This window comes from Lissotriton vulgaris, chromosome 1_1 (genome assembly GCF_964263255.1).
Source record: "Lissotriton vulgaris chromosome 1_1, aLisVul1.2, whole genome shotgun sequence".
In the NCBI taxonomy this organism is placed as follows: Eukaryota; Metazoa; Chordata; class Amphibia; order Caudata; family Salamandridae; genus Lissotriton; species Lissotriton vulgaris.
The window spans coordinates 70267744-70338939 of record NC_141685.1 but is presented as its reverse complement, the minus strand read 5'-3'; the positions used below and the strand labels follow the sequence as shown (position 1 = coordinate 70338939).

The 71196-nt window shown below is 49.7% G+C and overlaps 1 protein-coding gene across 1 annotated transcript; it reads left to right on the top strand.

The window, feature by feature from the left end:
- The first annotated feature begins 38834 nt into the window (after positions 1-38834).
- Positions 38835-70821, top strand: LOC147737347 (uncharacterized). The gene is made up of 6 exons (XM_086923682.1): positions 38835-39168; positions 44342-44417; positions 44826-45025; positions 46252-46391; positions 67006-67529; positions 67614-70821. Exons 1-6 carry the CDS (start codon positions 38835-38837, stop codon positions 68260-68262), a joined length of 1923 nt encoding a protein of 640 aa, XP_086779808.1. The 3' UTR covers positions 68263-70821.
- The last annotated feature ends 375 nt before the right edge of the window (positions 70822-71196 follow it).

Sequence of the window (71196 nt, the reverse complement as noted above, 5' to 3'; positions counted from 1 at the left end):
GAGGAGAGGCCTGTCAAGGGGTGCAGAGGAGGAGAGGCCTGTCCAGGGGTGCAGAGGTGGAGGGGCCTGTCCAGGGTGGCAGAGGAGGAGAGGTCTGTCTAGGGGTGCAGAGGAGGTGAGGCCTTTCCAGGGGGGCAGAGGAGGAGAGGCATGTCCAGGGGTGCAGAGGAGGAGAGGCCTGTCCAGGGGTGCAGAGGAGGAGAGGCCTGTCCAGGGGTGCATTGGAGGTGAGGCCTGTCCAGGGGTGCAGAGGTGGAGGGGCCTGTCCAGGGGTGCAGAGGAGGCGAGGCCTGTCCAGGGGTGCAGAGGAGGAGAGGCCTGTCCAGGGGTGCAGAGGAGGTGAGGCCTGTCCAGGGGTGCAGCGGAGGAGAGGCCTGTCCAGAGGTATAGAGGAGGTGAGGCCTGTCCAGGGGTGCAGAGGAGGTGAGGCCTGTCCAGGGGTGCAGCGGAGGAGAGGCCTGTCCAAAGGTATAGAGGAGGTGTGGCCTGTCCAAGGGGCAGAGGAGGAGAGGCCTGTCCAGGGGTGGAGAGGAGGCAAGGCCTGTCCAGGGGAGCAGAGGAGGAGAGGTCTGTCCAAGGGTGCAGAGGAGGAGAGGCCTGTCCAAGGGGCAGAGGAGGAGAGGCCTGTCCAGGAGTGCAGAGGAGGTGAGGCCTGTCCAGGGGTGCAGAGGAGTTGAGGCCTGTCCAGGGGTGCAGAGGAAGTGAGGCCTGTCCAGGGGTGCAGAGGAGGAGAGGCCTGTCCAGAGGAGGGGCAGAGGAGGAGAGGCCTGTCCAGCGGTGCAGAGGAGGTGGGGCCTGTCCAGGGGTGCAGAGGAGTTGAGGCCTGTCCAGGGGTGCAGAGGAGGTGAGGCCTGTCCAGAGGTATAGAGGAGGTGAGGCCTGTCCAGGGGTGCAGCGGAGGAGAGGCCTGTCCAGGGGTATAGAGGAGGTGAGGCCTGTCCATGGGTGCAGAGGAGGTGAGGCCTGTCCAGGGGTGCAGAGGAGATGAGGCCTGTTCAGAGGTGCAGAGGAGAATAGGCCTGTCCAGGGGTGCAGAGGAGGAGAGGCCTGTCCAGGAGTGCAGAGGAGGAGAGACCTGTCCAGGGGTGCAGCGGAGGAGAGGCCTGTCCAGGGGTACAGAGTAGGTGAGGTCTGCCCAGGGGTGCAGAGGAGGAGAGTCCTGTTCAGAGGTGCAGAGGAGGTGAGGCCTGTCCAGGGTGCAGAGGAGGAGAGGTCTGTCTAGGGGTGCAGAGGAGGTGAGGCCTGTCCAGGGGGGCAGAGAAGGAGAGGCCTGTCCAGGGGAGCAGAGGAGGAGAGGCCTGTCCAGGGGTGCATTGGAGGTGAGGCCTGTCCAGGGGTGCAGAGGAGGAGAGGCCTGTCGAAGGGTGCAGAGGAGGTGAGGCCTGTCCAGGGGTGCAGAGGAGGAGAGGCCTGTCTAGGGGTGCAGAGGAGGCGAGGCCTGTCCCTGGGTGTACAGGAGGAGAGGCCTGTCCAGGGGTGCAGAGGAGGTGAGGCATGTCCAGGGGTGCAGAGGAGGTGAGGCCTGTCCAGGGATGCAGAGGAGGAGAGACCTGTCCAGGGGTGCAGCGGAGGAGAGGCCTGTCCAGGGGTACAGAGGAGGTGAGGTCTGCCAAGGGGTGCAATGGAGGAGAGTCCTGTCCAGAGGTGCAGAGGAGGTGAGGCCTGTCCAGGGGGGCAGAGGAGGAGAGGCATGTCCAGGGGTGCAGAGGAGGAGAGGCCTCTCCAGGGGTGCATTGGAGGTGAGGCCTGTCCATGGGTGCAGAGGAGGAGAGGCCTGTCAAGGGGTGCAGAGGAGGAGAGGCCTGTCCAGGGGTGCAGAGGTGGAGGGGCCTGTCCAGGGGTGCAGAGGAGGAGAGGTCTGTCTAGGGGTGCAGAGGAGGTGAGGCCTTTCCAGGGGGGCAGATGAGGTGAGGCCTGTCCAGGGGTGCAGAGGAGGTGAGGCCTGTCCAGGGGCGCAGAGGAGGTGAGGCCTGTCCAGGGGTCCAGAGGAGGTGAGGCCTGTCCAGGGGTGTAGAGGAGGAGAGGCCTGTCCAGGAGTGCAGAGGAGAAGAGGCCTGTCCAGGGGTGCAGGGGAGGAGAGTCCTGTCCAGAGGAGGTGTCAGAGGAGGAGAGGCCTGTCCAGGGGTGCCGAGGAGGTGAGGCCTGTCCAGGGGTGCAGAGGAGGTGAGGCCTGTCCAGGGGTGCAGAGGAGGAGAGGCCTGTCCAGGGGTGCAGAGGAGGAGAGACCTGTCCAGGGGTGCAGCGGAGGAGAGGCCTGTCCAGGGGTACAGGGGAGGTGAGGTCTTTCCAGGGGGGCAGAGGAGGAGAGGCATATCCAGGGGTGCAGAGGAGGAGAGGCCTGTCCAGGGGTGCATTGGAGGTGAGGCCTGTCCAGGGGTGCAGAGGAGGAGAGGCCTGTCCAGGGGTGCAGAGGAGGTGAGGCCTGTCCAGGGGTGCAGAGGAGGTGAGGCCTTTCCAGGGGGGCAGAGGAGGAGAGGCATGTCCAGGGGTGCAGAGGAGGAGAGGCCTGTCCAGGGGTGCAGAGGAGGAGAGGCCTGTCAAGGGGTGCAGAGGAGGAGAGGCCTGTCCAGGGGTGCAGAGGTGGAGGGGCCTGTCCAGGGTGGCAGAGGAGGAGAGGTCTGTCTAGGGGTGCAGAGGAGGTGAGGCCTTTCCAGGGGGGCAGAGGAGGAGAGGCATGTCCAGGGGTGCAGAGGAGGAGAGGCCTGTCCAGGGGTGCAGAGGAGGAGAGGCCTGTCCAGGGGTGCATTGGAGGTGAGGCCTGTCCAGGGGTGCAGAGGTGGAGGGGCCTGTCCAGGGGTGCAGAGGAGGCGAGGCCTGTCCAGGGGTGCAGAGGAGGAGAGGCCTGTCCAGGGGTGCAGAGGAGGTGAGGCCTGTCCAGGGGTGCAGCGGAGGAGAGGCCTGTCCAGAGGTATAGAGGAGGTGAGGCCTGTCCAGGGGTGCAGAGGAGGTGAGGCCTGTCCAGGGGTGCAGCGGAGGAGAGGCCTGTCCAAAGGTATAGAGGAGGTGTGGCCTGTCCAAGGGGCAGAGGAGGAGAGGCCTGTCCAGGGGTGGAGAGGAGGCAAGGCCTGTCCAGGGGAGCAGAGGAGGAGAGGTCTGTCCAAGGGTGCAGAGGAGGAGAGGCCTGTCCAAGGGGCAGAGGAGGAGAGGCCTGTCCAGGAGTGCAGAGGAGGTGAGGCCTGTCCAGGGGTGCAGAGGAGTTGAGGCCTGTCCAGGGGTGCAGAGGAGTTGAGGCCTGTCCAGGGGTGCAGAGGAAGTGAGGCCTGTCCAGGGGTGCAGAGGAGGAGAGGCCTGTCCAGAGGAGGGGCAGAGGAGGAGAGGCCTGTCCAGCGGTGCAGAGGAGGTGGGGCCTGTCCAGGGGTGCAGAGGAGTTGAGGCCTGTCCAGGGGTGCAGAGGAGGTGAGGCCTGTCCAGAGGTATAGAGGAGGTGAGGCCTGTCCAGGGGTGCAGCGGAGGAGAGGCCTGTCCAGGGGTATAGAGGAGGTGAGGCCTGTCCATGGGTGCAGAGGAGGTGAGGCCTGTCCAGGGGTGCAGAGGAGATGAGGCCTGTTCAGAGGTGCAGAGGAGAATAGGCCTGTCCAGGGGTGCAGAGGAGGAGAGGCCTGTCCAGGAGTGCAGAGGAGGAGAGACCTGTCCATGGGTGCAGCGGAGGAGAGGCCTGTCCAGGGGTACAGAGTAGGTGAGGTCTGCCCAGGGGTGCAGAGGAGGAGAGTCCTGTTCAGAGGTGCAGAGGAGGTGAGGCCTGTCCAGGGTGCAGAGGAGGAGAGGTCTGTCTAGGGGTGCAGAGGAGGTGAGGCCTGTCCAGGGGGGCAGAGAAGGAGAGGCCTGTCCAGGGGAGCAGAGGAGGAGAGGCCTGTCCAGGGGTGCATTGGAGGTGAGGCCTGTCCAGGGGTGCAGAGGAGGAGAGGCCTGTCGAAGGGTGCAGAGGAGGTGAGGCCTGTCCAGGGGTGCAGAGGAGGAGAGGCCTGTCTAGGGGTGCAGAGGAGGCGAGGCCTGTCCCTGGGTGTACAGGAGGAGAGGCCTGTCCAGGGGTGCAGAGGAGGTGAGGCATGTCCAGGGGTGCAGAGGAGGTGAGGCCTGTCCAGGGATGCAGAGGAGGAGAGACCTGTCCAGGGGTGCAGCGGAGGAGAGGCCTGTCCAGGGGTACAGAGGAGGTGAGGTCTGCCAAGGGGTGCAATGGAGGAGAGTCCTGTCCAGAGGTGCAGAGGAGGTGAGGCCTGTCCAGGGGGGCAGAGGAGGAGAGGCATGTCCAGGGGTGCAGAGGAGGAGAGGCCTCTCCAGGGGTGCATTGGAGGTGAGGCCTGTCCATGGGTGCAGAGGAGGAGAGGCCTGTCAAGGGGTGCAGAGGAGGAGAGGCCTGTCCAGGGGTGCAGAGGTGGAGGGGCCTGTCCAGGGGTGCAGAGGAGGAGAGGTCTGTCTAGGGGTGCAGAGGAGGTGAGGCCTTTCCAGGGGGGCAGATGAGGTGAGGCCTGTCCAGGGGTGCAGAGGAGGTGAGGCCTGTCCAGGGGCGCAGAGGAGGTGAGGCCTGTCCAGGGGTCCAGAGGAGGTGAGGCCTGTCCAGGGGTGTAGAGGAGGAGAGGCCTGTCCAGGAGTGCAGAGGAGAAGAGGCCTGTCCAGGGGTGCAGGGGAGGAGAGTCCTGTCCAGAGGAGGTGTCAGAGGAGGAGAGGCCTGTCCAGGGGTGCCGAGGAGGTGAGGCCTGTCCAGGGGTGCAGAGGAGGTGAGGCCTGTCCAGGGGTGCAGAGGAGGAGAGGCCTGTCCAGGGGTGCAGAGGAGGAGAGACCTGTCCAGGGGTGCAGCGGAGGAGAGGCCTGTCCAGGGGTACAGGGGAGGTGAGGTCTTTCCAGGGGGGCAGAGGAGGAGAGGCATGTCCAGGGGTGGAGAGGAGGAGAGGCCTGTCCAGGGGTGCATTGGAGGTGAGGCCTGTCCAGGGGTGCAGAGGAGGAGAGGCCTGTCAAGGGGTGCAGAGGAGGTGAGGCCTGTCCAGGGGTGCAGAGGAGGAGAGGCCTGTCCAGAGGTGCAGAGGTGAAGGGGCCTGTCCAGGGGTGCAGAGGAGGAGAGGCCTGTCCAGGGGTGCAGAGGTGGAGGGGCCTGTCCAGGGGTGCAGAGGAGGCGAGGCCTGTCCAGGGGTGCAGAGGAGGAGAGGCCTGTCCACGGTGCAGAGGAGGAGAGGCCTGCCAAGGCGGGGTGCAGTCTAGGTGAGGCCTGTCCAGGGGTGCAGAGGAGGAGAGGCCTGTGTAGGGGTTCAGAGGAGGTGAGGCCTGTCCAGGGGGCAGAGGAGGAGAGGCCTGTCCAGGAGTGCAGAGGAGGAGAGGCCTGTCCAGGGGTGCAGAGGAGGTGAGGCCTGTCCATGGGCACAGAGGAGGTGAGGCCTGTCCAGGAGTGCAGAGGAGGTGAGGCCTGTCCAGGGGTGTAGAGGAGGAGAGGACTGTCCAGGAGTGCAGAGGAGAGGAGGCCTGTCCAGGGGTGCAGGGGAGGAGAGGCCTGTCCAGAGGAGGTGTCAGAGGAAGAGAGGCCTGTCCAGGGGTGCCGAGGAGGTGAGGCCTGTCCAGGGGTGCAGAGGAGGTGAGGCCTTTCCAGGGGTGCAGAGGAGGAGAGGCCTGTCCAGGAGTGCAGAGGAAGAGAGGCCTGTCCAGGGGTGCAGAGGAGGTGAGTCCTGTCCAGGGGCGCAGAGAAGGTGAGGCCTGTCCAGGGGTCCAGAGGAGGTGAGGCCTGTCCAGGGGTGTAGAGGAGGAGAGGCCTGTCCAGGAGTGCAGAGGAGAAGAGGCCTGTCCAGGGGTGCAGGGGAGGAGAGTCCTGTCCAGAGGAGGTGTCAGAGGAGGAGAGGCCTGTCCAGGGGTGCCGAGGAGGTGAGGCCTGTCCAGGGGTGCAGAGGAGTTGAGGCCTGTCCAGGGGTGTAGGGGAGGAGAGGCCTGTCCAGGAGTGCAGAGGAGGAGAGGCCTGTCCAGGGGTGCAGGGGAGGAGAGGCCTGTCCAGAGGAGGTGTCAGAGGAGGAGAGGCCTGTCCAGGGGTGCAGAGGAAGAGGGGCCTGTCCAGAGGGGCAGAGGAGGAGAGGCCTGTCCAGGGGTGCAGAGGAGGTGAGGCCTGTCCAGGGGTGCAGAGGAGATGAGGCCTGTTCAGAGGTGCAGAGGAGTTGAGGCCTGTCCAGGGGTGCAGAGGAGGAGAGGCCTGTCCAGGGGTGCAGAGGAGGAGAGACCTGTCCAGGGGTGCAGCGGAGGAGAGGCCTGTCCAGGGGTACAGGGGAGGTGAGGTCTGCCCAGGGGTGCAGAGGAGGAGAGTCCTGTCCAGAGGTGCAAAGGAGGTGAGGCCTTTACAGGGTGCAGAGGTGGAGAGGTCTGTCTAGGGGTGCAGAGGAGGTGAGGCCTGTCCAGGGGGGCAGAGGAGGAGAGGCATGTCCAGGGGTGCAGAGGAGGAGAGTCCTGTCCAGGGGTGCATTGGAGGTGAGGCCTGTCCAGGGGTGCAGAGGAGGAGAGGCCTGTCAAGGGGTGCAGAGGAGGTGAGGCCTGTCCAGGGGTACAGAGGAGGAGAGGCCTGTCCAGGGGTGCAGAGGTGGAGGGGCCTGTCCAGGTGTGCAGAGGAGGTGAGGCCTGTCCAGGGGTGCAGAGGAGGAGAGGCCTGTCCAGGGTGCAGAGGAGGAGAGGCCTGCCCAGGGGGGGTGCAGTCTAGGTGAGTCCTGTCCAGGGGCGCAGAGAAGGTGAGGCCTGTCCAGGGGTCCAGAGGAGGTGAGGCCTGTCCAGGGGTGTAGAGGAGGAGAGGCCTGTCCAGGAGTGCAGAGGAGAAGAGGCCTGTCCAGGGGTGCAGGGGAGGAGAGTCCTGTCCAGAGGAGGTGTCAGAGGAGGAGAGGCCTGTCCAGGGGTGCCGAGGAGGTGAGGCCTGTCCAGGGGTGCAGAGGAGTTGAGGCCTGTCCAGGGGTGTAGGGGAGGAGAGGCCTGTCCAGGAGTGCAGAGGAGGAGAGGCCTGTCCAGGGGTGCAGGGGAGGAGAGGCCTGTCCAGAGGAGGTGTCAGAGGAGGAGAGGCCTGTCCAGGGGTGCAGAGGAAGAGGGGCCTGTCCAGAGGGGCAGAGGAGGAGAGGCCTGTCCAGGGGTGCAGAGGAGGTGAGGCCTGTCCAGGGGTGCAGAGGAGATGAGGCCTGTTCAGAGGTGCAGAGGAGTTGAGGCCTGTCCAGGGGTGCAGAGGAGGAGAGGCCTGTCCAGGGGTGCAGAGGAGGAGAGACCTGTCCAGGGGTGCAGCGGAGGAGAGGCCTGTCCAGGGGTACAGGGGAGGTGAGGTCTGCCCAGGGGTGCAGAGGAGGAGAGTCCTGTCCAGAGGTGCAAAGGAGGTGAGGCCTTTACAGGGTGCAGAGGTGGAGAGGTCTGTCTAGGGGTGCAGAGGAGGTGAGGCCTGTCCAGGGGGGCAGAGGAGGAGAGGCATGTCCAGGGGTGCAGAGGAGGAGAGTCCTGTCCAGGGGTGCATTGGAGGTGAGGCCTGTCCAGGGGTGCAGAGGAGGAGAGGCCTGTCAAGGGGTGCAGAGGAGGTGAGGCCTGTCCAGGGGTACAGAGGAGGAGAGGCCTGTCCAGGGGTGCAGAGGTGGAGGGGCCTGTCCAGGTGTGCAGAGGAGGTGAGGCCTGTCCAGGGGTGCAGAGGAGGAGAGGCCTGTCCAGGGTGCAGAGGAGGAGAGGCCTGCCCAGGGGGGGTGCAGTCTAGGTGAGGCCTGTCCAGGGGTGCAGAGAAGGAGAGGCCTGTGTAGGGGTTCAGAGGAGGTGAGGCCTGTCCAGGGGGCAGAGGAGGTGAGGCATGTCCAGGGGTACAGAGGAGATGAGGCCTGTTCAGAGGTGCACAGGAGGTGAGGCCTTTCCAGGGGTGCAGAGGAGAAGAGGGCTGTCCAGGGGTGCAGAGGAGGTGAGGCATGTCCAGGGGTGCAGAGGAGGCGAGGCCTGTCCAGGGTTGCAGAGGAGATGAGGCCTGTCCAGGGGTGCAGAGGAGGAGAGACCTGTCCAGGGGTGCAGCGGAGGAGAGGCCTGTCCAGGGGTACAGAGGAGGTGAGGTCTGCCCAGGGGTGCAGAGGAGGAGAGTCCTGTCCAGAGGTGCAGAGGAGGTGAGTCCTGTCCAGGGTGCAGAGGAGGAGAGGTCTGTCTAGGGGTGCAGAGGAGGTGAGGCCTGTCCCGGGGGGCAGAGGAGGAGAGGCATGTCCAGGGGTGCAGAGGTGGAGGGGCCTGTCCAGGGGTGCAGAGGAGGCGAGGCCTGTCCAGGGGTGCAGAGGAGGGGAGGCCTGTCCAGGGATGCAGAGGAGTTGAGGCCTGTCCAGGGGTGCAGAGGAGGTGAGGCCTGTCCAGGGGGCAGAGGAGGTGAAGCATGTCCAGGGGTGCAGAGGAGGTGAGTGTGAGAAGTTGGCCTGGCATATGCTGTCCACTAGTTATAGTGGGAACCATGCACCAGTCCAAACAACCCTTATTGATGATAGATCAAAGAAAACCTTTATTGAAAGCTATCCTAGTGGTAGCTGTGGAAAGCAGCCTCCAGGCTAAGTCTTGAAGGAATATAAAGCAGCTTGTTTTACCAGTCTATAATCTCTTGAATGACCAAATCAGAACGACACCAGGTATATATATAAAATACATGTATTTATTCTAAAACACACCCCTTAGTCTCTTTATGAGGCTAGAAGTCGCAGTACACAAGATACAAGTCAAATATTCACAGTAAATAGCACAGTTTTCGATAGGCCCCGGGGGGGGGGGGGACCAAACCACATACTAAAATAGTGGTATAGGAACCACGGTTTGACTGTACACAAGGCCTAGAGCCTGTAGAATCGCTGGGCCCCTTCAGAACCACCCAAGGTAGGGACACAGGGGACCCACGGGGGATGTGTGCAGTGTGAGATCACAGCCTCAAGCGCTGTTAGCTTCTATGGAGAAAGTCGCAGTTGGAACTTTAAAGTTTAAGGACACTTAGGAGTTGACTAGGAACAAACCCTTTTGGACTTAGATGGTTCTAGGGCTGACACCCACGGGAGCAGTGGAGTACTCGAGTTACCTAACTCAGGAAAGCCAGGAGCATAGGTGCCAAATGGTGTTGGGTCGCGTCGTTGTTTTCAATGGCGAGTTGCTGCAAAGTGCTGCTGCCGGGAAGAGGAGAAGTGTCGGAGAGATCCAAGCCTGAATCGAAGATGATAAGAACCTGAAAGCAGAGGGGACAGAGTCTGTGTCACTTGCCAGTGACCAGGGGCACGATAGTCGAATGTCCACCGAAGTCGGATGCTTTAGGTGAGATGAGGGGAAGTTTGACTCTTCAGCCATGAGGACCAGGAGGTGTTGACGACAAACAGGGGCTGGATTCGAGCTGTCCCACAAGGTATTGGTGCCCGGATTTGACACAACAAGCCTTGGCAACAGCAACCCATGCAGGAAGAGAACAATGGCTTCGGAGTGGACCAGCAAGGTCCAAGGGAGTCACACAAGCCATGGAGAGTGAGGGCACATCTGGAGCAATCAGGGAAGCCCAAAGAAAGTTACAGCTGCCTTCTCAGGGACCCACAAGTCAACGGACAGGGGATCGCGAAGGTACCTCGAGAGGAACCAAAAAATAGTCTTAGTTTACCGTCGTATCGCAACCATAAGTTGGTGGTTGTGAAGCGCCGGTTTAGTTAGAATGTTAAACACTCTGAGAGCTACATCTTGTTAATGTTAGAACAAGAGGTGACACGTAAAATTACACATTCTTCCTAATGAACATATGTATGCGGCTCAAAAACACCAACTGCTATAGTATGCCCCCTTAAAAAAACGAAATATTTAAAAGTTGTCATGAAGACATAAAACGATGCAAATGTTATCGCAAACTCAACATTAGAAGAATCTAGAATTCCTGAGTTGTGCTACCACCTCAGCATTAGCATTATTTTTTACCTTGTTCCACTCTTAAGAGAATCCTCCGCGATGCCACCATGTATCTTCGATGCCGAAGAATGCTTGTGGGAAGAAGTTTCCCAAACTAGTTCAAATACCGGACGTGTAAACAGCGTGTTCACGTTGTTTGTGAATTCACTCCCTACTCTCATGGTGTAAACAGAGAGGAAGGACTTAGCGTTCTATTCTGTTAGACGGACCGGGAGGGTCGGCCGAGATTACGGGGAGAGGTCTCCAGGGAGAGCCGTCTCCAACGACTGTACAGAAAGGTAACTTCCCCCCCACAGACGGACACCACACAAGGTTGAAGGTTAACGAGACTTTATATGCAATTCTTAGGTTACGATAGTATGATACAAGGAGGTCTGGACTCAGGGGTCCCCTCGGTTCTGATCTTGGGCTGAGGAAAAGGGTAGCGGGACAGTCTTAGTTACCAGTAAGTTAAAAAATAGCTCTCAATCCTCGAGCTCGGCGTGGTAGATGATCGGGCCGTGGAGGAGCCAAGCAGGTCCCGAGATGGATGAAGAAAGGACGACGGTCCGCGGCGGAGCCTGCAGGTCCCGGTGACGACGAAGATGAAGGTTACGACGGCTGTGGCAGCGCCAACAGGCAGGACGATGGTGCACAAGACAGAGCTACGGCAGCGCCAGTAGTCCGTCCAGGATGAGTTCCTCTTTACGTCTCTCGACTCCAAGATACAACTGCCTTCCTGCTCTGGAGCTGCCCCAGTTATAGGGCTGGTGTGCTTTGATGTCCGGACCCTCGCACTTGGAGGTCGGGAGGTCCGGGATGAGGGAGTCCAGACACCCAGCAGGGGGGTGGAGCCAGCGCCCGGGGAGGCGATGGGCGAGCGGCACTGGGCGGGGGAGAGCCATCGGCACCTCTTTCTCCCATTGACTTGCCAAGTAGCCCGCTCACCTCCTGGGTGGAGGGTGGTGCCGGAATGTCTGAGGCCGGCTAGGCCCAGGGTTGAGGTCGATCGGGGGCCAGGCGGCCTCGTGGTGAAGTGTCCAAGATGGCGGCCCGGGCTGGGCGCGTGGGCCGGCAGAGGATCGGACCCACGAGGTTAACATGTTCGAGGGCAGGGGTCCCTGAGGGGACGGAGGACGTGCAATGGGGGTGTGTAGTCTCTTGCGTGGCTGGGCTCGGGCCCGGTTGAGCCGGGGGAGAGCGGCCCTTCATGTGGCCTGTCCAACATGCGTCCCCCCCAGCTGAAGGCGGGGAGAGTTACCCATCCTCTTGGGGACTCTCCTCGTCGAGGCGGAAAAACCGGGACAGGCCATCTGCGTTGGCGTGGTCTGACCCAGGCCGGTGTTCGACGGTGAAGTCCATACCTTGCAAAGAGATGGACCAGCGTAGCAATTTTGGGTTTTCCCCCCGCATATGCATCAACCACTGCAGGGGTCGGTGGTCAGTTTGTACCCGAAAGTGGGTACCAAAAAGGTAGGGCCGGAGTTTCTTGAGGGCCCATACCACAGCGAAGGCTTCCCTCTCGATGGTGCTCCAGCGTTGCTCTCGTGGTAGGAGCCTCCGACTGATGAAGGCCACCGGTTGATCAAGGCCTTCGCTGTTCACTTGAGACAGCACTGCCCCAATGCCCTGGTCAGAGGCGTCCGTCTGGACGACGAACTCCCGGCTGTAGTCTGGGGCCTGGAGCACAGGAGCGGAACACATGGCGGCCTTCAGCTGTTCAAAGGCCGCTTGACACTCTGGGGTCCAGTTCACCTTCTTGGGCGAATTCTTCGATGTGAGCTCGGTGAGAGGCCCCACTATTGTACCATAGTCTTTCACGAACCTTCGGTATTAGCCCGTGAGGCCCAGGAAGGCTCGCACCTCGGTTTGTGTGATAGGGGGCTGCCAGTTCTGGATGGCGGCAATTTTCAGCTGTAGAGGGGCCACTAGGCCGCTTCCCACCTGGTGTCCGAGGTAGGTCACAGACCCTTGTCCGATTTGGCATTTGCTGGCCTTGATCGTAAGGCCAGCTCGCTGAAGGGCTTGCAGTACTGCTCGGAGGTGGTGGAGGTGCTCGGTCCAATGGTGGCTGTACACAGCGATGTCGTCCAGGTAAGCGGCGCTGAACTCTTCGAGCCCCGCCAGGACCTGGTTGACGAGCCGTTGGAAAGTTGCTGGTGCATTTTTCATGCCGAAGGGCATGACCGTAAAATGATAGTGGCCATCGGGGGTGGAAAAGGCAGAACGTTCTTGTGCTCGGGGTGTGAGGCCGATCTGCCAATAACCTGCTGTCAGGTCGAAGATGCTGAGGTAGCGGGCAGCTCCCATTCGGTCGACCAGTTCATCTGCCCGGGGGATGGGATGTGCGTCCGTCCTGGTGACTTCATTCAGGCCCCGGTAGTCGACGCAGAACCGGAGTTCTGGTGTGGTTCCGGGGGCGGCTGCTTTGGGGACCAGTACGACCGGGCTGGCCCATGGACTGTCCGAGGGCTCGATGACCCCGAGCGTGAGCATCTTAGCTACTTCCGCCTGGATGCAGGCCCGTACCCGATCAGGTACGCGGTAGGCCCGGTGGCGGATAGGAGGGCTGTCTCCGGTGTCCACATCGTGCACACACCAGGAAGTGACACCTGGGGTGAGGGAGAACAGACTGGCGAACTGTGACAGGAGGGCTTGGCACTCTTGGCGTTGTTCTCTGGTGAGGGTCTCCGAGAGTCTGACCCCATCCATGGAGCCGTCTTGCTCTTGGGCCCGCAAGAGGTCAGGGAGAGGCTCGGAGTCGTCTTCAACCCCATTGTCTGTGGCCATCAGTAGACTGAGTTCTGTTCGTGCAAAGTGGGGCTTCAGCCGGTTGGTGTGGAGGACTCGGAGCGGATTCCGGGAGGACTCCATATCGATCAGATAGGTGGCAGGACCCTTGCGCTCGATTACTTTGAAGGGTCCCGTCCATTTGTCTTGGAGAGCGCATGGCTCTGTGGGGGACATTACCCATACCTGTTGCCCCGGCTCGAATTCAATTGATGAGGCGTTTTGGTCATACCATTTCTTCATGTCCTCTTGACTGGCCTCTAGGTTGGCTTTTGCTAGGTCTCTGAACCGCCGGGACTGGTTGCGGAGGGTGAGGAGGTACCTGAAGACATCTGGGGGACTCTTGGCCGGAGGCATCTCCCAGCCTTCTTTGATCAGGCTGAGCGGCCCCCGCACTGGGTGCCCATATAGTAGTTCGAAAGGGCTGAAGCCTAGGGATTTCTGTGGGACTTCCCGGTAGGCGAAGAGGAGGCACGGCAGCAGCACGTCCCACTGGCGACGGAGGGGTTCTTCCAATCCCCCGATCATCCCTTTTAGCGTGCGATTGAACCGCTCAACAAGTCCGTTTCCTTGGGGGTGATAGGGGGTCGTGAAGCGGTAGGTGACCCCACACTGTTGCCAGAGGGACTTCATGTATTTCGAGATAAAGTTCGTGCCTCTGTCGCTGACGACTTCTCGGGGGAACCCCACACGGGAGAAGATCCCCATCAGGGCCCGGCCGACCACTGGGGCTGTCACGGTCCGGAGAGGGATAGCCTCAGGGTAGCGGGTGGCGTGGTCCACTAGTACCAGGATGAAGCGATGACCTTGTCTTGTACGCGGGTCCAGGGGTCCCACAATGTCTATTCCGACCCTCTCAAATGGGGTCGTGACTACTGGAAAGGGTTGCAGGGGGGCCTTTAGTTTGCGGCCGCTCTTCCCACTAGCTTGGCACGTGGGGCAAGATCGGCAATGCTGGTGCACATCGTTTCTCATTTTGGGCCAGAAGAAGTGGGTCACCAGGCGGCTGTAGGTTTTATCTTGTCCCAGGTGCCCTGCCAGGGGGACATCGTGGGCCAGATTCAGCAGGAAGTCTCTGAAGCGGAGGGGTACTACTAGTACTCGGTTGGCCCCCAGCTCGGCGATTCGTTGCTCGCTGTACAACAGGTCATTGTCCCAGTAGACCCAATGCGTTCCGGAGGTATCCCCGGCGCTTTGGGCGAGCGCTTGTTGTCGGAGTCCCTCGAGGGAGGGACAGGTCTTCTGTTCCTGACGAAATTGTTCTTGTGTGGGTCCCCCTTCTTGAGCCCACTGGTCAAGGTTAGCGAGGTCGGAGGGTTGAGCAAGTTCGAGGGGGATGTCATGGTCGGTGGTCTCGGCTGGGGCGACCGGAGGCGGTGGCGCCGGCCATTCTGGTTCTTCTGGGTGATGGTTGGCACGGGCGGCCATGGACCGGGTGGTGACGCATGCCCAGTCCGGGACGCCCAACATCCCCAAGTGTTCTTTTCGCTCCACGGCTGCCCACGGGGAGCTTTCCAGGTCATTTCCGAGGAGGCAGTCCACGGGGGCGTCGTCTCGGACCGTCACTTTCAACATGCCGGAGACCCCTCCCCACTCAAAGGGGACGCAGGCCATCCGACACAGACTCTCTGAGTTGTCGGCTGATCGCACAGGGCAGAGAATGTTCGGTAGATATTGTTCTGGGGTCACCAGATGACAGCGGACGGCTGTCACACTGGCCCCGGTGTCCCGAAGGGCTTCGGCCCGTTGTCCATTGATGCTCACCCACTGGCTGTACTTCTGGGTGTTAGCGGGTAGGGGGACCCGCGGGACCATGTCTCTTCCCCCTAAGCACGCGAGAGTCATGGCGGCTGGCTCCCACTCTTGATACTCTTGCTCGTCTGTTTCTTGCTCCTCGGGGATCTGTTCTTCCCCTAGTGCCGCGGCGGCCACATGGCGGGGTTTCGGACTCTGATACTGCGGGCAGTTTGGGTCGTTCGCATAGTGGCCGACTCGTTGGCATCGGTGACATGTGACATTGGCTCTATACCCCGGTCGCGCCGGGGTGCTGCCCCGGTTGGCCGGGGGGGTGGTGCTGGTAGCGGGGGATGGCCGGAGTGTTGTCTCTTCCTCGTCCTTGGCCCCCTCCTCCTCCTCTGGGTCGGTGGTGACCATTGTTGTTCCTGTTCTGCTCGTAGGATCCATTCCGGCCCACTCTGGTGATCTCCCACCGGTCAGCTTCGGCTGCGAGCTGCCGGGGATCGGTTAACTTGCTGTCGAGGAGGTGTTGGCGTAGTTCAATGAAGCAATTGTTGGACAGGTGCTCCCATACCATCAGATTGAACAGCTGCTCGTACGCCAGTTTCTTTTCCTCGAGCTCCCTTTGCCTCTGTTTCTCCTCTCTTTCTTCTCGGAGACGCAGGTGCTCTAAGTTTATTTTTTGTTCGGCCAACTTGAGTTCTACGTCCATCTTGAGTCGGGCCATTTCTAGTTCGTGTAGTCGGGTTTTTTCTCTTTCTTGGATTTCGTCTTGCGAGAGACTGGTTCTTGGCCCTTCCGGGGCCGTGTTGGTATTTTTCGCGATGCTTTGCTCGGGGGCTTCGACATCCCCGGTCTCTGCCCAAGATTCTAGGGCATGCTTAAAATCGTCCTTGGTGCTTAGTCCGGTGGTAGCGATACCTAGTTCGATGCAGAACTGCTTCAGTTCACGATGGCTGTACTCCTCTAGTTTTTCCATTTGGAACTTCTCAGTTGATCCGCTTTCTTTAGTTGTCATTGTGGTTCGTTGTGGGGTGAGCTACTCTCTGTACGTTATGCGGTGATTCGGATCGCGCCGCTGGCCACCAATGTTAGACGGACCGGGAGGGTCGGCCGAGATTACGGGGAGAGGTCTCCAGGGAGAGCCGTCTCCAACGACTGTACAGAAAGGTAACTTCCCCCCCACAGACGGACACCACACAAGGTTGAAGGTTAACGAGACTTTATATGCAATTCTTAGGTTACGATAGTATGATACAAGGAGGTCTGGACTCAGGGGTCCCCTCGGTTCTGATCTTGGGCTGAGGAAAAGGGTAGCGGGACAGTCTTAGTTACCAGTAAGTTAAAAAATAGCTCTCAATCCTCGAGCTCGGCGTGGTAGATGATCGGGCCGTGGAGGAGCCAAGCAGGTCCCGAGATGGATGAAGAAAGGACGACGGTCCGCGGCGGAGCCTGCAGGTCCCGGTGACGACGAAGATGAAGGTTACGACGGCTGTGGCAGCGCCAACAGGCAGGACGATGGTGCACAAGACAGAGCTACGGCAGCGCCAGTAGTCCGTCCAGGATGAGTTCCTCTTTACGTCTCTCGACTCCAAGATACAACTGCCTTCCTGCTCTGGAGCTGCCCCAGTTATAGGGCTGGTGTGCTTTGATGTCCGGACCCTCGCACTTGGAGGTCGGGAGGTCCGGGATGAGGGAGTCCAGACACCCAGCAGGGGGGTGGAGCCAGCGCCCGGGGAGGCGATGGGCGAGCGGCACTGGGCGGGGGAGAGCCATCGGCACCTCTTTCTCCCATTGACTTGCCAAGTAGCCCGCTCACCTCCTGGGTGGAGGGTGGTGCCGGAATGTCTGAGGCCGGCTAGGCCCAGGGTTGAGGTCGATCGGGGGCCAGGCGGCCTCGTGGTGAAGTGTCCAAGATGGCGGCCCGGGCTGGGCGCGTGGGCCGGCAGAGGATCGGACCCACGAGGTTAACATGTTCGAGGGCAGGGGTCCCTGAGGGGACGGAGGACGTGCAATGGGGGTGTGTAGTCTCTTGCGTGGCTGGGCTCGGGCCCGGTTGAGCCGGGGGAGAGCGGCCCTTCATGTGGCCTGTCCAACATATTCTAACTTGGCGGCCATTCTAACTACACCGGATCTTCACATCCACCAACTTATGGTTGCGATACGACGGTAAACTAAGACTATGACGCTCACAATATGCTTCTTTGCACTTAGCATAAGAAGGCAGATTTTGGTAACTATGGCCCAAAAATGCAGGTATTCATTACAAACAGGATACTGCATGGGTTTTCGTTGGTATGGCTTTTGGGTTAGGATACTTCATTTCAATTGAGTTGTCAATCTGCATGTTCATTAACAAACTATAATATATAAACAACACGTCAGTTGCTCTGAAGCCTTTTTAATAAAGAATAGCAAGGACTTTGTTGCTAGTAATGATTAGTGACTTAAGTAGGAAATACGGTTCCAAATAAGCATTATTTAGTGATTTCACATTTTTCCACCACTAAGAAGATTGTTACTGGAAGAAATAGAAACCAGTGAAATCCGTTAGGAATCATAGACGCTACCACACCTGAAACCCATTGCGGTTTGGAACTATCACCGCATAATAAGTAGGTCCATTTTAAAGGCACTAGTCTTAATGCTAATCTCAAACATTGAATTTCAAATTATGGATTGATATATACAAATCTTTCTGCTTGTTTTACAGAATCAGTTCTCATACATGCGATTGGTATTTATATAACCTCATATAAGTCTTGCTTTTAGTGTCTAAGTTTCACTTACTCACATCACTATTTTATTTTACCTATTCAGTCCACACTTCAGATTTCTTTTAATATGACCCTTGGCCCTCTTAATGATTCACACTTCTCACGATCACTCTAACAGCGGAAAGTTCTCGCTTAGTTTAGTGTGGAGAGTTTTAGCTGGCTCTTACTATCCTAAGCGCACTTACTTGGTCTCTCCATCGCTATTAGGTTCAGAGACCTACTGTTTCACAGAGGTATATTCTGTGTTATTGTGTTGTTGGATTTTTGTATTGATTTCTTATCCCACCACAAACATGAGTTACCCTTGATTGGTGACTTTCCCAATACTGATATAGTATGGTTTGTTTGTTATCAATGGGACTGTTTTTCCCAATATATATACTGGTCTTTTTGTGTCTTTTTTCGAAATCACACAGCCTTGAGAAAGTCGCGGGACGACCTCCCGTTTGCGACGAAACACGTGTTGGCTGTAGATAATTTCTGGGAAGACTTGCACATAATAAAGTGACCAACAAAGAAGAGGGAAGACTAGTCTTTTGCGCATTATTTAGTTTTGAATTTGTGGAAACGTGTTGATACGTGTGCTAAGGAGTGTCATTTGTTCTAGAAGCCAGAGGCCTATCCCGAGGAGTGGGGTGGCTCTCCTCACCTTTTAGCACCATAAAATACTGGGTTCCTTAAAATATTGATGTGTAATTATTCTATGTGGCGCTTTGTTACCTAAATCAAATACCACTGCCTGGCTTTATCTACTCTTAAGTGCATTATAACCTTGCGGTAAATGCTAACTTTGGACTGGCTGCATGGAAACATGTCGTGTTTGGTGTCAAACACCTTGGAATAATACCCCCACACCAGCAACTGGTGTGGGAGTTTGATCCCACCCTTCTAGAGGGAGAGACATGACAGCACAGGTATACCCTGTGCCAGATTAAAAGAGCCCTGGCATCACAAAATGGATGCTGCAGCCACAGACACAAGTCTGACCTCCTGCTGCTGACCAAAACTCCGGCAGGGGAGGCCTTGACAATAGTTTTCCTGTCACAGGGAGGTGTAACCACCTCCCAGACAGGCGTTTGTGTATTGGGGCTGGGTGGGAGCACTACAAGAGTGCTTTGAAGTTTCACTGGGGGCACATTTGATGTCCCTGTGCATAGTCCAGTTCAAACCAGCCCCAGGGGCTACCAGCCCCTGCTCTGGTGCAAAACTGAACAAAGGAAATGGGTGTAGCTCCTCCTCTTTCCAAACCCTCCCATAGGTGGGTCCCTAGAGCTAGTCCAACCCATTCCTTGGGTATAATGAAGGAACCTCTGTAACCAGAACTTTAGATATCCCTGGACGAAACTCTGAAACTGAATCCGGACCAGACCAGACCTTCGACGATCTGTTCAACGCCAGATGACTGAAGAATCTCCCTTGGAGTAAAGGAGTTACTCCCCTGCTTGGCAGGCACCAAAGACGCATCTGACCGGTCTGCATCTCCGAAGCTCCCGCCAGACGCCAAAGACTTTGCAACACCAGAGGTGGATTTCCAGACTTCCCCGAGGCTGATCTGAGTCCCCAGCAAAGCCAAGACCTGTAGCCATCATGGGTAATGTGGAACCGGAACCCCTGGACACCATGCACATTTGCAAGTACAACAGCTTCTCAACGTTCTTTGAAGCTGTGCTTTGGATTACTTGTATCCTGACCCCGAGCAGAGAATCCACTGAAGATTGCTGGCCTACCAACTCTGAGTGAACTGAGGGCTGCCATTTTGTGATTCAGCTCGAGGTACCTTCACGATCCCTTGTCCGTTGACTTGTGGGTACCTGAGAAGGCAATTCTGATTTTCCTTGGGCTTCCCTGGTTGCTTCAGACGTGCCCTAAAGTTCCATTGCTTGGTGAGTCGCCTGGACCTTGCTGGTTCACTCCGAAGCCATTGCTTTCTTTCTGCGCGGTTGCTGTTGCCAAGGCTTGTTGTGTCCAATCTGGGCACCGACGCTGCAGCATTCGACATCCTTTGTGGGTGAGCTTGAATCCTGCTTCAGGTTGTCATCGACGCCTCCTGGTACTCGTGGCTGAAGAGTCAAGCTTCCCCTCATCTCACCTGAAGTATCAATATCAGTGGGCATTCGACTATCGTGCCCCTGGTCACTGATTAGTGACCGAAACTCTGTCCCCTCTGCTTTGAGGTTCTTCTCATCTTCGATCCAGACTTGGATCTCTTCGGACACTTCTCCTCTTCATGTCAGCAGCACTTTGCAGCAACTTGCCATTGAAAACAACGACACAACCCGACACCATTTGGCACCTATGCTCCCGGCTTTCCTGGGTTAGGTAACTCGAGTACTCCAGTGCTCCCATGGGTGTTGGCCCTAGAACCATCTAAGTCCAAATGGCTTTGTTCCTAGTCCTCTCCTAAGTGTCCTGAAACTTTAAATTTCCAACCGCGACTTTCCCCATAGAAGCTAACGGCGCTTGCGGCTGTGTTCCCACACTGCACGCGTCCCCCGTGGGTCCCCTGTGTCACTACCTTCGGTGGTTCCGTAGGGGCCCAGTGATTCTACAGGCTCTAGGCCTTGTGTCTAGTCAAGTTGTGGTTCTTATATCACTATTTTAGAATATGGGTTGGTCCCCCCCCCCCCGAGGCCTATTGTGCTATTCACTGTGAGAATTTGACTTGTAACTTGTGTACTTCAACTTCTAGCCTCATAAAGAAACTAGGGGGTGTGTTTTAGAATAAATACATATATTTTATATATATACCTGGTGTGGTTCTCCTTTCATTTGGTCATTCATGAGATTATAGACTGGTAAAAAAAGCTGCATTACATTCCTTCAAGACCTAGCCTGAAAGCTGCTCTCCATAGCTATCATCAATAAGGGTTGTTTGGACTGGTACACGGTGCCCATTATAACTAATAGACAGCATATACCAGGCCAACTTCTCACATTGTCCATGTGGGGGCAGAGGAGATGAGGCATGTCCTGCAAGGGTTGGGGGTGCAGAGGAGATGAGGTGTGTCCTGAGGGGGTGCAGAGGAGGTAAGGCCTGTCCAGGGGTGCAGAGGAGGTGATGCTTTTCTGGTGGGGGGTTGCAGAAGAGGCCTGTTCTGTGGTGTGGTGTGGTGCCGTGCAGAGGAGGTGAGGCCTGTCAGGGAAGGGGGGTGCTGCATGCAAGGCCTGTCCAAGGTAGTGCAGAGGAGGTGAGGCCTGTCCAGAGCTGGGGGGGTGCAAAATAGGTGAGGCCGGTCCAAGGGGGTGCATAGGAAGTGAGGCCTGTCTAGTGGGGTGCAGAGGAGGTTAGGAATGTCCAAGGGGTGCAAAGGAGGTGAGGTTTGTCCAGGGGTGCAGAGGAGGTGGGGCCTGTCCAGGGAGCTGCATTGTAGGTGAGGCCTGTCCAGGGGGCTGGAGTGGAGGGGAGGCCTGTGCAGGGGGGTGCAGTGGAGGGTAGGCCTGTCCAGGGGTGCAGAGGAGGCGAGTCCTGTCCGTGGGTGCAGAGGAGGCGAGGCTTGTCCAAGGGTGCAGAGGAGGTAAGGCCTGTTCTGTCCAGGGGGGTGCAGCTGAGGTGAGACCTGTCCTGGTAGTACAGAGAAGGTGAGACCTGTGGCGAGGGGGTGAGGGGCAAAGGAGGTGAGACCTGTGGAGAGGGGGAAAGGGCAGAGCAGGTGAGACCTGTCCTGTTGGGGGGAGGTTAGAAGAGGTGAAGCCTGTCCAGGGGGAGGCAAAAAGAAGGTGAAGCCTGTCCAGCAGGTGCAGAGGAGGGGGGGACTGTCCATGGGATGTAGAGGGGCTGAGGCCTGTTTGAAGGTTGGTGCAGAGGAGGCGAGACCTGTTGGGAGGATGCAGAGGAGGTGAATGAGGCCTGTCCAGGGGGGGTGTAGAGGAGGTGAGGCCTGTCCAGGGGTGCAGAGGGGGAGAGGCCTGTTCAGGAAGGTGTAGAGGAGGTGAGACCTGTCCTGTATTTGGGTGGTTCAAAGGAGGTGGGACCTCTCCAGGAGGGATGCAGTGGAGATGAGGCCTGTTCGTCCAGGCGGGGTGGTCGAGAGCTGAGTTTAAGTTTGTTAATTGTTGTCCCAAGAGATTTGTAGAATGAGTGTAAGTTGCTTGTAAACTGGCCAATTGAAGAGCCACAGAGTGAAGCGCCTCAAAATATTTTATTATATTACAAGAGATTAATGCAGAGTTACAGACAATATTGCAAAGGCAAAGACCGGGTAAAAGAGGGCGCATCTTTTAGCGTTGCATCCTGAGGTTAGTTCCCATATCCAGCAAAATGTGAGGGGCTGCAGACTAACATTCCGGATGAGATTTTGTTTTACGCAAAGTTCGGTAGTGAGAATTTTGTTACTAAGCAGAAAAATATCAAAGAAAAAATAATGAGCGCTCAGACAAAAATGTTCCAAATGGGTGACGAAAGTGGTTCTCACGGATTGTATTCTCGTTTTGATTCTGGGTTTGTTGCTGGTGTGAATTTGGATAGTCACGGCGTTGGTGTGCAGAGTAATGATGTTCAGTATGTGCAAGGAGGAAATGTTGTTCCTCTGGGTCAGGGCCGGACTGGGAACCCAAACCAGGCCTGACAATTTTGACGGACCAGCCCCCTGCCTCTTTTGTTGCTGGGGGTGATATAGCAGCACCACAGCAAAACCAGCCCCGAGTAGGAAATACGTTTCCCAGCACTGAAGAACCAGCCCCCACTCTTCCAGCCGCCCGGGGAAACACCCGAAGCCCGTTACGGCCAGTCCGGCCCTGCTCAGGGTGTAGGTTTTACTGACTGGCAATTTATATACCTCAAACACTAATAGTGTGCAGAATAAGACACGCTCCTTGCGATGTTTGCAGGAACCTGGGAAACTGGAACATGAATCAGATGGCCAGAATGGGATGTGACAGTCAATAGTCCCAGACCAACTGGCCTCTGTGCCGAGCATGCAAAATCAGAGGTAGATAAACTGGAACATGCCTTCAGTCCCGATAGTCCCACAGCCCAGTGCAGAATAGAATGGCAAGTTCTTAACAAATTCAGGATTTCAACAAAATCCTTCAGTGATTAATAAGGATTTTCCACAACTTCCTCTTGCACTAGGAGTTTCTACTGGACTGAATCAGACTCAATGACGGTGCCTGAGACGGGAGAAGGGTTGCATGCTTGGTGCAGTCCTAGAGGTCACCCAGAGTGGCCCTTTTGTGGAAGAAGTAAATGGGAATCCAGCATCTCTTTTAATCAATAAATGTGCCTCCCGTTCCACAGTCAGACTGACGGGAGCGCCCAACCCACCCCTCTTGGGAAAGGAATCCAAGTTGTAGGCATTTCTAATAAACAACTAATAAGCTGTCAGCAAATGTTCCCGTACAAATTGGGTCAATGATGAATGGCCAGAAAAGTATACTGTGATTAAGATCCAGTTATTATGTTAGGGAATTACCTTGTAAAATGACTTGTGGCTTTTTGGGGAAGAGTCACTATTAATTATTCATTATTCATTTTGTAGGTGTGGTTTATTAAATTACATTTTGTTGTGCCATGTTTTCATGAACATTCATTGATTGCTGTAATTTTTACCTCATCGTGAACCATGTCAATAATGTGTTCTCTCTGTCTAAAAACTTAAACTTAAGAACTTTTCCTTGATTCCTAACGGAGCAGATTCTATATCAGTTTACTATTTGATATTATATGATCAGCACACATTTGTTGTGTGTGGTCTGTCTATCGACTTTACAGATAGAGTTATTTCTGATTCTGGCTTTTCATACAATTTAGAGGTTCCCTTTATGTGATTCTCCTGCAAATAATATGAAACAGTCCTTTTAAGGGTATCTCCTGGTCTCTGATTAAACATAGAGCAGAATTTAATGATTTTGTCTCCTTCCGTAGGCCTGATTGGGTATTTATTACTGAAACCTGGGCTAGAGATTGCTCAGAGCCTGACCTGGTGAAGGCCATCCCCTCAGGGTATGCTCTGACCAGACTTGATAGGGGGGGGTTGGGAGTACTTTATAAAGACACTTTCTCGTGCTTCACTGAGTGTTGGAAGGGCGAATCCGAGAGGGGCAGGAATTACTCTTCTGACCACTCCGTGACCCACCTCTCCCACAAATGCTGCCGAGCCTGATCGTGCGGTCCTCGCCGGGGAGGACTGCGGGTCTAAGATCGAAAACACTGAACTCACACCACACTTAGGAACGGACACCACACCGTAGATCTCAGTAAGAGGTTCTTTATCAACAGTAAGATTGCAGGAATACGAACAGATATTTACAACGATCGAGGGATCATAAAGTCCCGGTCAAGGAATAGGGAAGCGGGACAGTCTCAGTATCGGGCCAATACGAAGCGTACCCTGCGCACAGCTCTCAATACTCGAGCCGGGGGGTACGGAAGATGGTGATCGTACTAGCTGCTGTACTCACTCTTCTTGCCGGGTCTTGTTGGTAGCGGCGATGGTCCAGCCGGACCAGAGTACTCCTCGAGCCGCGACGATGTCAGGAGGGCTCGATCCGGAGTGTCAGAGTGTCTGTTGCTTCTTGAGGAGCCGCGACAACGTCAGCAGGGCTCAGGGTCTTCACGAATGTCTTTAGTTCAAGACTGAGCCGCGACCAAGTCAGCAGGGCTCCGAAGTTCCAGTTCCTTCTCCACGAGGATGAGCCTCGACAACGTCAGCAGGGCTCGATGAGTGGCAGAGTTCTATCTTCGAGATGGCTGAGCCGCGACCAGGTCAGCAGGGCTCACTTGTCCAGGATACACTGCCTGCTATTTCTGGGGCGGCCCTTGATATACTCGACTGGTCCTTTGATGTCTGGACCCTCGCAGGCGGAGATCTCATGCCTCGGGGCTGGTCGTAGGAGTTTCCCGTCAGCTGGCCCTTTGATCCTTTAGAAGAATCATCCGGGGATTCCCAGATGCCCAGCAGGGTCTGGAGCCAGCTCTCGGGGAGGCCAGAGGTGTTTGAGCGAAACCAGCCCACAGAGAGAGGCAGAGGTGTGACAGAAACCAGTCTCTCAGGGGAGACCGGAGGTGCCCTCGAAACCCCTTTGTCTTATCTCCTCGGGAAGCCCTCTCCCCCTCAGCCTGGCACGGCGCGTTTGAAGCCTACGTTTCGCTGGGGCCGCGGTCAGGCATGGGCTAAGGAGTCAGGGATCTCGGGAAGGGTAATGGCGGCCAGGGGCCCGGTAGGAATGACAGGATCGGGGCGCCGGGACCGGGACCGGGAAGGGAATGGTGAAATGCAGGGATGGTCGCCCGTTGGCAGGGTCGTGTAGGGAGCGGGGTGGACAAGGAACGGGGCGACCAGGGTTTACTGTGGTGCAGGGCTAACTGTGGGGTACTGCAGAACGGGGGGAACCACGCCACGAGGCCAGGTCACTCAGATCCCTATCAAGCCCTATATTTCTCCTTGAAGATCCTACCCACTGATAGTTTTGTGGGAGTGGTCAGCTACCGGCCTCCCAGACCCAGAGGAATGTTTAATCAGAACTTCAGCAATTGGATTGAGCCTTATTTGGCTAGATCCAATGTCACTCTTTTGGGTGATTTTAACTTCCATTTGGAGAAAACACTGTGCTCTGAAACGCAGGTGGCCTTCCTCAGCTGGTAAGGAGCCCTTCTCATACGGTGGGACATATTCTGGATGGGATCTTCTCTAACGACCCGAGGATGGAGGTGAATGATCCCATCCCACTCTCTTGGTCTCATCATTACGCCATTCCATTTTTTCTGTGAATTACAGAATCCCACCCAGATCCCAATTTTGAGAACAGGGTGGAGATGAAGAGAAACCGTAGTCGCATAAATAAGGAGGGTCTTCTAATTAAGCTTAGTAATTATTGCTGTCTCCCCCACCTGGATGTTAACTCAATCTATGATGATTTTTCCAACTGGCTCTTGGCGGCTCTCGACTCTCTTGCACCTCTTAAGGAGCATTATGTGGTCAGAAAATGCCTTTGGCGCCCTGGTTCACTGAAAGTTTGAGAAACCGTAGGCAGGTATGCCGACAGCAGGAAAAAATATGGCACCGGGAGCTTATCACAGCCGAAAGGGACCTGCATCAACTCCGATTGAAGGAATATAGGCTAGCTATTAATGAGGAAAAGGTTATCTACTGTTCCATGATGACGGAATTCATCAAATCCCAGAGGGAACTCTCCACTGTGATTAATTGCCTCCTAGCCCCCTCGGCCTCTGCCAACACCGAGGTCTCCCAGGAGCTATGTGATAAGAGGGCATGCTTTTATACTGACAAAATCAAGGACATATATTCCTCCCTGGAAATATCCAATGTCGTAGGGTCAAAGGCCGATCGTCATTTGGACTCTCTGGTAGCTCCTCCAAAGGATTGCCGCTTGAGCGCCTTTCCCCCCATACTTCAAGAAGACACAGAGCGGATATTAAGTGGAGTTAGATCTGGCTCCCCTATGGAGGCCTGTCCCCTGAAGATCCTGAAACTAGGAATGGAGGCTATTGTTCCTACTTTGACCGTAGTTCTTAATGCCGTTATTACTTCTGGCCAGTATCCCACTGCCTGGAAAATGGCCGTGGTTAAACCTCTCTTAAAGAAGCCCTCTCTGGATCCGGCGGAACTAAAGAACTACAGTTCAATTTCCTGTTGCCCGTCCCAGCTAAAATCTTGGAGAAACACCTGAACCTCCATCTTAACACCTATCTGGAGGATCATCAGTTGCTCAATGGCACACAACATGGGTTCAGATGTGAGCACAGTACCGAGACGGCATTAACCGTTGTTTTTAACAACTTTCGCCAACAGGTCGACGTAAGTCACACCACCTTACTGACCCTTCTGGACCTAACGGCAGCCTTCGATACCATCTCTCCCCTTAGATTGGCTGGGAGGCTCCGGGAAATAGGGATTTAGGGCTCTGCCCTTAATGTGCTCACATCTTTCCTTACGGAACAGGCTCAAAGAGTTACGATGGGTCAATTCCTTTCTGCTCCTAAACGGCTGTTCTACGGAGTTCCCTAGGGATCCTCATTGAGCACCACCCTTTTAACCTTTATGTAGCCCTGCTTGCCAGGTTTGTAAGATCTTTTGGCCTAGAAGTGTTATCCTATGCTGATGACACTCAAATCGTGATTACCATCACTGCGAGTGTTGAAACTTCAGCAGCAAATGTTAAAAGCTGCATGCAGGCCGTAGCTGCATGGATGGCAGAGAACTATCTAAGACTCAATGGGGATAAAACGGAGATTTTAATTTTCGGAGTCAATCAGGAGATTTGGTCCAGGGCCTGGAGGTCAGATACGCTTGGATCTTGCCCTCGCCCTGGCCTCAGTGCCAAAAATAAAGGCATAGTAGTTGATACCTCCCTCTCCTTGGCCCCCAAATAAATAGAAGTCTCCACCTGCTTTGGAGTGATAAGAACCCTCAGAAAGATATGTCGATTTCTCTCCCCCTCCACGCGGAAACAGGCAGTGGCGGCCCTTGTGTTGTCCAGATTGGATTACTGCAATGCCCTTTATGTAGGGATAAATAAGGGTCTCCTACACCGACTCCAACTTGTGCAGAATGCTGCTGCCAGGCTGGTGATGGGCCTTCCTAAATTCCACTCTGTTGCGGCTACCATCAATAGCCTTCCTTGGCTTCCTTTAGGTCTGAGAATTTAGTTTAAAGTAATTCGGTGACTGTGCCTAGATTCAGAAAATCTAGATGGGGGAGGTCCTTTTCTCTTGCTGCGGACAATTTGTTGAACTCCCTTCCGCTTTCAATTTCGATTCTGGAAACTCATTCCTCATTCCGTAAGGCCTTGAAGACCTGGCTCTTTACCAATACGAATCTGTGAGCCCTCTATCTATGGACACCCCTGATCATGACACTGATTGTAAAGGAGTGCGGGGGTAACCGCAGATAGACCGTGAGATGGTACAGGAAAGTTCTGATAAAACACGTAAAGCGGATTATAATGATGCTTTTAAATAGCCAACGAACACTAGTCACGGTAAGCGGGGTATGGGGTTTAATTCTTCGATTGCTTAAACTGGAACAGAGTTTAGATGGAGGGCTCAGGGGGAAACTGGGGGTCTTGATGTACTTTAAAGTTTCCCCAAAGGATGCGATTGCCAATCCACTAATATGTAAATTATATTAACAGTTTAGTTTTCCACATCAAAAAGAGAGCTACGTGATGTATTAAATTGAGGAGGGTATTGTGACCGAGCTGTGGAGTTTGAAAAATGAGCAATGAAATGTTGGACACTGTTTGACTGTTGTAGTAGATAGCACTGATAAATGACGCTTTACACCTGGCTTGATGCTTATGTACAGAAACTTAGAAGTTGGATTTTATTGATAGTTGTGTATATATTTTTTCCCAGATAAACCCCTGACGAGGGGTAATCCCGAAATGCATTGAGTGTTCTTGAATAAATTGTGACCTGTGGAAACACCTTTCTCCTTTGTTGTTGTGAAAAGACGTTGACAAAGAAATTAAATGAGTAAAATAAATCGAAGAAAAGAAAGGATAAAAAGATTGATAAAAATGGAGTAAATATGGATTAACGGAAGTATAACATGAGTGATTTATTGAACTTATTTGAAGGCACGGCTGTGCAGCTTGACGGGGTCATAATTGGCTCCTCTTCAGTTTGGTTTCACAATTGCAGTGCAGTTGGGCGGAGCGCGGAGCAAGCTTGCACGCCGAACAAAGGTTGAAAATGAATGAATATGGAGAAAGCTAGAAGCGAACAACAAAAAAGGTGTGCATCTCACCAAAACTGTCTTTGCAATTAATGTTCATTGACCTTCATTTTTGGAGCTGGGTAACTATTTTGAAGGGCCTCAGCAAACATTGACAATTTTTTCACCTGAAAAGTCTGTGTGATGAGAAGATCGACTTGAATCCCATTTGTGGCTTTCACCAGACTGTAGGGGGGCAGCCCCGTCAATTGAAAGTGAAAGAACACACTCCCAGTCAGCACCGACTGCGCCTCATTGCTACCGAGGCTTGGGCGTGCACAGCATCATCTGATGAGGCTAAAACTCCCCCTAATATGTCTCAACCTCACTAGGTCCTCAGTAACCAGGTAGCGGTCAGCCAATGCCCATCAGGTGACCAAGCATTGGCATAGCCAGTAGGTCTCGCCTTTGGGACCTTATAAGTGTCTGACCCCTCTATCTACACTGATGTAATTGGAAACTTCTCCCCACCACCAATCCTGACCCGCGTTTTCAGGTCCGTATGGAGATAGGCCAAAAAATGAACAAGGGCCTCATCCAGTCTATATTCTGAAAGGATGGACCAAAGACGGGACCTATTGACAACATCGAAAGCTGAGGATCCATAAAAGCTAAGTAAAGTGGCGAGTGCTGTGCAATAGTGTACTTCCCTATGATCAAATTAAGATTAAGACTTTGCTCGTTTGTGCAAACTTTACCCCTGAAACCTAGTTGGCATTGTTCGACAATCTGATTGTCCTCTGTCCAGGTTAAAATTTTTGTGTATAAAACGCTGCCTACAATATTAAGGGTGTTATCTATGAGGGAGATCGGTCTATAGCAACAAGGTTGTGTGCAATCGCTCTTTTTAAAAATGGGAACGATCAAGCTAGTACACCATGTCTTAGGCAGTGGGGCATTGGTTAGAATATTAAAAATATTTAACAACAGTGGGGCCCAAAAATCTGGTTTATATTTAATAAGAACGATGAACAACCCATAAGGGCCTCTGACGTATAGCCTCCTCAACCTCGTTTATTGATAATGAGACTCCAGGGGCACCCTGTTAATAAAAGGTTCGGATTAAAAAGCAGGCTCTTGGTAAATAGTGAAAAAGTGACTTTCCCAGGTAGCGCTCATTATGTTGCAGCTGATGGCAGTTAACGGTTGTCCCATTGATCTAAACTCTTTAATGGTAGTCCAAAATATATTCCCATTATTTAAGCTGGCAGCATTAATGAGCGCATCCCAGTGCTCACCTAATAACTGTTCCTTCCTTTTAGCAATAGCCTGCTTATATGTCAACAATAAGGACTTGACCAAATCATTACACCTAGGGCCTTGGCCATCCAAGGAAGGCTTCTTGGCACTGAGGATCAGGATCCTTCCTGTTAAACCCCATTTGCCACCCTGGAAACGTTAATTTACATCTAAACAATGCAGATTATGCGGAGAAACCAAAGAAGATATGCTGCATCTTCTATGCATATGTAAGGGCCTAGCCCGGGAGAGGAGAGAACTATCCAAAACGCATATAAATGAAATGCACATTCGGACGTGCATACAGGCAGTGAAGGCATGCTTCAGCGGGGCCAATGTAAAACTAACCTGCAGCTTCGTCCGCTTTATGAAAACCGCCAAAATAAAGCTTTTTGCCACTGCCTGAGCACAGTAGCGCACACCCAAGCTCTTTTAACCGGCAACTCCCTTAGACTTCCACTACGTTCTGACTCTGAGTCAGTTGTTCACGCCCTCACAATAGACTATTAGATTTACGGACATTGGCGTCACCCCCAGACGGGGACACACCCTTAGCCTTACTTCAACCTTATACCTTCCCTGCAAAACAAACTGTATGAACTTTTTAACCAGGATATCGTTTGATTTTAAAGTATATCCATTCCGCTTTTTAAGACAAAATGAAATTATGTCATATATATGTATTCGTTTACGAATTTTATATTGCTGTGTGTACTGCTAGAATTTTAATTAATCAAGCAATAAACTAAACTAAACTACACCTAGGGCTTTGAGATAGGGCCTTGCGGAGCTTCCTGTTGACAATTGAGCACTCCTGATTGAACCATCTAGGTTCGCTCAGTACCGTACGAATGGGTTCGACAGCAAGGATTGAATGGCTCCACTGAGTTTGGTAAATGCGCTGATAGCCACTGGGTGTGCAAACAGGGCCTCTAAACAGATGTTAATAAGATTCATGTTTCCACTAACCAGTTTAGAGTACAACCTTGCAACATTCCAGCTTAAGATGAGGAGGTCTGAACTTGCTGAGGCCTTCGTTTGCATAGGGGGGATAAGTGGGTTGTGGGAATAGTACACTCAGTTACTGGCAGGGCATGAGGTAACCTAATCTCAGGTTCAGTATTTTCCCCAAAAGTTGATAGTCAGTCTTGGGACTCTAATCCAGATAAGGCCTGGAACCTAATAGAGGTAGTAATTCAAGAGGAATAGTTGGTGAAAGGAGCATGACTTGGTTTGTAGAAATAACCAAGGGGTAGTGCGCTTATGTTAGTGCTATTAGGTGTTATAAATTCGCAACCCCTTAATAGGTGTCTCACCAAAGAAGGTCGGCGAAAGTTAATTAGAATACTTTACTTTTCGATATTTTTGTAGATGCACTGACTCACCCAACCCTGCATGGCATATTAATATCCTATATTTCGGATATATGGAAGCTTCTATGCCTTGATAGCCAGTCTGCACATTTATTGCGTAGCTGGTCCCATGACTCATACTGATCCCTCTTTAAAGTAGGTACTCCTGCCAGTACCAACACATAAGGGCAAGCAGCGGGTGGCAGACTCAGAACATCCTGATTAGCCATTCATACTTGGGGCGGCAGGAACATTAATGCACAAGGTACTAGACTACCTGTTCTGATTTGAGCCCCTGGGCCTGTTTCAACTATTAGCACCATCCCTTGGTATTTGAAATGGTCATTGGTATAGGGGTGTGGGGGGACCCTTTCCTGTCTATGGGCAATTGAGGCAGCCCCTGGATTGATCGTATATCGGGTGAAGGGTGATTGCGGGAGCAGTAACTCTGGCGGTTTGCAACACAATTTCGGTATCAAAAATACTCATACCAACACCTACACTATCGATGGTCCTGCTCCCATCAACCTCTTTGATTTCGGCCACGTTTTCCCCCACTGTCCCCTTAAAATGTTTGGCCACCCGCCTTCTTATCCAGGGTAGATGAAAAGAACAGCTGGGGAAAGAGTTGTGACCTCATTCTATGCCAATCTTTGGAGAGGAGCTGTGTCTCTTGGAGGAGGCACACATCTGCCTCCATGTTATCGAGGTAGGAAAGGATGGACCTCCTTTTATTGGGATTGTTGAGACCTCTCACATTGAGAGTGAGAATTTTCAGTGTGGGCTGGGAAATAGTGTGTCATAGTGAGTGCACCAGCTTTTGCCTGTATTTGGGTCCCTGTGATCCCTCTTATCCCTGAGCTCCCAACGTCTGCCCGGCCTCCATTGCCCTATGATCCTCTCTTCAACGCCTTTAACCTGCATACCAGTTCTCCACCCTCCCCTCCCTAACCCCAACTTAGGAACCCATTAACCTCAAATTGTCCTGGGCCAGCCATTCGTACGTACGCGTCCTTGGAAGTCGGAATAGTTGGGAATGTGTGTGGCCTGTTCCCCGTGTCTCTATACTCCCCGTGTCTCTACGCTCCCAGCAGACTTCTTCGCCGCCCACCAAGCATTGCAAATGTCACTTATCTGTCCCTCAGTCGTTCACGGTGTCATCATGGGGGAATGTCTCCTTCGACAATGTCTTCAGAAATGCCAGTCTTTCTTGTGACATGGTCCTGGGGTCCGGTCTCGTTGCTCGCTCTATGCTACGCCTCCCGTAGACCTTATGCCATCTTTCTCAAGGAGTTTTATTCTGTGGGCCCTCTGTCTCCTCCTGGATTGGATTCTCGATGCCCAGCACCTGGCAAGTGTCCTGCATGGATCTGAGCTGGAGGAAATTGCCCTGCCATATGAAAATCAGCCAGAAAGGGTGACCCAAAGAATACGGTATTCCTTGATTTCAAAGACGCGTGGTTGCCACTCGGAACACCCAACACTTTTGAAGGGGTATTAGAGCCAGGTCCTGGTACAAAGCTATGGAGTGGTCCTGATATCTTAGTGGTTGCTTGTCCCTGGCAGTTCGTAGTGTACACTCTTTTAGTTGAAAGTCTGGAATGTAAGACAAAATATCCGGTGAGGGCGCCCAGTGTGCTCCTAAAGAGACCCTGCAGGTATTGTGTGAGGTCTGGCCCTTCTTCTTTAGGTGGAACTCCCTTAACGCGGATGTTGTTTCACCAAGACCGATTCTCCAGGTCTTCTGTGTGTGCCTGGAGATCGCTCTGTTGAGCCTTGAGCCGGAGTATCTCTTTCTGTAGATGCTCCACCTCCTCTTCCCGGGCATGCCCCTGATCCTCGATGGAGGCCACACGGTCCCAAACGGCATCGACGTCCCGCCTTATCATGAGGCGGGACATTGATGCCGTTTGGGAACGTGTGGCCTCCATCGGTTATCTCCTTCATTTCCCCCGCTATTTCCCTTTTCAGCGTCTGCAAGTCGCCTCGTAATACACCGAATAGCGACTCTAAAATGGCGTGGGTAACTGGGGCTTCAGAGGTGTCCGCATCTTGGCTGATTTGTGTCATTGGGGAGAGCCTCCCTTCTCTGCTGCCGGTAATCGGGAGCTTGGTCAGCATCTTTGTTAGATTATGATCCTTCTTGCTTCTCGCTGAGTACATGGCTGCTATATCTCTTACCACATCACCAGACAGGCCTGCATTGTCGTGGGGGTCCCAGCCCCAATGGGTGGCTGTCACCGGGTTGTCCTCCCGCTGAGCTCCACTACCCTGTTGCATGATTGTGAGGGCCATAGTTGTCACTCCCTTTCAGTCTCGTCCGGGCCTTGCTGCCTTCAACCATCTGCTATTGCCCTGCTGGGCATCTGCTGCTTGTTCTCAATACTCTAAGCACTTTGCGCCCAAACCTGCAGTGAATCCCCCTGTAGGCCAGCAGCCCTATCTGATCCTGGAGCACTAGATGTCTTTTTGGACCACTGCGGCTAATTCCTGCACTATGTGCTTGCAGGCCGTGGCCTCCGGTTTCCTCTGACTTGGCAGTCAGCTCCAGAGAGACTACTCCATGCCCGGGCCCCTCATCCATTGGCCTTAACGTGTTATAGTTCATATCTAATTCCCCTTATTGGATTTTGTCATTTTAGTGTCATTTTGTTCAATACATTTTCCTTTATTTTTCTATTTCGTTTTGGGTTTTTTATTGTTTTGCATTTTGACTTTTACTTGTTTGGTTTCTGCATAAATGTTTTACATATTACCTTAAGTTAAGCCTGCCTGTTCGGTGCTTAGGTACCAGGGGGTTGATCCTAGGTTAATTGAATGGCTTTGAAAGTTCACTCTGACAACGGTTGTGATTGTTCCCCATCTACCGCAAATAGAAATTCAGTTTCTTACAGAAACTATCTGAAATTATCTGCAAAACAGGCAGTTGATAACCTACCAGGGTTGAAACACCCTGTGGACAAATTGGAATATGGGACGAGTATTGAGTGGCAATAGAACCTCTAAAAATATTCAGCTTGCAGATGAACCAAGAATCACGCTTGAATGTCACAACTTTTCAAAACAAGGTAGTCAGGAAAGTGTGACGAATATATTGCAGCTCTTTGCATTTTGACAGCCCCAAGCAAATTTGAGAACAGAGTGGATGTATGTAGCAGAGATGAGTCTGTTCACCCAATGTGAGTGGTGATATCCGCATTGCTGATCTGCCTGAAGTTATGATGCTGCTGACAGTAGCATGTCTGCTAAAAGCGATGACGTGACTGTGGGAACTATAAAGCCAAATAAGAGAAAGTTATCTTCCGACACCGCAGTCTTCGTGACTGAGAGCAGTAACACTGAAGACTCTGAGACTCACAGCAGTAATTTCTCCTTTCAGAGCGTTATTGCTGCAGATGGAGTGAAGCCAAGAAAGCATTTGAATCATTTGGAAATGCATTTTCTAGTTTTGTTGCTTTTTGGTTTGTTTTTTATTGTATGCTGTTATCTTCGGTTTAAAGGGAAAGATGTTGTAGTGTGTGACCTTAATGCTGCAGTTTACATTTCATTACCATCATTTTCCTATCCTGGAAAATTTCCAAGGTGTAGGAAGTTTCCTATTCAAGAGTTCTTTCTTCAGCTTCTGGACTGTTGTCGCTCTGTGGCGATCTGTGGTCCTGTTTCTCTGCTCTTCTTGTAGCAGCTCCTATGAGAGCTTCATCCTCCCGCCAATGATAATAAGATGTCAGGCATCACCCAGCACACAACACAGAGTATGTTGGGCTACGTCTATCTGCTTGGCGCAGTTAGAGCGAAGATAAAGTTCTCCGGACTCATCAGGCTGTGAATGTAACCTATGGGATTAAGATGAAATGAAGAGCTTACCTCCTTCCTGAGTGGCTCCAGTCTGCTGTGTGCAGACCCGATAGCTGGCAGCACCCTGGAGTATGTATGTATAAATCAGATTATGTTGGAAGTAACCTGCAATATAGTGGCAGGCAGCACCCTGCCATAGAGTAGGATTTCTCATAGTATTTTATTTCCTGGTACATTAATGGAGATTGTCTTTAACTGGCAGAAGAACAACACTGACCATACATTTTTTCTGGGTTTGTCTTTAAAATGACGTACACATTAGAAATGGCATTTCGTTCTGCTGGAATAATAACACAAGTTATCTTGCACTCTATGTTGTTGCATGGATTTTTGGTTGCAATGCATTCCATGTTTCATTCAAACGTGCTTTCTACAGGGCGCATACATGATTTGCTGCTGTAGAGAAATAATGCTCCTGTGTACTGTGGCAGACTCAGAAATTTTGAAAAACTTCATGATTTTTCTTTCAGCACTTCAAAGTAAAACCTTTCAATTTTTGACTCAATCATTTGGCAGAACCATAACTTAGTACCATTAAAATAGTTGTGATGGGGAACATTCATGTGGGGTTAGGACTGGCTCGACCAGAGTGCTTGCTGACTTGGAGGAGTATGGAGTTGACCACCTTGCCTGTCCCGGTGGGGAATTAAGCCATTGATGCTTTGCTGCAGCCTCATTTACCCTGATAGCTGGTCAACAGTTTGAGGAGGAGGAGGGGAAGAGCTGGCTAAGTGTGCCGTGAGGCTGGTAGTTTAGTACATCCCTGAGAAGTGAGCTTTGAGTCATGTAGTGTTCCTCTTATACCACGTGCAATTCATCCTCTCCAAAGCCTCAAGAATTCCTGGGTGTGAAGGGCGGCTGATTCTGATTGGGTGGTTGATAGTTTTCCAGAAACTCATGTTTTTGATTATTCATGTTTGTCAGTAGTTAATTAAACACGTCCAGGGGTTTTATCTCTTCAGTTGACTCAAGCTGCAATAAAGGTTTCTTTGTCATTGGAAAAAAAATATGAACGGGGAAGCAAGATGGCGGCCGTGTAGTGGTGGCCGTTTGCAGCGCAGCAGTGAGGATATGGACCTGTTGTGATCAACCTTGCTTGTAGCCGGTTACCGTTAGCCTAAAAGCCGCACGTTTTATGCTGAAGGATCTCATGCTGATTACCTGTACTTGCCGGGTGTTTTGGCCGGGGGTGCCGAGCACAATTGCACAGTCGGTAGCCTTCGCTACAGCTCTACTCTCTTCCTTCTGGAGGATCTGAGCAGGCACGAGTGGGCGGAGCAGACCGAGAAGCCGAGAGGAAAGATCGGCGGAAAGGCACCGACGGAGCTCTCAAAGTTTGCGGAGGCAGAGAGGTGTAATGGCACCCAAAACACTATCAAAGGCTGCGGCGGCAGCTCGAAAAAAGGAGGAATTGGAGGAGATAATACCCAATGGAGAAACACAGCGGGGGACGCAGTTGCAGACGCCCCCTGCAGGACTGATTAAAAAAAGTAAGCAGATCACTGCCAGGACTCGCCAGGCTACGGCGTCTGTTGTGGACTTACTTCTAAGGAGCGGTAAGGAGAAGGAGGCAAACACTACTGTGGTTAAGGAGGTGGGGGAGTGGGCTAATGCTCAGGAGGTTTCAGGTCCAAAGCAGGGGATGATTGCCTCTGCTATTGATGGCGCTATTCAACCCTCCCCCTTGGGGAAGGATGTCAGCTGTACCCCAAAGCCTCATCCCACGCTTCCAGATGCCCAGTTAATAGATCAGCTGAAAGATGCTCCTCTGGGGTCGCCCATGGTTGGGAAAAGTACTGCTGCTACCGCTGATAAAACAGAGCAACCAGCTACTTGCATCACAGGGAGCAGCGACCGTTTTTTCCAGGATCAGATTAGCCCGGGTGCTATAAAGGGACATCAGGCCCAATGCGCCCCCGAAACTACTTTAATGAATAGCGACCTGACCAGAAGGGAAGAATTTGTATACTCAGATCCCCCAGAAACCAGTAGCGGCAAAAGTACGCAAGAGAAGGCCCCTAGTGAGTGCTTCTTCTCCGTTTCTGAAGGCGCGGAGTGGTCAGAAGCGGAGGATGAGCAAAGCTCTTATCTGGGAGACAGTGATGTAGAGTCTGAGAGTGACCTGGAACAAGAACTTGCAGCGACTGCAATAAAAGCAACGGCAACTTCAAAAGCACATGAGAAGCCTCAGCGGGATCTAAGCTGGGACCATTCCTCAGCAATGATGCTCCAGGATAGCCCTATGTTGGAAGCAACTCATCCCCCAATCCTGGAAGTGAGCCATCAGGCAGTTCTAGAACATAGGGAGTAAGCGCGCCAGGACAGCCGTAAATCCCAAGAGGCTATGAGGAAGATGCAGAGCGTGGTTAGAAAACTCTCCAAGGCCTGTGTGAATATGGGGGAGTATCTAATCTTCAAGAGAGAGTGGTCACCACAGAAACTGAAGTAGCAACGGTCGCTAGTAAAATGGAGTCTCAAGGAGCTCAGGTCATTAACATTCAATGGAAATTAGAGGACATGGAGAATAGGCTCAGGCGAAATAATCTTAGGGTGCTGGGAGTACCCGAGGGAATGGAAGGGTCAGATGTCAGAGGTTTCGTCATCAAGCTCTTTGAATATGCATTTCCTGAGCTTTCCAGTTGGAATTGGGCCGGAGAAGTACAGAGGGCACATCGGACACCTTTCAAACTGCGCCGTAATGCAAGAGAGGGAGACAAACCGAAAGCAATTTTAATCTACCTGGGCAACTTTATTCTGAGGCAGGCTTTAGCCGAAAAAGCGAGGCCAGACACGAAGAGGTTGAGTGAAGGGGTTTCTTTTTTCGTATGCCCAGACTTCTGCCACACGACGGTGGGGAGACGCTGGAGACTTAGGCAGTTGATCAAGCCCTTTCAAGAGAAGAAAATGCAAGCCTACCTTATAAACCCAGCACAGTTGAAGATAATAAACGAAGGGCGGACACATTATTTCTCATCCGAAATAAAGGAGCAAGAGTATCTGGACTCAGGAAATAATGTATGTTTTGCGTTCTATAGTTCAGCTTGGTAAGGATGGATAAATAGGGCTTAGTGCTGAAGCTAGTATAATAAGAGGTACCATGGTTGTCACATTTATTTCGGTTGGTTGTTTAAATTAGTCCTCACTGTTTGCACCGCAAACCATCACATGCACAGACCAAGGTCTGAGCGCTTCATGTGGGAGGGTGCAGGACACAGGGGGGGTAGGGGACAGAGTGGGGTGGAGGGGGTGGGAGGGGCGGTAATGGGGGAGGTAAGGCAGAATTTTTTTTTAAATTAGAAATTCTGGTGCTATGCAGTTTCATTTTGTCTTTTGCTCGGTCTGGGTAATGGTATAGTTAAGGTTCTAATACAAATGCTTCAAAAGAGTGAAGGTGTTAATTTAGAACAACTGAATGTTGAACATTAGAATCTGTACATTTAATGTTGGGGGTTGAATGACTGGAGGAAGCATCAAAGGTTATCCCATTTTGTTAAATATAATGGAATTGATGTACTTTGTATCCAGGAGACCCATCTACCCTGGACAAAGAGGAATCTGATGAATATCAGAGGTTTTGAGATGTTGGATTGTTCGTCGCAAACCTCCTCAGTCAGGGGAGTTGCAATCTTAGCGAGATCCTCCTTGTGGGGGGCAAGCGGTGTAAAGCAGATTCCCTAGGGAGATGGGCAGTAGCTGAGCTATGTATGGGTTACAAACTTTGTGTAATCTATGGGTCTAATCAAGATGATCTCGAGGTTTACGATGCTTTGGAAGGAGACTTGGTCAGCTGGCCCTCCCCAATTATAGTTTGTGGTGATCTAAACATTTCTGTTGATTGGTATAATCAGTCTTCATATGCAGGACGGAAACCTAGAGTGTTCCGGGTATTGGCTGCCCTCATAAGCTCGAATGGGCTGAAGGATGTTTGGGGGGATAAGGAGTCGAACAACCCAGGTTTTACATATTTTTCGAACTCTTTCCAGAAATATACCAAGTTAGATTATTTTTTAATTTCCTCTTCAGAAATAAAGAAGGTCAGTATTAGGAAACTTCTGAAAGTAATCTCGGATCATAACCCGTTAATACTGTCCGATGAGCTGGATAAGGTAGCAAGGAAAAAAACTAGTTGGACATTCCAAAGAAGGCTATTAGTGGACAACAGATTTGTAGAACATTTTAGGAAATGGACAGTGGAATTTTTTGACGCAAACCGGTATAGTACATCGCGAAATGGCATATGGGACGCATTTAAAGCCGTTCTAAGGGGGGAAACCATAAGCTGTTCAGCACGGCTAAGGAGAGAGGATAGAAGAGAGGTAGAGAGACTTACGGGGGAATTAGCTGAAGCAGAAGAACAGCATGTCAGAGATATTGGACTCGGAGAGGAAGGTGTAGAGAGCCAACTTAAATTGATGATCATAAAAGCAGAACTTCAGAAAATGGTAACTCAGAAGGCAACTAGCGACTGTCAAACCTCAAGGGCCAAGCGTTATGAAACAGGGGAGCAAGCGGGTAGGGCACTGGCGTTACAAATTTGACAAGATAAGGTCAAGAATATGATCTCTAGTATACAGGAGGAGGGTGGGGATTATACTGAACCAGAGAATAAATTACGGGTCTTTAAGAACTTTTATCAATCATTGTATAATGAGGAGGTGTATTCTAGCTGCCCTAGTGAGGAGAGTGCTGATGAAGGGCCGGTACTGGATGAACGGGGGAGAGAAGAGCTGGATAAGGATTTAACGATGAATGAGATTAAGGCGGCTCTACAGGAGCTAGCTGCCGGAAAAGCTGCAGGTCCCGACGGCATTCCTCTGGAGGTATACAAAAGCATTGAAACCGAGATTGCCCCACTGCTGCTGGACCTCTTTAATGGTATATTGTGTTCAGGTATAATTCCAGATTCCTGGAAAGAGACAAACATAATCGTATTTCACAAGAAGGGGAAACCAGAAGAAAACCCTGGGTCATATCGCCCAATCTCACTCATTAATGCCGATACAAAGTTGTATTCAAAAGTTTGGGCCAAAAGATTGGGAAGGATCATTGGCGGTCTTGTCTCTCCGTGGCAGCATGGGTTTGTTCCTGGGCGAGGTAAGACTGATCACACTAGACGAGCTATAGCACTGTTTGATGCCCATGATGCCGCGGGGGGAGGATGGCCATGATCCTCCTCAATGCAGAAAAAGCCTTTGACCGTGTGGTATGGAAATACCTATGGGGTATATTGGCTGGCAGAGGTTTTGGATCTAAGGTTATGAGAGCTCTAAGAGCAATGTATCAAGATCCTGTAGCCCGAGTTCAAGTAATGGGGGAGAGCTCTGACAAGATTTTAATTAAGAGGGGGACACGTCAAGGGTGCCCCTGCTCTCCGATTCTCTTTTCATTATATATTGATCCTCTGATTCAGAGGATTTTAGGTTGTCCGCAGATCAGCCCAATTGTGCTCAATGGCTATACAAATAAACTGCTGGCTTATGCCGACGATCTGGCAGTAATAACCTCTGATCCCGAGCAGGCGATGCCAATTTTGGCTCAACTTGCAAAGGATTTTGGCAGCCGGTCAGGGTACCTACTGAATGAGGGAAAAACGCAAATGATCTGCACTAAAAACATCATTAAGGCAGATGCTAGATATGTGGATTTGGCTGTATATCTTGTTTATAAGCAAAATACCTAGGCGGTAATTGCTTCCGGGTGGGTGTGGCTACGTGACTAGGCAATCCCTTAGGGCTTATAAACAACAAACCGATCCCACCTCTACATCGTCGGGGTCCGGTTCGAGGGCGACGTAGGCATACTGAGGGTGCTAAGCGTCGAGGGCGTAAGTGGATTCCACCTACCAACCTAAAGCTAAGTAGTGATTACACTCCAAAGTACCGAAAGGTATTATATTGATTTTGCCTTTTTTTCCCCATTTGTTTTGCCATGTTACAGGGTGTGCCGAATACGCTTCCACCCCCCTCCTGAGACCCATGGTGTTTATTCCCAACACCAATTAAGTGAGACATTTTTAATTTTAAAGCGATCCTACTAGAACACTTACTTTGATCGCTTAGCTGACAATCTTCTATGAAGATTCTCACCTTTTTAACCCATAGTCACAACTAGCCCTTGTCACGAATAGCACACCGCACTTTTCCTAGTTCATCTGAACCCAGGGCTAAGAGGTGGTGTTAAACATAGCGCTATTCAACCACGGCCAGTACGACTATCACGTCTGGAGCACGTATTTTACAGTATACAACAACCAGGTTAAAATACTAACTGTTTGTTTCGTCCTACTTGTTTGTCTCTGTCTTTTATTTTCAGGTGCAGAAACGATAAGTAGAAGCCTCCTAAACCAGGAGTAATTAGGAATATTTTATTCATTCCTAATTTTAATTTTTTTGCACTTTTTCACTTAATTTCTTATTTTTCACTCTCACGCCCCTAGGTAAGGGTGGGCCTTAGCGTGCCCATACCGCCAGGGTTTTACCACACGCAGTCCTGATGAATTGATTAACACCGTTTCGATGGCAAGAAACATGTTGACTCACTCTTAGGAACCCCCACTCAATTAAAGTGGACTGTTTCCTCACATATTTTAATTCCTGAGTCTTTAGTGGTCACTTAATAAAGTTTTTTGATACACTACTGACTATTTTAAATACCCCCAACACTCACTAAATCCCAATTACATTCAACACGCCCTTATCTCACGATCCAGCTCCGCAGTAATCCTGGCGTTGCAGCACACCAAAGAGACACAATGATGAAGCATGTCATCACCAGGTGGTGAGTGAGGGCTTTCTTCAACAACTCAGTGTGGTTGTGTTTGTGCTCCCTAGAATGGCCTAGCCTATCGGATAGGCAGATAAAAGATACACAGACAAGCTGCAGAATTCACTGTATCTGGAAATAACACTTGCTTGTCAATATTCAATTCACTACAAAATGCAGGAAAATGTGAAGATGGAAATGACTAAATAATATGCTTCTGGGCCCTAATAGAATCATGTAACTTTGGAGGCATAGTAGGGCGAACAGACACATCAAATTAATATAACAATATTGTAATTTGGTAATGCAATATATCAATGCACGTTGTGGCAATCATGTGTAACCAATTATCGGTATTAAAGAAACCAGTATATCCAGTTATGCTTTCTCAATTCCTTCTTCCTAGAGGCCACCACTGCTGCTATCCAGCCGTATTCAGCAGTGCCTCCTGTGACCTGGAATCCTGCATTTAATCAATACCAAATGTCGTCAATGCTTCTAGCCAACTCCGGTCACTGGTGCCACTCGCACCCCCACCACCCTTGGACCTGTTATTCTTTTAGCCGGCTCCAGTCAGTAGTGGCCCCTTGGACCTGTATGTAAGCCTACTAGCCAGCTCCTGTTAGTACTGGCCCCTGGGACCTGTTATCATTCTAGCCAGCTTGAGTCATTAGTAGCACCTTGGGACTAGTGATCATACTAACCAGCTGCAGTCAGTATTGGCCCCCTGAGACCTATTATCCTGCTAAGTAACTCCAGTCAGTAGTGACCCCTGTTCCTTAAATCCTGCAAATATTCAAAACCAGAGGTCAACTCTACTGCCAACCAGTTCCAGTCAATATTGACATGTATTGTTACCCTGCTTGTAATGAATACCAGAGGCCAGCGCTGTTGCTAGCCAGCTCCAGTCACCAGTGCCCATCACATATTATCCTCAATAGGACCAACGCCCAAGGCCTGTGCAGCTGCTAACCTGCTCTAGTCAGTAGTGACCTCCCACACTTGTTATTCTGTATATAATCAGCAAGGCTTCGGCCATAATAACACTCACCCCACATCCTTATGGTATATTAGCAATGTAATTTATTTACATCACACGGTAGGTACCGCACTATTTAACACGATCTCAAAAACAAAGAAAATCAAAACTTGCCTAACTGTTCAGCACTCCACCGTGTCAAAAATGACCAAATCACACCAAGCACTGTAGCCTGCCACATCACATGGCACACTCAGCCACAACATGATAAGATACCACGGGCAGGGATTTGGGGCCATTAATCCTCTGTTCGGGGCATGTGTGCTGTAGATGCACATGCTTTTCATACTCCTGCCATCTTGTGTTGGGTCCGGATGTTTGCAGGTTGTTTTTCTTTGAAGAAGTCTTTCCAATCACGAGGTAAGGTGACTCCACCTTTCGGTGATAGTGCGCATGGGCATCGACTCCATTGTTAGATTGTTTTTTACCCCAAACGGGTTCGGATGTGTATTGCTGCACTCCAAAACCGCTCTTTGGGTTCCCCGCAGTCCACTCTACCCTCAACGGTATTGTTTCAGTACCCGTTTCCCTGTTCTCCGCGTTTCAAATAGATCGACAAACTCTACATTTTCGATAGAAAACCTTGTGGGCAACCGTCAGGCCTTGCTGCGTAGGGCCAGCCATCTGCAAATGGAACGGCCTCCATTCCATTTCTGTCCTGGGTGCCACACCAAGTACCCTCGCACCGACCTACATCAAGTTTGTAACTTGTGCCTCTCTCCGGAGCACAAGAAGGAAGACTGTGATGCTTGTAAGTCGTTTCGGTCCAAAAGGACTGTACCCGATCATCAGGCTCGATGACGAGAGAGGCAGCGCCAAAGCATTCAACACACTCTGGATATCTTCTGGGAAGAATCTGACCAAGACGAGATAGAAGCGGCCGCCGAAGAAGAAGAGGCCCATCTCTATGCCAGAGCGCAATCGTTGGGGCATGCTGGGGCAGCCATGTGATTGCAATTCTACCTCATGCCAGTTCGAAAGGCGACTGACCAAATGCATAGGTTATCTAGCGCACTTCTGGTATCTAAAGAGGCCTAATAAACAGCATTTGGGTGTCAGCTCAATACTTAGTTGTGTGGCATGAACCATTTCTTCGACAGCTAGTTGCCAGAAGGAGTGTATTTCATCGCAGGACCATGGTTAATGTAACAAATCAGACCCCAAAGTGTTGCAGCCCAAGCATGTATCTCGGCAAGACCTTCGATGAAGGTGTTGTGGCGTTAAGTAGGTTCTTTGCAGAAAATAATAATGTATCAGTCAGAAATGGGCATTAGTAGAAACCATGCGTATTAGTTCATAGGCCCGCTGCCAGTCTTGATCTTCCATCGGAATGTCAAAGTCTAAATTTCAGGCCTCTCTGGCCCCTTGTGTAGTGCCTACTGTATCTGACCGCATTGTTCTGTAAAGATGCATAATTAGGTGTCTACACGCTCCATACGTTATCAGTATCTCAAGGGTTCAGTATGCGGCAGAGCTGTCGGATAGCATGGCCAGGTGTGCTTAGTTGTGGCTGCCAAGCCTGCATGTTGTAAAAATTGCCCCTGGCTTAGACCAAACTCTTTGCGGGCATGTTTAAAAGGGATAAGTGTAATCTGGGTACAATTCACCCTATTGCTCGCATCCCTCTCCCTCCATTCCTGGAAGGACATACTTAGTGCCATCTGCCTAATTGGTTTTAATATCCAGATTGGGAGCTCCCTATGGAATGGTGTGCGCTTAAGTACTCTCACTTCAAACCATTGCCATACTCTGGCCGTCTGTCGCACAATATATGGAGTATCTCTCGGTGTTCTCGATTCCTCCATTAACAGCTCTGGAAGACAACCAGCGTCCACCATTCCCGCCAAGAGCCGCATTTCCCAACTAGGGTCTGTGTTGAGCCATCGAGCTGCGTGTTGCCATTGAACGGCATAATATTCGGGGTCCAAATGTGGGACCTCCAATCCCCCGCTGCATAAGTCCTGGTCAGTGTGGCCAAAGCCACTCTGCTATGTGTAATGGCCTTGTTGAAAGATTTAACAAGACCATGAAGGGCATGATCGGTGGACTCCATGAACAATTCCAAAGAAGATGGGATGTCTTACTTCCATGCCCGCTTTTTGCCTATTGGGAAGGGCCATAGAAGGGAGTGGGGTCCTCCTTATTTTAGCTTCTGTTTGGGTTTCCTGTCGGAACCACTGTGCCTTGTGAAGCAGGGATTGGAGAAACCTCTTGTTGAACCTTAGCAGATATAGTGGACTATGTGCTTGGCTTTTGCTCCAGGATGTATGAGGATGAATGAGTACGTGGAAAAAGCAAGCAAAAACGTTGCGGCCAGCCTAGAGCTCCAGAAGCTCTGGTAATGCCAAAAGGCTGCTATGGTTGAGCTCCAGCCAGGGCACATGGTGTGGGTTTTGGGTCCTGTGGCTCCTAGGACTCTGAAAGGTAAGTGGAGTGGACCCTACCCTATCCTGGAAAGAAAAGGGGCGGTCACCTACCTGGTAGACCATGGCTCTGACAGGAATCATAAGAGGGTTGTCCACGTCAACCGCTTTACATCCTACTATGACAAGGCAGATGTGACCATGCTCATGGTTCCAGATGAGGATCAGGAAGCAAAGAGTGAACCTGTCCCTGACCTGTCCAACAATCCAAAAGATGGGTCAGTGGAAGGTGTAGTCTTGTCAGACACTCTACCTGCACATCAGGAGACTGATTGCAGGCAAGTCCTAAATCAGTTTGCTGAGCTCTTCTTTTTGATATCTAGCCAGACTAGCTGGTGTATCCATGATGTAGACGCTGATGAAAGACTACCTTTCGAGAATAAAACATACAAGTCAACTGAACATGTGAAAGAGAGCATCAAAGCTGAAGTAGGCATGAGGCTGGAATTGGGAGTTCTAAAGCCTTCTGAGAGCCCCTGGACCTGCCCAGTTGTCTTAATCCCCAAGCCTCATAGCCAGGATGGTCAGAAAGAAATTAGGTTTTGTGTGGACTATTGGGGCATAAATGCTGTGACCAAAAGCAATGCATACCAAATTCCATGGGCAGATGAACGTATTGACAGGTTGGGAATAGCCAAGTATCTGAATATGTTTGATCTCACATCAGAGTACTGGCTGATAGGTCTGACGACTGCAGGAGCAAAATAAATATCTGTATTTTCAACCCCAGATGGGTATTGTCAGTTCACTGTAATGCCCTTTGGATTGAAAAATGCTCCTGCCACTTTTCAAAGGTTGGTGAACTAAGCCCTTGCTTGATTGGAATCCTTGTGGGCAGCATATCTACACAACATTTCTGTCTTTAGCTCCACCTGGCAGGATCACCTGATCCACCTTAGGAAAGTACTGGAGGCTCTGAGAAGTGCAGGCCTCATTATCAAGGCATGCAAGTGACAGATAGGGCAAGGAAATCCCCAGGGAGCAGCATTGAACTGCCATTTAGATGGATGCCTTTGCTGTGGTTTGGTCGCTTGAGAAGTTTAGGTCAAACCTGTTTGGCTCTCACTTCCTAGTTCAAACCTACCACCGGCCTGTCCGATGGTTAATGCAAATGAAAGGTGGAAATCCCAAACGGCTAAAGTAGTCCATCTCCCTACAGGGAATAGACTTTGAAGTGAAACAGAGACCTGGGACTGCCAATGCAGATGGACTTTCCAGATTGTCCCATTTAGACGGTGTTAAATGTTATGTTATGTTAAAAATACTTATAAAGCGCGCGCACACCACAAGGTTTCATGGCGCTGCGGACAAGGGAGTCCTGCCGCTAAGTGATTAATTCATTAGCCTGGCGAAAGAGCCAGGTTTTTAAGAGTTTCGAAAATTGAGGATATGATATCATCGATCTAATGTCCTGAGGGAGAGAATTCCAAAATTGAGGGGCCAGGACCGCAAATCTTAGTCCCCTCAATTTCAGCGTTTAAAGGACGAAGTAGCTAGGGGATTCAAATGGGAAGACCTAAGATCCCGAGTGTGGATATATCTCTGGACCCGAGTAGATGCAGACAATGGGTAGTTGCCACTTTAATAACTTGTTCAAGTCATTAGATATGGTACAAACTCCAGCCAATCAGGCGACAGCACCCTCTGGAACCTTCTCCTCAGAGGCTCAGGCTCTCAGATTTTCTACTGCACGTCATGTGAAGGGAGTCTCCCTGAGCTCTGCTCAGTATTTCTACCTTTTCCCTTCAGAAACTTTTCAGAATATCTTCACTGCTTTGTCTGCTACAAAGAGGTCACTCATCAGACACTGTGAGTCTTGTGGGAAATTCCGGCGTCATTCCGAAGACCCCCACAAAAAGTGTATCTACTGCCTCCACCCTGAACATCAGGTGAGAGATTGTAAAATCTGCAGGACTTTTCCTCAAAAGACTTTAAGAGACAGAGAGGGACGTCTACTTCTATGGTTACAGAAACTCAAGACCAAGGATAATCCCTTATCAGATGTTGAGAGTGATTCCCCTCTCAGGACTGTCATCCCTAAGAAGAGGGCTTGTGAGGCGGAGATGGTATCTGCTAAGGCTAAGGTGCTCAAGAAACACCACACCTCTACTCATGTAGGCCTGACTTCCTCCTCTAAAAGGGCTCCTGCTCCTTCTAAGGGACCACTCGTGCCCTCTACGCCTCCGAGATCTGCCTCTAAGTCTCAGGCGTCTTAGTCTATTCCTGCAACAAATTTGCCTAAAAAATGGGTTCCTCGTTGACGATGACTTCCGTTGCCTCTGCTACAACGACAACTTCCACCTTCTCTTCTCCTCAACCTACAATGATTATGTCGTCAGTGTCCTCTCCGTCGACGTTTGTCATGATGTCGGTGAAGCCTCACTCGTCTGCCACCTGAAGTACCGAAATTTTCACTTACCCCTAAAAGAATTATACTTACAATTACCAAATATCATTCATCAATATTCAGTCGATTGGCAGTGTAGAAAGTTCAAGCGTTTATTAAACAAATAATACTCTGCCAGAGGAGCTCCCAACGACCTCACACCCCGAGGTCTGCCGAGAGACTGCTGGCACATTGTCAGGTCAATACATATATACTATCACAATTTGCAACCGTTGCCTAAGATGGAAAAGTACAAGTTGGTACAGGAGGTGGCAAGAGATAGGCCCATATATGGCATACCCAGCTTCCACCTAAGCTCAGTATAGCAAGGTCACGCTGGTCGACTCCCTTCTGGTAGTTTCGGTGAGAGTCCGCACAGCGCTTGCAAGAATGTGCTTATCTGGCCGGCTCCCTCCTACAACCTTGATGGGCCCAAAAGCAGAAGCAGCTGCTTGCTACATGTTAAGCTATTTCTCATGAGAACGGGGAGACGTGAAAATGCAGCCCCATGGAGGTTTGAGAAAACCGTATTACGGGTTGGCTAGTACAAAATGGCGTCGGTCCTGTTTGAGTGAAGCTAACCTATTCAAAAGGAGGAACTAGAGTACAATTTTCATAAAAGAGGACAGAGTATAACTAAACGAGGGTCTGGTGCCATAGAAACGTACATAACATGTTAATTAGCTACGTCACGCTGAGTACTGACTAAGAAACTACAATCTATGTCCCTGTATAAGGCCTAATTGAATTCCTATTCCTCAAACCCTACTTTTAGCGTGATGAAGCTAATAACAGAGGACACTAATCGTCGAAGAGATCTTCGTCGATTGCCATAAGTTCCTGGACCTCCTGCTGGAGCATCTGAGCTTTGGTGGGGGTCACAGAAGGGGTGACAGCCACTGTTAGTCTAGAGGCACAATAAGAGCAGCACGCAGGACCGCACTGTAGACAGAGACAGCAGACAAAAAGGACACCTGCCGCTCCTCCCAAAATCAGTAATACCTTCCAACCCCAAGTACATAGTAGACCCCAAAACCACCCTGACAGGGGCCAGGACCCATTTTCCACATGCATCTCTGCTGCTATGCGATGGAGCTTCTGAATGGCCAAATGAACCTTAGGGGCGGAGTCTGGAATGTAAACGCAGCAAGAGCTGCTGATCACCCGGCATGCACCACCGCGATCAGCTAAGATAACGTCCAAAACCATATGGTTTTGGAGCGCAACGAGTCTGGTCGCCTGAAGCTCAACTGTAACATTGGTCATAATATAAGTAGTGATGTTAATGACATTTTCTACTATTCTAGACAACCTTCTTATTTCTCTGCTATTAAAGATCGGTCCCCAGAATGGGACCAAGCCTTTGCTGAAATCCGTGAACTGCTGCAAGGAGGTGTCGGTCTGATCAACTTCTGTTGCTATGAGCTGCCTACGTTGCCTATTGGGTACTGCTCTCGTTGAGTGTAACTGATGTGTTCTATGATAGTCGGATGGTGCTATGTATACAGGCAGGTACAGGAAAGACAGATAGCAGTGCCCAGCCCAACCACGGGGTAACCAAGTGTAAGCATTTTCTCCGCATACGTAATACACATTGGGTGGCGTCAACAAAGGAGGACTGCTAAGGATTTCCATACGATAGGTATAATTACAAACACTGTCACCAACCTGTACATGCCCCATCCCCTGTACACAGAAATCAGAAGAAGCATTTAAAATAGGAATAGGTACAATGCGTTCGCTTGTAACATTTCGATCAACAAAGAGCTGGAAATACTGAGAAGAATTAAATTGGTTAAAATCATAGAGTTCATCCTGTAACCAAGTACTATTCCAAATCCACATATACCTGTTCATACAAGCCTGAGGATCTAAAGATCCCCGTCCCCCATTACCTTGTGGGTTAAAACCCTGATGTTCCTCAATGTATGCCAAAATCATATTATGGTTTTCTATATAATGATTGTACATGGCAGAAAACAATTTGAACCAGGCTTCACAGCTCCCTAAATAGGAGAGAGGTAGTGAGAGGAACAGATCATGATTGTGCACCACAGAAGGCAGAAGTCCACAAACCCAGCAGTCAGTGGTGTTGGTGGAGCTGTGTGTTTGGTGAAGCATTTCTACAAATACATTTTTCGCATAGGTCTGGCGATGTCGTTCTTTGTGGGGTGCTAAGGTATACATAAAATGCTCAGGGGGAGCAACAGTCAACATCATCATTGATTGCATTGGGTGCCTAAGTATATGAAAACACCCATAAAAATTGCTAAAATAACTGCTATTGTAACTACGAAAGCTATTTTCACAAGCATGGTCCAAGTAGTAAACATTGGTTCGTAAAAAGGCAAATATCTAGGAGCAAAAGGGAGTTCCTCCTCAAGTACAATACGACCAAAAGGGTACATTCCTTGCTAAAAGTCCAAAAGAGCTAAGCTGGGCCAAAACAACCTTCCTGCCAGAGGGTTCTTCTCCCTGTGTCCGTCAAAGCCTCACAGGCAGACTTATATGCACATCCAACGACGTCCCACGATGCAGATCCTCCGAAAAAAAAATTTACGCAAACAACCTGGCCAGTTGACAAGAACAGAGTCTTTCTTTCTGAACAGAGCACAATATCAATGTTCCAGCTCTCAACGAGTTCAGTCCAGTGTCCCGCTCAGTACCACAGATTAGAATCTAGCAAGCCCTACTTTTTTCCAAGTCTTTCCTTATCTCTCAACAGTGTCATCTGAGGTACTGTGATGTTTTCTTGGCCGAAGGTTGTATCGGACATGACCGCGCACTTCCTGATCAGAGAATAACGAAGGGGAAGGTGCAATACCTTCATCAGAACCGCTGCCAACCAGATCAACACGGACAGGGCCAGGGGTGATTGCTGATTCTCCAGGGACTGCCCCGTCCGGCCCTATCTCTCCTTCAGCTCCAATTTCACGAGCATCAGAGAACGGTATCAAGGCAACAGCTCTCTCACCCTCTTTGGTCAGGATTCCATCAGTGTGTCGCCGGTCGTGTGGAAGTGGAAAGGGAATTCTTTTTAGGTGCGACACATGGATCCAGTGTCGTTTTCCGTCCACCATCACTGCCGTCCGTGTGGCCAAGAGTATCTGATGTGGCTCAGACCATCTCGGAGCCAGGCTGGAGTCCCGATCGTATTTCTTAACCAACACCCACTGGCCGCGTTCCAAGCGATATCCGGGGCCCTCTGGCAGGGGTTGCAGTACAGACGCTACCTGCTGATGAACAGAACAAAGGTCTTTAGTCAGAGTATACAGGTAATCAATCAACATAGGATATTCAACATCAGTAAATGATCTTGGTCTAGGCACGCCCCACACATTAGCGGGTCGCCCAAACACTATCTCTTAGGGATACAAGCCAGAGCGTGAATGAGGGGTAACCAGTAGGGACATAAGAGCTAATGGGAGGGTGTCAGGCCATTTTAAACCAGTGCTCTCTTGTATTTTTGCCATCTTTAATTTCAGTATTCCGTTATATTTCTCAACTAATCCTGCTGACTGGGGGTGCCTAGCCGTATGAAACTTTTGTTTTATCTGGAGCCCATTGCATATACATTGCACAAGGGCCCCATGGAAATGCCCGCCGTTATCAGACCAGATCAAGCGAGGCAATCCGAAGCGTGGGATAAATTCCTTTATAAGGGCTTTCGCGGTGGCTAGGGCAGTATTTTCTTTCGTAGGGTACGCCTCAACCCATTTGCTAAAGGCGCATACCTCCACCAATACATATTTCAAGTTATTGACGCGCTCCATATGGATGTAGTCCATCTGGAGTACCTCAAAGGGCAATGTCGGGGGTGCAAAATTCCCACTTAAAACAGGTTCTCCTTTACCCGGGTTATGTTGCAGACAATCATGCAATATTGAACAAGATGTATAGCTGGTCTCTGTATATTGGGGTTATTCCAAACTAGATCCAACAAGGCACAAATGCCCTTAGCTCCAACGTGAGCTGGTCCATGGGCCATAGTAACGACAGCATGTACCATAGCATTGGGCAGCAACCATCGCTGCTTATCTGTCAGATCCACCCAACAGTTAAGTTCATCCAATCTTCCTACTTCCTGGTCCCATCTGTCTAACTCCACTGAAGTTGCTTCTTTCTGAATTTCTCACACACTTTCAATAGTATTATCAAACAGGTCGGACTCCTCCACCCACTTTGCAGAGGAGTTCACATACATGGAAGACACCATGGATTGGTCTGTTTGTTTAGCTACCTGGTCTGCAAAAGCATTGCCTTCTCCCACTTCATCCACCACTGCCTTATGTGCACTACATTTTACAATTGCTACTTTCTTAGGAAGAGTCAAGGCTGCAAGTAATCGTAACACCAAGGGTCCATTCTGTATCTTCTGACCATGTGAGGTAAAAAATGCCCTTTCCCTCCATAACCTCCCAAAACTATGGGCCACGCCAAAGGCATACTGGCTGTCCGTGAATATGTTGACCTCTAATCCCTCACTCAAATAGCAGGCTCGTAGTGAAGCCATCAACTCAGCAGCTTGGGCTGATCGATGGGGTATTCGGAATGTTTCAACAACTGTTTTTAGAGTTGTAATTGCGTATGCAGCTGTCGTTGTGCCATCTGCTAATTTGAAACAAGAATCGTCCACATACAATTCCCCTTGGGGGTCAGATAAGGGAACGTCTGTGAGATCGATTCTTCCCTTCGTTTTCTCTTCTATCCTGAAAATACAATCTTGGACATCATTCGCCTGTTCCCCCGAAGGGAGGGGTAACAGTGTAGCCGGATTCAATGTGGCACAACGCTTAATGGTCACATGTGGAGGAAACAAAGTCAATTCATAACCTGTGAGGCGCGCGCTTGTCAGATGCTGTGTCCTGGTTTTATTTAGTAATGCCGGCACCATCACGGTCAAATTAGAATTTAGAACAAGCCCTTCTGATTGCCTGATGGCCGCCGCCACAGCCGCCGTGGCCCTCAGGCAACTGGGAAGTGCTCTAGCCACGTTGTCCAATGTGGCCGAAAAATAAGCACACGGTCTTTGCTTACCACCAAAACCCTGTGTCAACATTGAAAGCAAACAACCGTCGACCTCGTGGACATATAGTACAAAAGGTTTACGGTAGTCAGGAGTGCCAAGGACAGGAGCAGAACATAGAGCAGATTTCAGAGAAGCAAAAGCAGACTGACATTCATCGGTCTAAGGGAGGGGTTCATGCACATCTTTAGTGGTTAAGTGTAGCAAAGGTTTAGCAAGAAGAGAAAAATTAGGGATCCATTGACGACAAAAAGAGGTAATGCCAAGAAAAGCCCGGACTTCACGTTGCGTACAAGGTACAGGCATGTTAGAAATGGTAGTAATTCGCTCAGGTGATAGACGCCTACCCTCCTTCGATAGTAAGTGGCCTAGGTAGGTCACTTCCTGTCGACAATATTGGAACTTGGACAAGGAAACTTTATTACCTCTGTCTGCCAGATAGTGCAACAATTTAACCGTCGCTTCTTTACAACCCTCTTCAGTGTCAGACGCTATCAATAAATCATCAACGTATTGCAAGAGCACGCTACCATCTGGCAATGACAGGTCATCCAAGACCGCCTTAAGGGCTTGGCTATAGATGCTAGGACTTTCGGTATAACCTTGAGGAGCGCAACAAAATCTAAAGCTTCGGCCAGATAATGAGAAGCCGAAGATCTGCCTGCTATCGGGATGGATAGGGATACTAAAGAAAGCGTTCTTCAAATCTATTACAGAGAAATACTTAGCTGTGGGAGGTATCATAGTAAGGATGGTAGTGATGTCAGACACCACTGGGAATTGGGGCACCACTATCTTATTAACTTCTCGTAAGTCAATCACAAAACGATATACATCAACACGTTCAGATGTCCCTGTCTCAGGAGCTTTTTTCAAAATAGGCAGGATAGGGCTATTACAAATGTTCAATGCCGTTTCTTCTACCACCCCTTTATCAATTAAATCCTGTATTGTAGAAAGCAAAGCTCGCTCTCCCGCTGGGGAGATCTTGTATTGGGGTATGCAAGGCAATTTAGCACCGGGCTTTAATGTAATGCGGACAGGAGGGATATCCAATCTACCAACATCCGCATCTCCTGTCGCCCACAAGCTGGGCGATATGCCTGCAAATTCAGGCGGCAATGGGTCATTCTTAGCAAAACACTGCCTCCCGCTTACATTGGGATCTTGAATAGTCAAATAAACACCATCTGGAGAGCAATGTATTTTTGCGTTCAGTCTTTTTAGCATATCCAAACCCAAAAGATTCTCTCCACAACTGGAAGTTAAAAGGAAAGGAGAGTCCATTGTGAACGGGCCAATCGCAAAGGGGAGAGGCTGAGAGATGGGGCTTATGACAGGAACTCCTGAAAATCCCACTGAAACGTTATTCTGCCCAGACAGGGCGGCCCCTAGGACCAACGAGCGAGCAACCGAACTATTCATTGCTCCTGTGTCAATTAAGAACTTATCGGTGGTCCCCATCAACTCCCCCGTCACATACGGTCCTTGTTGATTGACCCGTATCGATACTTGGCCCCCGACGGAGGTTTAGACATCCTGATGGATTGTATCTAATCCTAGAAGTTTATCATTCCAGCCCTGAAGATTCGCAGTTTGTTCCCTGCGATGAAACACGTGTTGGCTTGTGAAATGGAACAATAAACAGAAGTGACTACACCAAGAACAGATTGTTTCTCAAATCATATATCTTCACTTATGTATAATCATTCTCGAAGTTTGACCTAAAGTTTAGATTTGCTTAATAACTTCCACCAATTCAACTGATATCAGTACTATCAAGAAATGTTTTGCAGGGCAGTCTGTTGCATCACTGGCTCAAAATCTTTCATAGTACTCCATATATCAGTCAAAGTATATATATATCTCTGGACATCCATCTAACTGCTTGGTCGGCTATGGCTTCCTTTTCTCCATAGCCCACGACCCTCTCGTAAATAGTCGCCTAATGTGCGAGCCTTCTGAATCTCCAATCTGAGCTCGATTCCTACTTTCGGGGGTCGCGCTGGCTGACTGGGAAGTCCCTATGGGGCGAGGCATTGTTAATACCATTGGGGAGACGCCCGCCGTCCCAAGGGCTGGCGTGTGTCAGGGATCAGAGTGGCTAAGTTCCTAGCAGAGGAAGCAATGGTGCTCGGTACCTCTGTGGGAGCCCGGGGCGGGGCTCCTCCCTGTGTCGGCACTACAGGGGCTGTGGGTGCTAAGAGAGGCATCGCTGGATATATACGCTTTGGGGCATATGGCGGAGGAGGGCGAACGTCCAACAGATCTTCTATCTCATCTTCGGCTTCCTTACGGGCAACATAACTCTTATCTACCTCCAACCGAAATTGTCTATCCAGGTACTCAATGTTCTGCTCGGTCTGGTTTTTGTCATGCTCAATTGCTTTCTGAGTAATGGTCTGTCCTTGCTTCATTTTTACTAATTTCTCAGCTCTCATTATTCTACGGGTGGCCTCTTTCGCCATGTCGTCAAGGTATCGAACATGGACTGTCTGCTGCGTTTCGCGAACAGACGTTCCTGCAAATAATTGATCTTTTTCTGGTCGAAAGACCCGGTTCATGGCAACTGCAATTCTACATTACCTTTGGTGTATTTGTGCCGTAGACGATTGATCACCAAAGATCCAATCCCGTGCTTACAGTATAAGTCATGACTGGGAGTTCCCTCCGGAGTGGCTGGCTGACTTTCATCTAATCTAGTACTATTTCGGCTGGTACAGCCAAAACATAGTTTACTGAAGCACAGCATTGTTTTTCTACGTTCTAATTGTAGCTGTGGAAGGAATTAGATAAGTTATTGTTTACAATATTCTCACACACACACACACATGGCCATGTTCAATTATTCACTCAATCACTTATTCATACCCCAAAAGACATATGACAATCCTGAACGCAAGTAAACGAAAACAGAACACAGATAAAATACAGACAAAACGAACCAATATGAACCAATGCTAGCCCAAATCAAAAACGGAGCCCGTCGACTCTCGTCTGTGGAGAACCGGTATATTCCAAAGTCAGAGAACCAAAGATCAAAACAGTCTCACCATAAGGGCTGCCTAGAGATAGGAACACAGGTTTTTCACAACCACAGACCGACCTACCGACCATCCAATGGCCTTCTTGGTTCACCTCCCGGACTATGCTGGCTTAGCCCGCTTTTTCAAGCACCGCTCCAGATCTGTCCGAGTGCTACCCAAGCATGACCATCAGCATTTCAGAGGGCGATCCGGCAAGGTGTGAACTTTTCACCGGTCACACGGAGGCGTGGTAGTCATATCTCTATCAAATACAAAAATAGGGGCGTCCGCCCGTGCAGTCTCACTTCTGCCCCGTCAGACCCCCTTCCAAAATACCGAGATATCCGTGGTCTATGACCACCAAATTCCAAAACCAAATGCAGAACAATATCCGACACAAAACCAGACGAAACACTCACCTGGTGCACTCAGGTTCGATTGCAAATTTCTCCACTGCCAATCGATCTGTTCTTCCGGGTTTCACCCGTAGGATTCCGGCGAGGGGCCACTAGCAGCCGAGGCTTCTCCCGATCGGAAAAGCGGAGCAACCATTTTTCTTTCTTTGGTCAGTCCACCCTCCCGACCGAGAACATCCCTCTTAATGTCCCCTTATTTTCCAGATACGGAGGGGGACCCCAACGCGGAGTCCCGGCAGAGTCGCCAACTGAAGTACCGAAATTTTCACTTACCCCTAAAAGAATTATACTTACAATTACCAAATATCATTCATCAATAATCAGTCGATTGGCAGTGTAGAAAGTTCAAGCGTTTATTAAACAAATAATACTCTGCCAGAGGAGCTCCCAACGACCTCACACCCGAGGTCTGCTGAGAGACTGCTGGCACAATGTCAGGTCAATACATATATACTATCACAATTTGCAACCGTTGCCTAAGATGGAAAAGTACAAGTTGGTACAGGAGGTGGCAAGAGATATGCCCATATATGGCATACCCAGCTTCCACCTAAGCTCAGTTTAACAAGGTCACACTGGTCGACTCCCTTCTGCTAGTTTCGGTGAGAGTCCGCACAGCGCTTGCAAGAATGTGCTTATCTGGCCGGCCCCCTCCTACAACCTTGACGGGCCCAAAAGCAGAAACAGCTGCTTGCTACATGTTAAGCTATTTCTCATGAGAACGTGGAGACGTGGAAATGCAGCGCCATGGAGGTTTGAGAAAACCGTATTACGTATTGGCTAGTTCAAAATGGCGTTGGTCCTGTTTGAGTGAAGCTAACCTATTCACAAGGAGGAACTAGAGTACGATTTTCATAAAAGAGGACAGAGTATAACTAAAAGAGGGTCTGGTGCCATAGAAACGTACATAACATGTTAATTAGCTATGTCACGGTGAGTACTAAGAAACTACAATCTATGTCCCCGTATAAGGCCTAATTGAATTCCTATTCCTCAACCACCCTCACTTCTTCGTCGACAAAAAAGAGGTCTGTCTCCGGTCAGTCGTCGACGGATGCCTCCTCGCTGACGAGACGGTCGAAGGCTCTCAAGGCTCCACCTGCTTCGTCGACGGTTGCCTCATCGACGGTTGCCTCGTCAACAGCACAGACGCCTTTCCTTACGGAACTTAAACCACACTCTTCGTCGTCGACCGCTGAGTCGGCAGCAGCATCCTTTCGTTCCACCTTCAGCTTTGATGTGTCTAGTCTCCTTGAAATCTTCAGCAACACTTTTGCCGCCTACAGGAACGACGGATGTTTCCCTACTTCAATGTCAACGTAGGAACTCTTATTTGGATCTATTGCCAATTCAACCATCTCCAAATCTTTCTGTGGAGCTTTTTGACTATGGGGCTAATGAGGAGGTTTCGGAAGAGGATAACCGGTTCCGTGCTGCTCGTACTCCTTCAGAGCTTCTCATCAAATGACAAGATATTGATGATGACCAAGGATATGATTATTACCCTGAGCCTAATACTCAACCACCACTTGAGAATCCAACTGTGCAGATGCCCATGTCTCTCATCACTAATTTGCACCAGGTGCTTGATGACTACTACCGCCGATTTCCTCCCTCGGAGTCGGCCTCATCTGGCCCACAGATGCCTCTTCCTCTGCCTTCATCGATCATCAGGCCGCCCCCTCCGGTGGCATCGATGTCTCATCACCCGGAGGACGCACACACAACTGACGACAACAGAGAAGAAGGGGAGTGGGTGATTGATCCCTCCTTACTGAGTGGGACAATTATTAAATTCAGAATCCGTCACCTACTGACAAAACTGAAGAGCCGACCTGGCACACATCCCTGTGTGCCATTCCCATGAACACTGCTAGAGGGATGTCTTACACATATCTCAGGCAGTTAGTTAAAGTTCGCAGATTTATATATTGCAGCTCATCAACTGTGAGGGTTTACAGACGTTGTCTATGGGCACCGGAAGATACAGTGATTGCCCAGAATCACAGGATGTTGCGCTGAAGCACAGACTTGAACCCGGATCCCCAATTCCCAAGTCGGCAGCTCTGGCTGCTGCACCACATCCTCTCCCCCCTGTGAGGGCATATCTGGATGAAATGCCCCTGATGCCCCTGCAATATCCTAGTCGATTCCTGGATATTGTAAGTCACCAGGGAAGTCATAGTAAGTACATAGGCTGGACACTCGTCATTATGAGTTCGCCAGCTCCATGAGGGCTTCACTGAAATATGTGATGTTTGGCACCAAGCATCTCAACATAATAAACTTGTGCAGATTCCAGTGTAGAACCCTGAAACCTACCAATCCTTAGTGTGGTCATTGACTGGCCCGAGCCAGCCTGCTACCACCAGAGTGTGCTCTGACCTCAGGGGAGCGTGCCTGAGCACTCTGAGGCTGAGAACAATGCCTTTCCTGGGTGGAGGTGTTCACGTCTCCCCTAGACGGGAAGAGCCATCCGTGGTGGGGAGCTTCAAAGATCTTGCCTCCTTTGTAATGCAACCCCAGCCTCTCCTGTTCGAAGGAGCTGGCCCCATCCTGTCCTCACCCCCTTTTTGGCGGCAGGACAGGCGGGAAACCTGTGAAAGAAGAGCAAATGTGCCCCCCTCTGCCAACTACACCCCTCGGGTGCTGGAGGCTAGGTCAAGTACAGTTTTCAGTGCCTACCAACTTGAAGATGGTGGGTCTTATCCAGTTAAGGCTAGGACTGTGTCCTCCTCTCACAGAAGGTGGGCATGTTAGAGGGCGTAGACACCCCAGGCAAAGGGCCCATTGGACACTGCCTGTCACTCCCTTGTAACACCCTTAAATCTAGTTTTCAGGCAGCATCCCCAGTCTCTGAACTTCAGTTCCTGATGACCTAAGAAGAGCCGGGCACTACTGATGTGCACCAGCAGAGAAGATTGCAGAGAACTACTGTACACAGGTGTTCCAGGACCTTTCGTCTAAAATCTGGATCCCCTACGGACCCCTGCTCATCACACGTCCTAAAAGAAGCCTTCACCGGCCTCCTGGGTCCAGCCCACTCTCTTCTGAATGAGTCCCTAGTCCAGGGTGTGTCCCTAAGGCCTTTAAAGAGGCAATTGTGGTTCCCCTTCTGAAGAAATCAGGGGCAGACCCCCAGATCTTGTTGAATTACTGCCCAATCTCTTTGCTCCTGTACCTGGCAAAGGTACTGGAGGCTCATGTGGTGAAGTGCCTGTCCAATTTTATTGAACAGTCCAACTATCTCGACTCACACCAAGCTGGGTTTCGGCCTGCCCATTCAACGGAGACCATAATACTAGAGGTATTGGACTCCCTGTGAGAGAGGGCTGACAGGGGTACTCCTCAGGCCCTGGTGCTAATGGATCTCTCAGTCGCCTTTGACACTGTCGACCATGGTATCTTGGTGGGCCATGGTGTAGATATCTTCCTAGACAGTCAAGGTTGCTAAACGTCTATGATTCATTTGTCATTCCACAGGCTTAATAAATTCCATGAATCAAATAATGTGAGAATAGTCAATACTGGCGTTCCTGATGTAAGGATGTAAGTACGCCTAATCTCCGGACAAAAGTTCTGTTTCTGGCTGTAGCCAGGAACAGAACTTTTGTCCGGAGATTAGGCGTACGTAATTGATTCATGGAATTTATTAAGCCATAAAAGGAATACCCTGTTGTGAATCAACTTATTTATCTCATAAGAGTTATCAAGGCCTTCTTCTCCGTGAAGTGTTCCTGCATTACTAAATTATAGCATCAGAGACCCTCATCGAAAGGATCTATATATCAAGAATATTGAACATGTATTTAACTTCTAAATGACACCTTCAACTAGGACCATTAGTAAAAAGGTTCATGCAGAATTCATAAGACCCTACTTATAAGGATATCTGTGCAATAATCCCCATGACAGGAAAAAAGAAATTCAAATGAATGAATAAAATGCTTTAGGAGGCTGAGCACTCTTAATTTGAGAAATGAAAGAAAGATAAACCAGGAATAGAGAGAAACAGAAAAAGCAGTAAGAAAGAGAACAAAAAGAGTAAAATAAAGATAATAAAAACAATAGAAATAGAAAGTACGAAAGAAAGAAACAAGGCTCCCCTATATTATATTCAGTAGTGCTTGTAATACGGCGGCCAAGATATCCGTCACGTTTGTGTCTGAATAACCCGGCCAGCAAATCAGTAAATCAGTAAACAGTAAATCAGGCTCTTGACACTTTAGAATGTTGCTACTGTTAACTGTGAACCATTACTTTCTCAGAAGTCATGGGCAAGAGACACCTGGTCGCCTGTAACATACCTTTTATAATTACAAGGATGTGACAACACCGCATAAACAACAAGGGCAGATTAAACCACAAGGTTCAAATAAACCCACACACACACCGTAAGATTAAACCTGTATTAGGCACACAAGCCTCAGTATTGGATAGAGACTACTAGCTGCAGATTCCTTAATGTAGAATTACATTGTCGTGCCAACAGTTGAAGCCAAAGTCGCGACGGGAGCGCCGGAAGAAACTACTCTCGGCGCGTCTCTCGAGATCGGCTTCATCTCCTCGATCAGCCTCCGCAGATGGATCAGAAGCGGCCGTCCTCATCCCTCTCCGATGTCGCACGAGCGTCGCTCCCCAGTGGGTAAATGTCGCAGCTTGTCCCCGGGGTCTGGTGTTCGGCCTGCCGGGGGCACGGGCTCTCCGCGGGTAATGCAGCCCCGCGTGTCGTCCTCCTATCCACCGTTTCCCTGTGAGGGAGCGTCGAGAGCCCAGATGGAGACATATGCAGCGGCTTTGCAGGCCTCGCTGGCATCTCCTTCTCCTTCCCCTCCTAGGACGCCAGTGGATCCCTTGCATTGTGCGAGGCCCTCCTTGGCACCTCGGCACCGCTTGGCACGTCTCCAGGCTTGGAGGATGTGGTGCTGTTGGGGTTTGGCCCTTCGGGTCTCTCTCCTTCGGACCATGGCTCCTCTGCCTCACTGCAAACTCCTGTGGGAGTCCCTCTGGTGTCGCGGGAGGTCAGCGGGGCTCGGGTCACATCCTTGAGCCCTGTTCGGCCATCTAGACAGGCAACAGCCTTGTACATGGCTGAGCTGACGCCACTACGGCGCCGGTGCCTGTTGGCCCAGGTGGCGCCACAGGGGTCGGTAGACCTCCTCGTCCTGCTCTGGGTCGAGGCTGGACAGGGACCCTTCGCCCCTCTCCGGGCTCCTCTCGGCCCTCCATGCAGGTGGCTGTCGGAGGTCGAGTTGGAGGTTTAATCGACCCTGGCGGCGCCGTATGGGTCGGCAGACCACCTACGTCCCATTCTGGGTCGAGGCTGGCAGAGGGTTTCTTGTCACTCCCCTGGTCCCTCTCGTCCCTCCACGCAGGCGGCTGCCTCGTCAGAGGTCGAGTTGGTGCCGTTCCGGCACTGCCCCTTAGCCACTTCGGCTCCGGTCCCCGGCGCTGCGTGACTTGGAGGAGCCCTGTCCGGCGTCTCCTTCGGTGCCAATGGTGATGACATCCTGCCTCAGGCGGCGGACTCTAAGGTGCCGGACAGGCGTCGAATCGCTGATTCGTCTTCGGACGCTCCCTCTTCTCCGAAGGTTGGGTGCCTCTCTCCACACCCTTACCACTGTTTGGCTACGAGTAGGTAGGGTGCCCTCAAGCTTTCTTCGATACAACACCGGGGTGGGGTAACCTCTCTTGCCCATGGCCAATCTATCTACCCGGTAAGCAGGTTCCTCACGGTCCGCAAAAACCCAGTTGTTGACTGCCACCAGCTGCGTGGGCCAGTAATACTTGAGAATGCTCAGAACCGCCAGCCCACCTTAATAAACTCCCCTCTGCACCTTACTCAGCGTGACATGCCACCATCCCACAACAGGAGCAAAAGTTCTCACCCTATCTTTTGAAAGAAAATGTCTGGTGGGATCTTAAAGGACGTTTTTTGTATGATGTACAGGAGGCCCTGGAGGGTCATCACTTTACATAGGGCCACCCCACCCAATAAGGAGAGCTGGAGCGCCCGCAATTGTGGAGCATCCCTGCGAAGCCAGTCTAATTTCGGGAGTATGTTCCTGCCTGCGGTTCTCTTGTAATGAACACAACCAAATATTTAAAGCCATGTAGTGCCACCGAACTGTGCACCTAGAGTGCAGCCGCAGGGTCCCTGCCACCAGCAGGAATATTAAGGACTTCTTACAATTGATCTTATATTCTGAATATTCTCCAAATATGTGAAAAATGTGTAGGATTTGTTCACTCAAGAAGGCTGATTACGTGTCCTACAGCAAAACGTCAGCATAGAGGGAGATTCTCTCATCCCACTCCTGATCAACTGGAATACCCCTTATGAGAGGTCCTGGTGAACCTACGCATGTGTGAAGAGCATAGGAGACAAGGAACATCCCTGTTGGACGGCAAAGACTCGGGTGACTGTGTTATTGACGTGCATGCACACTAGAGGGGCCACATACACGAGCAAAGGAATCCCCTGCTGCATGTGGTACTCCATTAAGGTGTCGGGAGATTTAAGCGCGTTCCCTGGTGTGGCATAAAGCTACTGTCCGCAGGCAGATCACCAGGGCCTACGCAAGGACCTTAGTCTCAAAATTAAGCAGAGTGATAGGTCTATGAGACCCAAACTCAGTTGCTAGTTCTTCCTTTTTTAGAATGACCACCACCTCAGACGTTCTTTGGTCCTCTGGGAGACGCCCTTATTTTCAGGTAGTCTGAAACCTACTCTGGAGGCACTCCCTTATTTTATCCATCATGCTTGTATATAATTCTAAGGGGAGCTCATTAGGTCCCGTCGCGTGCCCTGTTTGCAAGGTTCTTATTGTCTTATTTATTTAGTCTACTGTCAGGTCTTGCTCTAGTGCGTCTCGATCCTCATTCGTTAGCATTGGCAGGGTCAGGTCTTTCAGGAAGTCTCTCCCAGTATTTCCATCCCCTTGTTGTCAGTGTCCTCAAGGATCTCTGGCTTGAATTCATCCTATAGCACGCAAGCTGATTCAACAGGCCGCCCGTTCTCCTTAAAATAGAGGTCTGCTCCATCTCTCATACAAGCTTTGAACGTCTTGTCTTTTAAATATCACGGATCAACCCTTCGGGGTAGGATGAAGTCCACTACCAGACCATCGAGTTGCACCTCCACCAGCGGATGGTCTGTGATTCCCCCTGCTATGTGCGTAGCGGCCCTAAAATCATCTTTATGGACAGTCTGGCTGAAAAGATAGTGCAGGCATGCCAGACTACCATGTGCTACAGACAGGTGTGTCCGGTTCTGAGCCCCTCTTCCCCTCTAGCGGCATTAAGGGGTATCATGAATATAGTATAGGGTCAGTTCTGTCACTCCAGTCACCCCAATGTGTATATGCTCTGTTGTAAGTGTCTTACCCTTTCACTGGATGAGTCAGTCTTGTCTGGGTCTCTTTCCTGTTTCCCGACACTTGAATGGCACGCCCGAAGACTCGAGAGAGAGCAATGACCCACCAGCAGGCTTTTGTGGAGTGCTTTTGTCCTGGATGTAGGGCTGCATTCAGTAGGGCACCCACTCTGTCTTTTCTTTGCAGTTGCCTGAAGATCAGCAGTCACAAGGTAGCAGTCACACCTGGCCTGTCGGTAAGTGCAGCCCCTCTGGAGGCCAAACCGTCAGCAATTGAGCCCACACTGTGGCCGGCTGGACCACAGGCATAAGCTCAGACAGGGTGATAGACACTGGAGTAGTTGTAGTCCCTCATGGGCCTCTGACACAGAGTAGTCAGAAATTCAGCAGCTAAAAGCCCAACACAGGCTCTCCAGGAAGTCAGTAGATTCAGACCCTGTTGTGCCTCAACAATCACGTTGTCGTATACTTTTATTTTCTGCCTTGAACTGTTAGGAGAGTCTTGGGGTGGGGGGGTGGGTGTCCCTCATACTAGCTGGTCCTTCTGGATGGCTTTCCGGCTCGCCCTACAGATAACGGGGATGTGTCAGACCTTGCTTCTTCCAGGACAGCCTTGTCCTCCTGCTGGATAGTCAAACTCCCTTCCCTTTCTTACCGGACAGGCAGGCTTCTAGGCAGACTTCTAGGCTCATCAGGACAGGTACACAGCTTCTCCATTAAGTAATTCAGCCTGCAGGTGATGTCCCTTCAACTTAGATAAACTGTCAGGCTGACACCATCCCTGGTGTCACAGCAGACACCTGAGTAATTTGTAGAGCACTTTATTACTTGGTAACAGAGGACTTTGAACTAGGGTATAAAAGAGGTATAGATGGTCCCACTTGTATACACAACTGGCAGGCAGGAGATGCAGTTTACTCTGTCGCACTCTCACATTGCATTTATGCTACGCACACCAACACCCTAAACATGCACTTGATGTTAGCGCAAAGTTTGGGCACAGGTATAGAAATGGAGCATTACATGGGTGTGTCAGTAGAAAGCCACTCCACTGACCATGATGCAAAGATCTCATCAGGCTATTGATCCTTACAACAGGGTGCATTGCCACCACCGCTCTATCTGGTAAACCCATGGCAGTCCTCTGCCTTAAATAAGGGCACACTTGGTGTGACCCTCCAGGTCACAGGACCCGTCCAAGACCTCTCATAGTCCCTTGTTAGAAGTTGCACAGTACTGGGGTGGCAGAAAAATCTCATGTAATTGTTTTGTGGTAGATTTACCCCAGTAACGTCCAGTTACAAGTTTGACGCCATGGACTGGGGAGTTGCACAAGGAACAGATTCTTCTGCCTGTCAAACCACATGCCATTCACTATTTCATAGTGTTTTTCTTCTTTTATTAACCACTTGTTTTAAGCAGGTGGTATTTATATGCATGTGGTTGGTTGGGGGGAGATGGGTGAAGCAGGGGAGGGAAGAGGAAAGCATTTTATAACAGAGGGAAGAATTGTGTGTTTCTCCCAGTTAGTAAAAAAAAACAGCATAAGTCTTGGCTGATTCTGCTGCACCCAGAGTCTTGTGTGTCTTTTCAGTCTAATTTTTCTGTCTGGAAAAAAATGGTGTCCTGCTTTTCTGCACCCGGTAAATCCAGGTGCAGAAAAGCCTAAAAAATTATTATCAGGGGGAATAAAATGAACACATGAAAGTACTCCTTAATTTCGTTGCTCTTGATTCATACTCTGGACCATAGTTGAGGGATAGGTCTAGGCATAGTCCTCGCAACACACAATAGGTTTACGTGCGGCAGAGCGAAAAAGTCAGGTTACCAGATACAAGTAGGTGGTAACTCAGGACAGGGGGAAACGCCTGTTGTCCGTGGGGGGGAAATTCCCATCCTAAAAATCTACATTAAAAATGAATTAATAGTATTCTATTTTAAATATCTTTTTGGTGCCAGTCCATATGGCTTTAATGTTTGCTTTTGGGATTCTATGTTACAAGTCCATAGGGTACATGTATCCTTTCTGAGTTTAATAAAATGTTGGAAATTCTACAAATCCTCACTCCTAGATCCAAGGTCTCTCAGGCTACCATTCTTCACTCTGCTCTGTCTGAAGAACAGCTAAACACTTTCAAAATTCTGCAATTCTGCTTTGATATGGCTTGTAAATTATTTTTGGAGATATTTACATGTATTAACTATTTAATTTTAATACTACAGGTGATTGAAATTACGGACGAAGAAAGCAAGATTTAGCACCAGCCATCTGAATGTTAGTGCCATAAGAAGGATTATTTTGAAAAACTGAAGGACATCCGGCATTCTAAGTTTAAACAATTTCCAAAATCTAGGTGTAGCGAGGAAGTGGGAGCTGAGGAAAGTATTATACCTGTAAGTGAAGTCTCTAATGTTGCATTTCATTAACCCAGAGCAAAGTCATATCTGTCCACAAAGCATCCAAAATAGTGCCAGAAAGACCAATCACCACATCCTCATCCGAAATATTATCAGAAAGACAAATTGCCTCAGCATGACAGAATAACAAGTCAAGTCAAAAAAATTTACCTAGCGCACTACTCACCCAGAGGGTCGCATTATCTAAAGCATCATGTAATTCTAGAGAGGAAGCACACACTGCATAAAAGAAAGATATAACAAAAGGTTTCTTCTGCAAACCATCAGAGAAAAGACACTGAAAGAAGACTCCGAAGCTGACACGCTAACAACCAAAAGATTGGAAAATCACCTTTGTTCAACAACCGTTTTTAACCAGTTACGCAAGTTTGAGACTATCTGCTTCGGGATATAACACCTCGACCCACTCTGCTTACTCTGGCGAAAACCTTAAAAATTCACCACTTTATTGTGTTCATGACCATCTCAGATTGTTTCCTTTTTATTGTGTACTGTTCTGTAATTCTATGTAAATCACCTCAACCTTATCTGTTGTGCAGGAGTGATATTTAAAACTGTTAAATATAAAAATGGATTAAATGAGCACCGTTGCGCTAGCTAATGTAAATAAATCATTGTCTTCAGAACTACAATCCTTAACCTTACACCAAACACAGAATGGGTAAAAGGAACTGTTGTTCTGCGACTGATGAGCCACAATATTACTGTGCATGTTCTAACGTTCTCAGTTACTGCCATTATGCCAGTGCAAAAAGGTACTTCTCAGTTTAATCATTAAATATCAGACTAACACCTTATCACTGCATTGCTAAGAACCTATACAAATAGATTTGAGAAAAACTTCAGTCACAAAATAAGTTGCTGCCGGAGAGGCTATAACCAAAAGACTATTATCTGCTACAAACATTTCGACTGGTGTTGCAGGGCTGCATCCAGACATATTTTGCTCAATTCAAGTGTTAAGAAGATTACACACAATATCTTTTAGAGATAAATGCTGAACATTATCTAAACAAGCCCAACTCTAAAATCGGATTCACTCTTACCGTGGCATATAAGCAAGAGAAAACTAAATGTAGAGATATTAACTCTAGGAATACACCTTTTAAAAACACGGGCTGTGAGAACAATTTCAGTGTTCAAACCCGCCTCAATCAAAGCAAAATAACCCAAGTTGGGGAAAAAGGTACCTGTGCCAAAAAAGATTCAGCCATAAATCTCATCTCACTGAATTTGAGAGAATGCACACTGGGAAAATCCTCTCTCAGTGCTCCGAATGCCACAAAAGTTTCAGCAGTAAATCTTATCTCACTGCGCATATGAGAATCCACACTGGGGAAAAACCTTACCAGTGCTCTGAATGCCAGAAAAGGTTTTGTAACAAACAAAGTCTTTCTAATCATGCAGTGACCCATTCTGTGGAACAACCTTATCAGTGCTCCGAATGCCAGAAATGGTTCAATAAAAAACACAATCTCACGGTGCATATAAGAACCCACACTGGGGAAAAACCTTATCAGTGCTCTGAATGCCAGAAATGTTTCAGTTTAAAAAGTAGACTCACTCGTCATACAAGAATCCACACTGGGGAAAACCCTTATCAGTGCTCTGAATGCCAAAAAAGTTTCAGCTGTAAATCTTATCTCACTGAACATATAAGAATCCACACTGGGGAAAACCCTTATCAGTGCTCTGAATGCCAAAAGAGGTACAGCTGTAAATCTTATCTCACTGAACATATGAGAATCCACACTGGGGACAAACCTTACCAGTGCTCTGAATGCCAGAAAAGGTTTTATAACAAACAAAGTCTTTCTCGACATGTATTAACCCACTCTGTGGAAAAACCTTACCAGTGCTCTGAATGCCAGAAATATTTCATTGAAAAAAGAGACCTTACTGTACATACAAGGACCCACACTGGGGAAAAACCTTATCAGTGCTCTGAATGCCAGAAAAGGTTTTGTAAAAAACAAAGTCTTTCTCTACATGTATTAACCCACACTGGGGAAAAGCATTACCAGTGCTCTGAATGTCAGAAATATTTCAGTAAAAAAATAGGACTTATTGTACATACAAGGATCCACACTGGGGAAAAACCTCATCAGTGCACGGATTGCCAGAGATGTTTCATTACCCAAAACGAGCTCACTCGGCATAGAAGAACCCACACTGGAGAGAAACCTTATCAGTGCCCAGAATGCCAGAAATGTTTCATTGACAAAAACGGTCTCACTCATCATATAAGAACCCACACTAGGGAGAAACCTTTTCAGTGCTCTGAATGCCAGAAATGTTTCAGTGTAAAAATCAGACTCACTCAACATACAAGAATCCACACTGGGGAAAAACCATATCAGTGCTCTGAATGCCAGAAAAGGTTCAGCAGTAAATCTTATCTCACTGCGCATATGAGAATCCACACTGGGGAAAAACCTTACCAGTGCTCTGAATGCCAGAAAAGGTTTTGTAACAAACAAAGTCTTTCTAATCATGCAGTGACCCATTCTGTGGAACAACCTTATCAGTGCTCTGAATGCCAGAAATGTTTCAATGAAAAACGCAATCTCACGGTGCATATAAGAACCCACACTGGGGAAAAACCTTATCAGTGCTCTGAATGCCAGAAATGTTTCATTAAAAAATATAGTCTCACACGGCACATAAGATTCCACACTGGGGAAAACCCTTATCAGTGCTCTGAATTCCAGAAAAGGGTTTGTAACCAACAAAGTCTTTCTCAACATTCAATAACCCATTCTGTGGATCATCCTTATCAGTGCTCTGAATGCCAGAAATGTTTCATTGAAAAACGCAATCTCACGGTGCATATAAGATCCCACACTGGGGAAAAGCCTTATCAGTGCTCTGAATGCCAGAAATGTTTCAGTAAAAAAAGTAGTCTCACACGGCACATAAGAATCCACACTGGGGAAAAACCTTATCAGTGCATTGAATGCCACAAATGTTTCAGTGAAAAAATCAATCTCACTCACCATATAAGAACCCACACTGGGGAAAAACCTTATCAGTGCTCTGAATGCCAGAAATGTTTCAGTGAAAAAAGACATCTCACACTGCATATAAAAACCCACATTGGGGAAAAACCTTAGGAGTGCTCTGAATGCCCAAAACATTTAAACCGTAAATCACTTCTAACTGCACATGTGAGATTCCACACTGGGGAAAAACCTTATCCATGCTCTGAATGTCAGAACTGTTTCAAAAACATTCAAAAAACATGTGGATGTCATCTGCCAGCAATTCTTGACATCTAGGGCATTTTGGTGGCGGTGAGGGGGCGAATTTCCCGATTTTATAAGGAGTTTAGTAAAGCCTATTGACCACGAAAAAATGGTTCTTTTTCAGACAGGCAGGCTTTAAATGTTTGTATAGTGTCTTCAAAGATGGTTCAAGCATGCCCTCTGCCTGTGGTGCCAAGGAGGAATTGTTCCAAACCCCCTCTGCCAAAGCTATTCCAGTGTCTTCACCCTTTAGTAGATGTTGATACCATACCGAAATTTCTTTTATAATGGGTGTGAAGGATTCACTTAACCTTTCTATTTCCTCATTACTTTTTATTTCCTCACGTTCTGCTGTATGCCAAGACACCAATTGAAGATATTTAAATCTTGATAAATCTGTCCCTACCTTTGCCCTCTAGTACTCCCATGGGTATATCCCTTCCTCATCCATTAACTCTTTCCATTTCGTAATCCCAGCTCTTTTAATAGGTACTGCCAAGGCATCGTTCAAGCAGTCCGGGGTACCAGGTGAATCCCAAACTGGAGCTGAGTCTGAATAGTACCCAATCCCACTGCTTACCCTTACCCTGTACCATGTCTCTAGGGCGGTTTTTAGTATCTTCAAACAAACCCGCTTGAAGAATCTAGGGGATCTACATTTATACATAAAGGTATCGCTTCCCCCTTCTGCTCTCACCATCTCTCCCAGCAATCTGCCCCAGGATGAGTCGTCTAGCTTAGTAAGTAGAATGTGTAGGCTCTTAAACTGGAATGCCACTACATATAGACTAATATCGGGGAGAGCTAACCCACCTTTTAATAACCTTCTTCTGAGTTTCTTCCAGGTCAGGCGCACCCCTTTGTCCCCCCACACAAAACTACCTATTTTACACTGTATCTTATTTATGTCTTTCTTAGGGAATGTTAGCGGTATTGTGGAAAACCGGTAGGAGAGCTTGGGGAGAATGACCATTTTCACTAGATTCACTTTCCCATAGATTGACAATGGGAGGTTCTTCCATCTTCTAAACCAACGGTCCATTTCCCTAGTTGTTCTGTCCAGATTTAACTTAGGAATTCGATCCAATTCCCCACAATATATATTCCCAGATATCTAAACTCCCGACTCTCAGTGCCATACCATTGATCTATGTTCCAACACATGACCTCAGTCTTGGATCTGTTCACCTTGTATCCTGATAATGCCCCAAACTCTGCTGTCAGTTCCTCGATCCGAGAAATAGCTGTACCTAGATCACCCGTATATAAAATCAAGTCGTCCCCGTACAGGGCCAGCTTAGAGCTATACTGACCTGACTGAAATGTGAGATTCTACACTGGGGAAAAAACCTTATCAGTGCTCTGAATGCCAGAAATGATTCAGTGAAAAAAGAATACTCACTACACATACAAGGACCCACACTGGGGAAAAGCCTTATCAGTGCTCTGAATGCCAAAAATGTTTCAGCCGTAAATCTGATCTCACTGCACATTTGAGAATCCACACTGGGGGAAAAACATCAGTGTTCTAATTGTCAGAAAAGATTCAGAGGTAGTGATGGTTACATGCACCATAAGAAAACACACCATCATAAATACTTCAGTGCTCCAAGTGCCAGAAAAGCATCCATTTTAAATGCAATCTCACCTACATGAGCAGACGCACACAGGGAAAAAACATGACCTATTCTGTGAATGCCAGAAATTCCTATTTTTTGATAGGCACAGCCTCACTAACCATAATCTACTCCATACTGATGAAAACCGTATGAGTGCTCTGAATGCCAGAAACTCCACACTGAAGAAATACTTATGCCATAAAAGCTTGAATCTGAAAGACAGAGTTATGCTTCATGAGAGATCCCACTCTGGGGAAAAATCTTATGAGTGCTCGAAATGCAAGCAAAGTTTTCGTCACAAATTACGTCTCACTTGTCATGAGCAAACTCACACGGGAGAAAAAAGCTGTATGTGTGTTCTGAATGTCAGATAAGGTTTAATCACAAATACATTGTCAATTCACATGAGAGTTGCAGAAAAGCTTCTAACAACCTGACTTTACATGAGAGAGCACATATTGTAGTTGCAATAGATTTAATCAAGAAATTCTTGCAGGATAACTTAGGCTGCCCGCATGCAACCTCCAAAGAAATTTCAGGCCTTGAAAATGTTTTAATTGCAACAAAATCTACAATTTGAGTATCTGAAAGTTACAAAACTCTCAAGGTCTTTACTTGACACAGAGAAGTGTTAGTACTTGCAAACATCAACTAATTAACAAAAGATTCACAATATTAATGTCTTAAATTTTCTCCACCCAAAAGGTTTCTACTCACACTTGTTTCTTAACATATGACTGAAATCTAGATTTTCATGCTAAGATTAGGCCTAGGCGGTGTTCCTCAATGAAGAACTCGGCAAAGTGTCAAAAAAACTCAACCACTCAACGTGGAGTTCTGCAAGCAGCAGAGTGCATTAGGGTCAATTTGAACCGCTTTTTCGGCGAGTAGCACGCTACTCCAGGATCCCAAAATGATTAGTGGTGAATTAGTGTAGGGAAATATAAAATGTATTTGTGAGCTGGACATGTTGGTCTGTTAGTTGGGTTGAAAAAGAGACTGGAGGAATAGGAGAGGGAAGGTTTTGCATTTATATTGCGCTTGCTACCCCTGATGAAGTGTTGAAGCGCTTTTAAGGGAGTAGCATGCTACTCCAGAACCCAAAAAGATGAATAGATAGATCAATTATTGTGGGTAGGTTGTTTTATTATATAAATACAACTGTACGAAAATTCATAAAATT

Coding starts and splice junctions, on each gene's coding strand:
- LOC147737347 (XM_086923682.1), top strand. CDS start 38,835: ATGATCTCTAGTATACAGGAGGAGGGTGGGGATTATACTGAACCAGAG. Junction 39,169..44,341: donor TAATGGTATATTGTGTTCAG/GTATAATTCCAG, acceptor CTTTTGCTCCAG/GATGTATGAGGATGAATGAG. Junction 44,418..44,825: donor CTAGAGCTCCAGAAGCTCTG/GTAATGCCAAAA, acceptor TTTGATATCTAG/CCAGACTAGCTGGTGTATCC.